General features: G+C 47.9%; 5 protein-coding genes across 5 annotated transcripts; 3 read left to right on the forward strand and 2 right to left on the reverse strand.

Moving 5' to 3' along the window:
- The first annotated feature begins 2,290 nt into the window (after positions 1-2,290).
- On the forward strand, positions 2,291-2,957 carry LOC143955314 (histone H4). Its single transcript, XM_077465387.1, has one exon. The coding sequence runs from the start codon at positions 2,332-2,334 to the stop codon at positions 2,641-2,643; it is 312 nt and encodes a 103-aa protein (XP_077321513.1). The 5' UTR covers positions 2,291-2,331; the 3' UTR covers positions 2,644-2,957.
- A 1,068-nt stretch (positions 2,958-4,025) lies between these two features.
- On the reverse strand, positions 4,026-5,424 carry LOC143955315 (histone H2A.J). Its single transcript, XM_077465388.1, has one exon. The coding sequence runs from the start codon at positions 5,408-5,410 to the stop codon at positions 5,015-5,017; it is 396 nt and encodes a 131-aa protein (XP_077321514.1). The 5' UTR covers positions 5,411-5,424; the 3' UTR covers positions 4,026-5,014.
- Positions 5,425-5,702: 278 nt separating this feature from the next.
- On the forward strand, positions 5,703-6,325 carry LOC143955317 (histone H2B 1.1). Its single transcript, XM_077465390.1, has one exon. It carries the CDS (start codon positions 5,732-5,734, stop codon positions 6,110-6,112), a length of 381 nt encoding a protein of 126 aa, XP_077321516.1. The 5' UTR covers positions 5,703-5,731; the 3' UTR covers positions 6,113-6,325.
- A 1,794-nt stretch (positions 6,326-8,119) lies between these two features.
- On the forward strand, positions 8,120-8,862 carry LOC143955316 (histone H3). The gene has a single exon (XM_077465389.1). It carries the CDS (start codon positions 8,170-8,172, stop codon positions 8,578-8,580), a length of 411 nt encoding a protein of 136 aa, XP_077321515.1. The 5' UTR covers positions 8,120-8,169; the 3' UTR covers positions 8,581-8,862.
- Positions 8,863-9,683: 821 nt separating this feature from the next.
- Positions 9,684-10,431, reverse strand: LOC143955318 (uncharacterized). The gene has a single exon (XM_077465391.1). The coding sequence runs from the start codon at positions 10,391-10,393 to the stop codon at positions 9,734-9,736; it is 660 nt and encodes a 219-aa protein (XP_077321517.1). The 5' UTR covers positions 10,394-10,431; the 3' UTR covers positions 9,684-9,733.
- Between the last annotated feature and the right edge of the window lie 61,658 nt (positions 10,432-72,089).

Here is a 72,089-nt window from a genome sequence, read left to right on the forward strand (position 1 = left end):
TAAGTTCATTATGGTGATAAACATTTCCATGTTAGAAAACATTTTCTCACTTCTATAAAGGACTGTGTGCTTCCCGAGGTGATATTGTGATCAGATTTGTATGTAGATGATACTTTGTATATATTTATGATGTTTATTATTATTGCTAATTAGAACTATAAGTACACAGAATGAGGTCAACCCCCACCCTGTGTGTACATTGATCTGCTGTTGATTGAAATAGATTCAAATAGACAAAGATGTGTCTGGGCTGATTGAGTAGATACAATGTTTCGTTTTTCTTGCTTCTTTCCTCCATTGTGTTGTGGTTTAAGAACGCCGCGATCTTCTCTTCTTGTGATTTCAGATAAAGTAACAATGTAAGGCGGGAGATTGTGGAGGATCTTTTATTGTAACAATGTTTGAGTGCGGCATAAGTGTTTATTCAGCTCTGCCACCTTGTGGTCATTCCTGGTAGAACACTGGTGTGTGTGTGTGCAATACAAGGAGGTGAATAGGGAATGTATACAGCTAGAAAGTGGAGATGATCTCCGCAATAAATCTAGAATTAGGATGGGAATAGAAGGGAGGTTTATTCACCCCCTCCCACTCTGACCGATCAGTATTATTATTATTTCAGCATTGCCTCACAAACATGCTCTACATAGCGCCGGACATTCCTGGTTTCTATTCCTATTCTCCAATTCAGTTCTATATTATTAATACTGTCAGGTAAAGTTCCCTGTAAAGACAAAGCCTTTGTCTTCTTATCACACTCAGACTTGTAATAGAGGTGAGGAGTAATGACAGGAAATGTGATCACAGTACATCATTCTCTCATCTCTTTTCATTCCAATCTTTCTATGCTGATCGTCTACTCACCGCTAAACCCTCCAACCAAAACCATCCACCCCTCCATACCCGTCCGTCCTGACAGCAATTCAGAGCTTCTATGATTTGTATCATTTATTAGAACGTATTTCATGTGAAGGAACGATGTGATCTCCTTACAGGGACTGCTTTTTATTGTCCTCCATCCTTTAATTCTGCTGAATAAACCTCCCCCAGCTGAAAGGAACACAGATCTCAGATCCTCCTTCACACTCCTTGGAAGGAAAATACGTTTTATTATCTGAAGAAATCGCCCAGATCTGTGATTGGTGCAAATATGAAATTCATTCATACAAATTTCCCGCCGGAATTCTATGGAACGTTCCAATGATCTCAGATAGAGACATCCGACACTAAAATCTGATATCTCTTCCTCCGGGAACATCGATCAACGCTCCTCTGAATTGTCGGGCAGTTTATCCAACCAAGAATAATACATCCGTTAGAAATATGAATGTCACATTTCTTCTCGTCTTTTCATTTTCTCCACCATACAGAACCCGCCCTGCTAGAGAATGTTTTCTATAGAGATCAATGAAAAGTCTACAGAACAAATATATTCTGGACTGAAACGGAGAAAGATCTCAGAATATATTTCTTTTAAAATTATGAAAAGAAAGACATTACTGGCTGATGAAGGAAACACCCACAGCTCTGATTGGCTCCAATTTCAAATTGCTACTTTCATATTTGCCCGCCTGAATAGCGAAGCACGTTACAGAGAAATAATCAGCCCAATTATACCGCCAAATCCGACACTGAGATCATCAGATGAGACATTTATCCGAGAGATATCATCAATGCTTTATTTCCATCGATTAATCCGGAATAAATAGAAATGGATTCTGAAGATTACTGAATAAAAAAAATGTAAAACATTTCCATATGTTCTCTTTTATTCCAAATCGGAATGTAGCATCCCCCCTACAACATGATAGTGAGATGCGCTTCACATCCGTTTCCATTCAGCAAAATATCTAAAAGCTTCTAAATGAATGAAATTCTCTGCAGTGTAATAAAAGACCCCGCCCCTTATCGGCATGTTTCCCATCAGGTCCGCTCTGCCTTACACCCAGGAAGGTGAGATGTCATAAAACAAGGTGTTTCTTTGTTTCCTTTTCAATATAATGTTTTATAAATATGAAATTACTATGAATAATTGAAACTGCTGTTTGTTTTTCTGTTATGAAGTATTAAAGATTCATATTCTCCGTGTAATCTCCAGGTATAAATAGAAAATAAATAATTGAGAAGAAGGAATAAATGAATCTTCTGGACATGTAATTGCTGTTGCATTAATGTATCTGACTACAGGAATTACATTCTCTATTATTTTGTAATGGATGGGTGTGACTCCGCCTCTTTCCCCGGAAGGTTTCAATCAGGTCCGCCCAGGCTGTATATAAGGAGGGCAGGCAGACAGCGGAGCTCAGTTTCTGTTTGAGCAGAAAATCCTTCGTCATGTCTGGTCGCGGTAAAGGAGGGAAGGGTCTGGGGAAAGGAGGCGCCAAGCGGCACAGGAAGGTGCTCCGGGACAACATCCAGGGCATCACCAAACCCGCCATCCGACGTTTGGCCCGCAGAGGGGGTGTCAAGCGCATCTCCGGACTCATCTATGAGGAGACCCGCGGAGTGCTGAAGGTTTTCCTGGAGAATGTCATCCGCGATGCCGTCACCTACACTGAGCACGCCAAGAGGAAGACCGTCACCGCCATGGATGTCGTCTATGCTCTCAAACGCCAGGGGCGCACTCTCTACGGATTCGGAGGCTAAACCCTCATAGACACCTACCTACTTCATCTACACAAAGGTCCTTCTCAGGGCCACCCACCTTCTCATACAAAGAACTACATACCGCTATTTGTTATCAGTAGAAGTAAACGTGGAAAATGAATGACGCGTTGTACACATTTCTGTAGCGGGGGGTTTGTTCTCGGGATTGGACACGTGACATTCACCCTATGTAGGCGATCTAAGTGTGATCACACTGTATGAGGGGCGATTGATTCTAATCTTTAATGGGCCAATTAAAAACAGTAGTTTGGGTTTGTCAGGAAACGTCCAGAACTGGGATCGGATCAGCTTTATTTGAACATTTCTCTACTAGGTCTAAAGCCCCATATAACCCACTTTTCGATTTTCTGCAGATTTTTCAAAAACCATGTAGTGTAAGGGTCTGCCTGATTGTATACACTGAAACTCTTAAGGTCTGACCTCCTATTATACGGCTTTGGTAACAAAATCGAATCACGTGTATGGGATCTTATGAACATTCCATCCAGAGAAGCAGATCTAGTGTATCGCCAAATCTCAGCAGGGAATGGATGGAGGATTTCCGTACAATTATCGGATTCCTTCATTTGTTACTGGTGAAAGAAGTAAAGTTTTTATATTTCATCCTCCTGAGTGCAGATTGTAAAATTTTATAGATCAACTCTCTACCCAATTAGATACAACATTGGAGAAATCATTTTGTTGTGTTCTTAAGTCGCTTTAGTAAAGCAGATCGAACAGTGTATGGTCAGTTAGATATCGCACGTGTACCTGGAGATTACACAAAGAACACACATCTTTAACACTTCATAACACAAACATCAGTTTCAATTTTTCATATTTATAAAGATTATTTTGAAAAGGAAACAAAGAAATGCATTTTTTTCCTACATCTCACCTTCCTGTGTAAAGATGAGCGGACCTGATGAGAAGGGGCGGGGTCTATTCATGTATTACACTGCAGAAAATGTCATTTATTTAGAAACGTTTAAATATTTTGCTGAATGGAAACGGATGTAATTCGTCAGAATCGCAATATTTTCTTTATTGATTCATAGTACATATTTGTATCTTTTTTTTTTTCAGTTAGTTACATAATTCTAGGCAGATCTGATTATGTGTTTTATTGTACACACCGTTATGTATCTGGCAGTGTCATGATTTCTACCAGTCCATTCACGTATTTATTTATTAATATTCTAGTTGTAATATGGAGGAAATCCGTAACTGATAGAGGCCAGTCCCAGGATCCTATACAGATCTGATGACAAACCTCTTCTTCCAGTTCTTTTTCGGAGATTACACAAATCACCAGTTACTATTGTTAATAACAATTCCATATTTATAAAAGATTACTAAAGAAGGGGAGAAAAAAAATCGCATTTGTTTCTAAGATAAAACCATTTAATACTCCTTTCACTTTTTATACATCTAATAACAGAGAACATATTTCACATTATTCAACAATCTTTTGAATCGATTTCTATTCCGGATGAATCCGTTTCAAAATAAATCGCTGATATCTCTCGGATAAATGTCTCAGTGTCGGATTTGGCGGTATAATAGGGCTGATAATTTCTCTGTAACGTTCTAAAGAATTCTGGCGGGCAAATTCGAAAGTAGCAATTTGAAATATGAGCCAATTAGACCTGTGGGCGTTCCCTTCATGAGCCAATAATGTTTTTGATGAGGAATCCAAAGAAATGTCTTCTGAGATCTTATTCCGTTTTCAGCCCAGTAAATACTCGTTCTGTAGACTTTCCATTGATCTCTATAGAAAACATTCTCTATGATTCTGTATACAAACCCCTTGATATAATATTTTAGCGCGTTTATAAAGTGCCTGGAACGTTCCCCGGAAGAACTGAAACTTTGTATCATTACATTTCTGTCAGATTAGCCGATCTGAGGTGATTGGGAAGGTTCCATGATAAATGAAGCCAATCCGTTCCATACCCCGCCCGCCATAATAGGGACATTCTGAGATCTGTGCTGCTGATCAGTCGGGGGTGATTGTTTTATTATATAATGAATGATTTCTGATCTGTAATAAATTCAGCAGAACTAAAGTCTGAAGGACAATGACGATCAGTCCCTGTAAAATGACCGGATCCCCCAATAATGATTTCCAGGCTCTTTATATGTAGTCATTGTCCTCCCTGTACAGATCTCCTGTACTAGAAGTGTGAATAAATAAGAATGTATTTCCCGTGTAAAGCTATGCAGACAATTGAGGGCTGATTGCATGCGATGTGGTAGACACAATGAGGGGTGTGTGGGGGGCTCTTTGTAGAGAGATGTGGGTGGCTCTGAGAAGAGCCTTTGTGTTGTAGAAATGAAAGGATTTGGGAGTAGAAAGGAGTTGTCGGGATTACTTGGATTTGGCGGCGGCCTTGTGGCTCTCGGTCTTCTTGGGCAGCAGCACGGCCTGGATGTTGGGCAGGACTCCTCCCTGGGCGATGGTGACGCCGCCCAGCAGCTTGTTGAGCTCCTCGTCGTTGCGGACGGCCAGCTGGAGGTGTCGGGGGATGATGCGGGTCTTCTTGTTGTCGCGGGCGGCGTTGCCGGCCAGCTCGAGGATCTCAGCCGTGAGATACTCGAGGACGGCGGCCAGATAGACGGGAGCTCCGGCCCCGACCCGCTCCGCATAGTTGCCCTTCCTGAGCAGACGGTGAACACGGCCGACTGGGAACTGCAGACCAGCCCGGGATGATCGGGTCTTGGCCTTAGCCCGAACCTTGCCTCCTTGCTTTCCACGGCCAGACATTTTGAGATTCCTGTGTCGCTACACTGACAAAGATAACCACCTTCTAGGGTCTCCTTATATTTATACAGTCAATGCTGTGACATCAAACACTTTGATTGGCTACTTTTCAAGCTAGCCAATAGTGTTCTGAATTGTTTCTACACCAATCAGTAAACGAAGAAGGAAAGCAAAACACTCCTCCCCATCACATGACTGAATCCTCCAATAGAAGAGTGAGGAGGGGAGGAGACTCATTTGCATAGGACGCCTATAAAAGCAGCACATGAGGGCGGCTCCAGCACACATTTGCTTCAAATAGCAGAGATCACATTAACCCTTATCATGCCTGAACCAGCCAAGTCCGCCCCGGCGCCCAAGAAGGGCTCCAAGAAAGCCGTGACCAAGAGCCAGAAGAAGGACGGCAAGAAGCGGAGGAAGAGCAGGAAGGAGAGTTATGCCATCTACGTGTACAAGGTGCTCAAGCAGGTCCACCCCGACACCGGCATCTCGTCCAAGGCCATGGGCATCATGAACTCCTTCGTCAATGACATCTTCGAGCGCATCGCCGGCGAAGCTTCCCGCCTGGCTCATTACAACAAGCGCCGCACCATCACCTCCCGGGAGATCCAGACCGCCGTCCGCCTCCTCCTGCCCGGAGAGCTGGCCAAGCACGCCGTCTCCGAGGGCACCAAGGCCGTCACCAAGTACACCAGCGCCAAGTAATCCCCCCATCCCCCCATCATCATCCCAACACAAGACACAAAGGCTCTTCTAAGAGCCACCCACCATTTCCATCAATGAGCTCTCATCACATTTTGTCGCAATTAGAGATTCTAAATACATTCAATGAAGAATTAACCGATTATAACAATTGTACAATCTGATGAAGTTGGACATGTGAAGCTGTATTATAGTAAGAAATCCCTCCCAATACAAGCTGGTGTTGCAGATTCCCTTTATTTCGAATTTCCTGACATTTTATTTCCATCCAATCACATTGTATATCTTTCCAAATCTCCGTATAGAAGACCTGGATTTCATAACCACTAGGTGTCAGTGTTGCTCCACCTTACAGAACACATGGGACCTTATTTTCCCGTAAATTGAAAGCGGATATTTATGTATATAAGGATAACCCTTCTATAATATAGTATATATCGTTTTCACCTACACGTTTACTTTCTGCTTTATGGCTTATGTAAGACTAATGTCTGCAGAGACACATATACAAGGGGATTCTTAATTTTACTAAATCGTTTAGGGATCATCTGCTTAGAAATATTACTTACACATCACATTGTGTTTGATTCAAATGTGTCATATAGCATCTATTTTCTTCATGGGAATCCAACTATTATACATAATCATCTACTCACCTTAGATGGGGGATTTAGATCATCAGCTGGGCACACGTTGGCTTTCCTGGTCTGTATCCCTCTATATATAAGTGTGTGTGTCTTTTCTCTAATTAAAAACAAAACAATATATATATATTTGGTAAATATCAGATGCCTCCGATTGCAATACATAGATTGGAAAGTGGGGGTTACAGGGAACATTTAACCCTCTGCCATCTAATTTGCTGAGATATGGGAAACATAATCCAATCTCAATGTTTCTAATTCTTACACTGAGAAGGAGGATTTCTAATCCTTCATTATAAAAACATTTCTTTGCATTGTAAACTCCATTAGCAGGGTCCTCATATTGCTTGTGTATTGAAATATATTGTGATTGTACTGTCGCCATTTTTATTGTAAAGAGTTGTGTAAACGGCACAATATATATATATTCTGTATTTTATTAATGTTATAATAATTAGTATCAAAGTCGAACACGCCAGCGCCAAGTAAATCCCCGACACCCCCCATCATCCCAGCAGGACACAAAGGCTCTTGTAGAAGCCACTCACATACACCATATCAGAGCTGCGATTTCATTGTAAAGTAAACATGATGAAGATATCGTGAGAAATATGGTTCAAATAATGTTTTTAGTGAATTTTCTGACAAAACCTTAATGCAAATTCATCAGATTAATTATGCAATCTAGAAGTCGCCCTGTGTTCATTCCCAAAGATTACGTTGTAATCACCTATTTATCTTAGAAATTAGATTCGGAAAGAAAACAATGAAATCTGATTGTAGCACGTCCTAGATCCCCGCACAGAAGTAATTTCTCTTGTCACCAGCAGGTGTCAGTGTTGCTCCTCCATAGAGGATACATTGTAGCAGTTTAGTTGAATTGTATCCACATGGATCTGATAGAAACCAATGAGAACACCGACCGATCCCAGATGTGGCCGGAGCAGGGAGGACAATGCTGGCTGGCTGGGACACGATTCATTGTCTGCTCAGCGATCTGTCCCTCCATGTTAGTACAGAATTGTGCTGGATGGAACAAGCTGTACAAGTCACCTTTCTACTTGTTATTCACTAAGAACGGAATAATCCGATCAGTGAGATCGGAGGAGGATTTTCTGTCATCTCATTTATTATGGAGACAAGCAGTCCAATGTGAGAGCTCCTAATCCTTACACATTGTGTGATGTGGAAGCACTCCCCTCCCCCACCCCACAAAGAAGAGAACTCTACTAACACAGAGAACGGGCAGATCTTGGCGGGCATTTTAAAAATGCCGCTTTTTTTAAGCAAACCAATCATGAAAAGGGGTGTGTTTTAGCTGTCCAATCAGAAGGCAGTGATGTGTATAAATAGACGCCGCACAGCCCGAGTTCTCACACTTGTATTCCTTGTGGAGATTGGAAGCATTGATCAGCCATGGCAAGAACCAAGCAGACCGCTCGTAAGTCCACCGGAGGGAAAGCTCCCCGCAAGCAGCTGGCCACCAAAGCCGCCCGCAAGAGCGCCCCGGCCACCGGCGGAGTGAAGAAGCCTCACCGCTACAGGCCCGGCACCGTGGCTCTCCGAGAGATCCGCCGCTACCAGAAATCCACCGAGCTGCTCATCCGCAAGCTGCCCTTCCAGCGCCTCGTCCGAGAGATCGCCCAGGACTTCAAGACCGACCTGCGCTTCCAGAGCTCCGCCGTCATGGCTCTGCAGGAAGCCTCCGAGGCTTATCTCGTAGGACTCTTCGAGGACACCAACCTCTGCGCCATCCATGCCAAGAGGGTCACCATCATGCCCAAAGACATCCAGCTGGCACGCCGCATCCGCGGAGAGAGGGCCTAATAAACCCCCCACCGACCTCCTCATCGCCACCCCCCACAACAACAAAGGCTCTTCTCAGAGCCACCACATCCTCCTCAGAGAGCTCCATACTATCTCATCTCCACTACATCATACAAATCCTTCCCACCACATCTCTTCTTTCTTCTCATCCTTCTCTGCACTCGGAAGCTCCGTCTGTAAGCAAATCTGATCTGTAACATCATTTCCAATACAATCCCAGAGTAACAACACCTGCTCTATGTACCCAACACAATACAATGGGACGTTATAGAGTAAAATGAACATTCCTCTCAACAGATTTTACAATCTTTGTCTATTTGGACTCTTCACATTCTCTCACACAAGACACATCATTGCATTTTCTAGAAACCCGACAATTTCTTATTCCAGGCAACAAGAGTATTTTTGTCAAGTCATTAGAGATCTGAAGATAAATCCGATTAGAACATATAATGGGAGGGGGTAAACCTTACACAGCCCACGTGGAGATGTCGCTATGGGGGGGTCAGGGGTGTCCTCTACTACCTCATCCCATACTACAACCCTCATCATCGGAGATCAAACATCTCTGCTGGGGCGGCACACATTACAGGGAGGAATACATCCGCAATGGAGATCAGAAAAACAAAACAAATCTGGAAATTCATTATTCATTCATTATCGCCCACCTGGGGATTTACTGTTGCTGCAAATATGTTATGTTGGCGGCCAATTTATAAATCCAAATGAGCCGCTTTATCGAAGAGCCTTTAGAGGATCACACTATTAGTTACTGAGCCGTTAACACAGGTTTATTTTTATACACATATGATGAATGTAACTTATGTTTAGAAAACACTCCATTCTCCTAACACAGGAGTCTTGTTGCCGATCATTCTAACATGAGCGGAGGATGATGTGTCTCCCGATCATTAGAATGATTCTCCGCATAAATGTCATTATAGAATGAAATATTAATCAGCCGTTCTGCAGCCAATCAGCGCTCATATGTGATTTGTGTCTCCTCTATTGGAGATGACATGCGGAGCACTGTGTGTGCTATTAGCGATGTGGGTGTAGGTAGGTATGTGTAGGTAGATAGGTGTAGCTCTGATAGGAGGAGGTGGGTGGCTCTGAGAAGAGCCTTTGGGGGGTGGAGATGAGGGAGGTATTCTTATTTCTTCTTCGGAGCGGCCTTCTTGGGCTTGGCTGCTGTCTTGGCTTTAGCCGCCTTCTTAGCCGGACTCTTGGCGGCTTTTTTCGGCTTGGCTGCAGCTTTGGGCTTCTTGGGGCTCTTTGTCGCCTTCTTGGCGGGAGCAGCTGCAGCCTTTGCCGGTTTCTTGGCGGCCTTCTTGGGGCTCTTGGCTGCTTTGCTGGGGGCTTTCTTCTTGGGGGACTTGGCTGGCTTCTTGGCGGCCGCAGGTTTCTTGGGCTTGGCCGCAGCCGATGGCTTCTTCTTGATGGTGACTTTCTTGGCCTTGTCGCCCTCTTGCTGCTTCTTGTTGATCTTGAAGGATCCGGAGGCTCCATGTCCTTTGACCTGGACGAGGCTCCCCTTAGTCACCAGCGCCCTGATGGCGATCTTCAGGCGGCTGTTGTTCTTGTCCACATCGTATCCTCCGGCGGCCAGGAGCTTCTTGAGGGCGGCCAGGGAGACCCCGCTGCGCTCCTTGGAAGCGGCCACGGCTGTGACGATGAGGTCGGACACGCTGGGACCGGACGGCTTCTTGCTGCCTTTCTTGGCTCCTCCGGCTGCCGCCTTCTTAGTCGCCTTCTTCTTGGCGGCGGGCTCCGCTGGAGGAGCGGCGGCTGGGGCGCTCTCAGTTTCAGTCATGATTCTCAACGAGGTTTGGAAAATAGATCAATATTGTGTATGTGTGGTGCTCTGCCTTATATAGAGACGTTCTGCACTTCTATTGGTTGATATAGAACTTGCTTTCTGCACTGCTATTGGTTACACGCTAGACACGCCCACTCACTGTCACTCCAGTGTTGGGGAATCTTCTCTCTCTTGTTGTGTTTCCCTGGCAGAGAGAAAAACGATTATAATAAGAAATAGAAGGATGTGCAATCTTTATCGGGCACCCGATCTGCTCACTGGACTGTCACTTACCGATCTGTCACTTACCGCTCTCATGATCTGCTCAGGAGGCTGAACACAGAGGCTGCAAACACATCCATCCTCCTGAGCGTGTGTCCCATTCTTCCTTCTACCTGCTTTTCTACACACATTCTCATCAGAAAACAATCTTCTCACATCTCCCACTACAATCATCTTCACATTAGATGAGTGAAGAGTGAAGATCAGGAAACATGCCTCTCTAATACAGAACTCTGCTCATCTATAGCTGAGTAGAAGGAACCGGGAACAAAAACATCAGCCGGTGCCATGAGATCCTTGTGTGATGTGATGGGGGAGATTGTGAAGCCTCATATAACACTCTATCAGATTTTCTGCTGATTTTTTGTCTTCAGCTTTACAAAAACAATGTAGTACAAGGGCCTGCCTGATTGTATACTAATTGAAACCCCTAAGGTTTGGCCTCCTATTATATGGTTTTGGTAAATCTCAAGGAAAAAAATCAGTAGAAAATCTGATAGTGTGTATGGGGTTTTAGAGATACAAAGGTGTCAGCTGATGAGAACATGTCATATTTCATGTACTATGTATCATTCTTTGCTCATTATGACAACTGTAAGATTGTAGCCACTGCACACAGCAGACTAGTAAGTAGTTTATTCTGGTGGTAATGTATCATTATTTGCTAATCAATCATCATGATAAATATATTGTCATTCAAATATGCCAAGTAAGTTTATTGCCTTATTTTACTACACAGCTATATAGCCTACTTAGAAAATATACTGTATAAAGAAGAGAGAGAATAAATAAATAAATAAATAAATAAATAAATAAATAAATAAATTATTAATATAAATAAGGTACTAATGCGCACAACCCCAACTAATCAAACCTAAACTAAACTAAACTAATAAAAGTATATATATATATATATATATATATATATATATATATATATAAAATATATATATATATTATTAAGGGAAGCTGCTAACATAAATAATGCTCTCCACGCTATCTAATAAGATGTAAAAAAAAAAAGGTATGTACCACTGGCTTTTAAAATAGACCACCTATTAAGTGACACAAATCAATAACTCTACATATATATGTACATAAATGTGCAAATATAAAAACACTCAAACCCCCCTTTTTTTTTCTTCTCCCCCCTCCTCTTTCCCCTTTTCTCTCTCACTCCCCATCCCCTCGCCCCCCCCCCTCTCCCTTCTAATCATTCCCCATCCTGACCCCATCCCCCACTCTGTAGACTCACTCTATGCAATTAAATATCAGCAGTACAGAACCCCGGAAACACAATCCACTGATGTGGTCCACCGACTTTCAACATGGGCCCCCCAAAACAAAAACGGCCTGGTAGGCACGATCTCATGAACAAGCCTACAGAGGCTGCAGGCGCTCACCCAGGCTCAAATAGCCTTATCCTCAAATGAACCCCGCACATCTTCACCCCCAGACCGAATTGGCTTTAAGTTTGAGGACAGAGATCTTTTACAACCCCACAACATACCAATTTGTTTTGATCTTCTTTTTCTTTCTTTTCTGTTTTCGGCTCCCTCGCCTTCTACATTGTGAGAGCTACTCCGAAATCACTTATCTCTGATAAGTTGTGACCCAAGGTAGTCAAGCTACCCTACGACAGTTTGTATGTTCAAATGCTCAGTGCTTGATTTTGTTTCTGCCAAGAACTCTGATTGTGTTTAGGTAATGTTTTTTTTCCAGCATGGTGTAATTTTCTGTACATCTATGCATTTTCCTCAATAAAAACTATCTTAAAAAAAAAAAAAAAAAAAAAAAAGTGCAAATATCGCAGAAATTATGTGGCTACATCACAATGCAAAAATAGCTAAAAAAAAAAAAAAAAAAAAAAAAGGTCCATGTGCAATACAAGTGTTCAAAAAAGTTCCAGTGCTATTCAGTAGCTCAATATCCAAAAGTGACAGTTTGTCTAATGGTCATGCAGTGTTGTCACATATGCAGACATGCTTCACAAAAAGATAGACGCTCCACCTTCAGTGCTCCACCAGTGCACCCCCTGTTTCCCCCAGCCTCTCACCTCAATACGAGACCCCTCAGGGTCAAACACACTTGTGGGGGAAATTGCTGGCTTAGCTTCTTATAGATGATTCGTTCAGCCTCACATTCAAATCACAATACCACCGATCATGGGGGAAAGAAAGGGGACTCTCATGTGTAGAATTGTAAATAGTGATGGACGAACTTCCGACGTGACATTTCGCAAACGCGAAACGCGAACGCGGCCGATAGTTTGCGGACCATAACGTTCACGGCGGGCCCCATTGACATCAATGGGAGGTGAACTTTCCAAACCTACAGGTCATATTTGCAGCCACAAAATAATTACTAGCTAGTAGCTGTGCACACATAGTCCCACCACATGGCCAATGACATAGCACATGTATGAATGAATCTGGGATCGACAACTACAAGCTTTCTTTTTTTATATGTGAAATTCTGACAATTCAGGACTCATGAGACAATGGAGGAAAGGAAAGGTCAGGGTAGACAAAGACGAGGGTGCAGGAGATGACCCCCAGCACCATGATATAGAGCACTGACACCTGCACCGTGATAGAGAGCACTGACATCAGCAGCGTGACATAAAGCACTGACATCAGCACCATGATATACAGCACTGACACCAGCACCGTGATATACAGCACTGACACCTGCACCGTAAGCAGCCCCAGGAGGAAGTCAGCACAGCACAGGGATGGTGGGAGCCCCTCATAATATGCACAGCAGAGGTAAAGCCCCAGGAGGAAGTCAGCACAGCACAGGGATGGTGGGAGCCCCTCATAATAAGCAGCCCCAGGAGGAAGTCAGCATAGCACAGGAATGGTGGGAGCCCCTCATAATAAGCAGCCCCAGGAGGAAGTCAGCACAGCACAGGGATGGTGGGAGCCCCTCATAATAAGCAGCCCCAGGAGGAAGTCAGCACAGCACAGGGATGGCAAACTTTACAAACCTACAGGTCATATTTGCAGCCACAAAATAATTACTAGCTGTGCACACATAGTCCCACCACATGGCCAATGACATAACACATGTATGAGGTGAATCTGGGATCGACAACTACAAGCATTCTTTTTTATATGTGAGAAAATTGAGTACTGTCCGTGATACTTTTTTTATTTGCACTAACATACAATTTTTCAGGACAAGCTTTCGGGTATGTCCCCTTCTTCAAGGTCCAAGCAGTACTCCTTGGACCTTGAAGAAGGGGACATACCCGAAAGCTTGTCCTGAAAAATTGTATGTTAGTGCAAATAAAAAAAGTATCACGGACAGTACTCAATTTTCTCTGTCACAATTGCACTAATACGGCTACAATCACATTAAGTATTTTTTTTATATGTGAAATTCTGAAAATTCAGGACTCATGAGGCAATGGAGGCGAGGGAAGGTCAGGGTAGGCAAAGAAAAGGGTGCAGGAGATGATCACCAGCACCGTGATATAGAACACTGACACCTGCACCGTGATAGAGTGATCTGACACCAGCACCGTGATAGAGAGCACTGACATCAGCAGCGTGACATAAAGCACTGACACCAGCACTGTGATATACAGCACTGACACCTGCACCGTAAGCAGCCCCAGGAGGAAGTCAGCACAGCACAGGGATGGTGGGAGCCCCTCATAATGAGCATAGCACAGGGATGGTGGGAGCCCCTCATTATAAGCAGCCCCAGGAGGATGTCAGCATAGCACAGGGATGGTGGGAGCCCCTCATCATAAGCAGCCCCAGGAGGAAGTCAGCACAGCACAGGAATGGCAAACTTTACAAACCTACAGGTCATATTTGCAGCCACAAAATAATTACTAGCTGTGCACACATAGTCCCACCACATGGCCAATGACATAACACATGTATGAGGTGAATCTGGGATCGACAACTACAAGCATTCTTTTTTATATGTGAAATTCTGAAAATTCAGGACTCATGAGGCAATGGAGGCGAGGGAAGGTCAGGGTAGGCAAAGAAAAGGGTGCAGGAGATGATCACCAGCACCGTGATATAGAACACTGACACCTGCACCGTGATAGAGTGATCTGACACCAGCACCGTGATAGAGAGCACTGACATCAGCAGCGTGACATAAAGCACTGACACCAGCACTGTGATATACAGCACTGACACCAGCACCGTAAGCAGCCCCAGGAGGAAGTCAGCACAGCACAGGGATGGTGGGAGCCCCTCATAATGAGCATAGCACAGGGATGGTGGGAGCCCCTCATAATAAGCAGCCCCAGGAGGATGTCAGCATAGCACAGGGATGGTGGGAGCCCCTCATCATAAGCAGCCCCAGGAGGAAGTCAGCACAGCACAGGGATGGCAAACTTTACAAACCTACAGGTCATATTTGCAGCCACAAAATAATTACTAGCTGTGCACACATAGTCCCACCACATGGCCAATGACATAACACATGTATGAGGTGAATCTGGGATCGACAACTACAAGCATTCTTTTTTATATGTGAAATTCTGACAATTCAGGACTCATGAGGCAATGGAGGCGAGGGAAGGTCAGGGTAGGCAAAGAAAAGGGTGCAGGAGATGATCACCAGCACCATGATATAGAACACTGACACCTGCACCGTGATAGAGTGATCTGACACCAGCACCGTGATAGAGAGCACTGACATCAGCAGCGTGACATAAAGCACTGACACCAGCACTGTGATATACAGCACTGACACCTGCACCGTAAGCAGCCCCAGGAGGAAGTCAGCACAGCACAGGGATGGTGGGAGCCCCTCATAATGAGCATAGCACAGGGATGGTGGGAGCCCCTCATAATAAGCAGCCCCAGGAGGATGTCAGCATAGCACAGGGATGGTGGGAGCCCCTCATCATAAGCAGCCCCAGGAGGAAGTCAGCACAGCACAGGGATGGCAAACTTTACAAACCTACAGGTCATATTTGCAGCCACAAAATAATTACTAGCTGTGCACACATAGTCCCACCACATGGCCAATGACATAACACATGTATGAGGTGAATCTGGGATCGACAACTACAAGCATTCTTTTTTATATGTGAAATTCTGACAATTCAGGACTCATGAGGCAATGGAGGCGAGGGAAGGTCAGGGTAGGCAAAGAAAAGGGTGCAGGAGATGATCACCAGCACCGTGATATAGAACACTGACACCTGCACCGTGATAGAGTGATCTGACACCAGCACCGTGATAGAGAGCACTGACATCAGCAGCGTGACATAAAGCACTGACACCAGCACTGTGATATACAGCACTGACACCTGCACCGTAAGCAGCCCCAGGAGGAAGTCAGCACAGCGCAGGGATGGTGGGAGCCCCTCATAATGAGCATAGCACAGGGATGGTGGGAGCCCCTCATAATAAGCAGCCCCAGGAGGATGTCAGCATAGCACAGGGATGGTGGGAGCCCCTCATCATAAGCAGCCCCAGGAGGAAGTCAGCACAGCACAGGGATGGCAAACTTTACAAACCTACAGGTCATATTTGCAGCCACAAAATAATTACTAGCTGTGAACACATCGTCCCACCACATGGCCAATGACATAACACATGTATGAGGTGAATCTGGGATCGACAACTACAAGAATTCTTTTTTATATGTGAAATTCTGACAATTCAGGACTCATGAGGCAATGGAGGCGAGGGAAGGTCAGGGTAGGCAAAGAAAAGGGTGCAGGAGATCATCACCAGCACTGTGATATAGAACACTGACACCTGCACCGTGATAGAGTGATCTGACACCAGCACCGTGATAGAGAGCACTGACATCAGCAGCGTGACATAAAGCACTGACACCAGCACTGTGATATACAGCACTGACACCTGCACCGTAAGCAGCCCCAGGAGGAAGTCAGCACAGCGCAGGGATGGTGGGAGCCCCTCATAATGAGCATAGCACAGGGATGGTGGGAGCCCCTCATAATAAGCAGCCCCAGGAGGATGTCAGCATAGCACAGGGATGGTGGGAGCCCCTCATAATAAGCAGCCCCAGGAGGATGTCAGCATAGCACAGGGATGGTGGGAGCCCCTCATCATAAGCAGCCCCAGGAGGAAGTCAGGTCAGCACAGGGATGGCAAACTTTACAAACCTACAGGTCATATTTGCAGCCACAAAATAATTACTAGCTGTGCACACATAGTCCCACCACATGGCCAATGACATAACACATGTATGAGGTGAATCTGGGATCGACAACTACAAGCATTCTTTTTTATATGTGAAATTCTGACAATTCAGGACTCATGAGGCAATGGAGGCGAGGGAAGGTCAGGGTAGGCAAAGAAAAGGGTGCAGGAGATGATCACCAGCACCGTGATATAGAACACTGACACCTGCACCGTGATAGAGTGATCTGACACCAGCACCATGATAGAGAGCACTGACATCAGCAGCGTGACATAAAGCACTGACACCAGCAGCGTGACATAAAGCACTGACACCAGCACCGTGATATACAGCACTGACACCTGCACCGTAAGCAGCCCCAGGAGGAAGTCAGCACAGCACAGGGATGGTGGGAGCCCCTCATAATAAGCAGCCCCAGGAGGAAGTCAGCACAGCACAGGGATGGTGGGAGGCCCTCATAATATGCAGCCCCAGGAGGAAGTCAGCACAGCACAGGGATGTTGGGAGCCCCTCATAATAAGCAGCCCCAGGAGGAAGTCAGGACAGCACAAGGATGGTGGGAGCCCCTCATAATGAGCATAGCACAGGGATGGTGGGAGCCCCTCATACTATGCACAGCAGAGGTACAGCCCCAGGAGAATCTGAGGTGAATCTGAGATCGACAACTACAAGTAGGGATGAGCCGAACACCCCCCGGTTCGGTTCGCACCAGAACTTTCGAACGGACCCCAAATTCATACAAACTTTAGAACCCCATTGAAGTCTATGGGACTCGAACGTTCGAAATTAAAAGTGCTAATTTTAACGGCTAATATGCAAGATACTGTCCTAAAAAGGGTTTGGGGACCTGGCTCCTGCCCCAGGGGACATGGGTCAATGCCTAAAATGTTTTTAAAAATGTCCGTTTTGGCGGGAGCACTGATTTTAATGACGATTAAAGTGAAAAAAAAGTGAAATATTCCTTTAAATATGGTGCCTGGGGGGTGTCTGTAGTATGCCTGTGAAGTGCCACGTGTTTCCCGTGTTTAGAACAGTCCCTGCACAAAATGACATTAAACGGAAATAACATCATTGAAAACTGCTTGCGGTTTTAATGTTATATCTGGTTCCTGCAATATGGTTGAAAATTATTGAGAAAAATGGCATGGGTATCCCTCCCTGCCCATTACCAGCCCCTTTGGGTCTTGTACGCATATTAAGGGGAACCCCGTACCCATATTAAAAAAAGGAAATGCGTGTGGCCCCCAGGCCCTATATACTCAGAACAGCAGTATATAGGCGGTGAAAACAAGACAGGGACTGTGTAGGTTTGTTGTGTTAAGTTGAATCTGTTTGTAATTTTCAACTGGTACATTTCTAAAGTGTAGCTCCAGTCAAAAAAACTATTTTTAAGCTTTTTGGAAAACATAGGGAAGGGTTATCACCCCTGTATAATTTGTTTTGTCGTCCATCTTTTTTCATCTCACTTGCTGTTGTCTCCTTCCGTTTGCAAGTAGGAGATGTTTGTAAGTTGGATGTTTGAAAGTAGGGGCCTGCCCTATATGCTCTGCAGAAATGGCGGAACAAGGTGTTGGTTTTGCCACAACATTGTAAGCCCTCAAAGTGACTCTTGGTGGGCACTGGAGCGCCCTGCTGTGGACAGTTATATCAAGAATTGTAATTACATGCCATTGTTGAACAGTGGTAGAAAAATTGACCTTTGGTGGTTGTGGTGCTGGTGCCACAACACTATAAGTCCTCACAGTTACTCTGGGTGGGCACAGGAACGGGCCCTCCTGTGAAATGTTATATCAAGAATTGTAATTACATGTCCCTGTTAAACAGGGGCAGAAAAATTGGGCCTTAGGCACTGGTGCTGGTGCCACCACACTGCAACCTCTCCCATATACTCTAGTTTCATTGCAGGAATTCGCCCTGCTGCAAAGCATTGCATCAAAAATTGTAATTAAACGCCCCTGTTAAACAGGGGCAGGCAAATTGGGCTTTAGGCACTGGTGCTGGTGCCACCACACTGCAACCTCTCCCATATACTCTAGTTTTATTGCAGGAATTAGCCCTGCTGCAAAGCATTGCATCAAAAATTGTACTTAAACGCCCCTGTTAAACAGGGGCAGAAAAATTGGGCCTTAGGCACTGGTGCTGGTGCCACAACACTGCAACCTCTCCCATATACTCTATTTTTATTGCAGGAATTAGCCCTGCTGCAAAGCATTGCATCAAAAATTGTAATTAAACGCCCCTGTTAAACAGGGGCAGAAAAATTGGGCTGATGGCATCACCCAGAACCAGAAATGTTCTTCCAACATATCAGCGGAGGAGGAAGAGGATAGACAATCAACATAACAGGACAGTCACTCAGCATCGGCATAGGCAGTCTTGAAGGGATGTGATATTTCAAAAAAAAATATTCGGTTAAATCAGCTTCAGGTGCTTGGTAGCTGTGGGTGATCCAAGACTGATTCATCTTGATGAAGGTCAGTCGATCAACTGATTTGGTGGACAGGCGCACCCTGTGATCGGTAACAAAGCCACCAGCAGCACTGAAGGTGCGTTCCGAAAGAACGCTGGATGCAAGACAGGCCAGTAGCTCAATTGCATACTGTGCAAGCTCTGGCCAGTGATCCATCCTCAAGACCCAGTAAGCCAGAGGATTGTCGGTGGGAAAGGTGTCCAAGTCTGACCTTGCCCCTAGGTATTCCTGCACCCTGTAAATCAGACGCTGGCGATGGTTGCTGGAACCGATCATACCTAGGGGCTGCGGACTAAAAAATTGTCTGAAAGCATCAGTCAGACGGCCACCTTCTCCACCGCTCCTTCTGATCGATGCCTCAGCAACACGTTGTCCAGGACCAGGAGTTTGTAACCTCCCAGTCTCTGGGAACGCGTTGCACAGACCTTTCTGCAAGGCCTACCGGAGATGTCTCATCCTCTGCTCCCTCTGCGATGGCAAGATAAGGTCTGCAACCTTACCCTTGTACCGTGGATCAAGGAGAGTGGCCAGACAGTAATGGTCCCTCTCCTTGATCCGAAGAATACAAGGATCCTTCCGCAGGCTTTGCAGGATCAGGGAGGCCATGCAGCGTAGGTTAGCTGAGGCATTCAGTCCGGAGTCCTCTGGGTCACTAAGGGCAACATGATCCGCAGCTACCTCCTCCCAGCCAAGTACAAGTCCACGTGTTTCTTGGGACTGTAAATCATCCCTACAAGACTGCTGCTGCTGATGCTGAGTGCCAGCCTCCACCTGCATGCTGACACAATCATCCTCCTCCTCCCCTTCCTCCTCCTCATCCTCTTCCTGTGTGATGGGTGGCACAGCAGGAACACTGTCTGGATAAAGGGGGCCTTGAGAGGCAAGGAAGTCCTCCTCTTCCTGCCTCTGTTCTGCCTCAAGTGCCCTGTCCATTATTCCACGCAGCGTATGCTCCAAGAGGTGGACAAGAGGTACAGTGTCACTGATGCATGCACTGTCACTGCTCACCATCCTTGTGGCCTCCTCAAACGGTGACAGGACAGTGCATGCATCCCTGATCATGCCCCACTGGCGTGGTGAGAAAAAAACCGAGCTCCCCTGACCCTGTCCTGGTGCCGTAGTCGCACAGGTACTCATTGATGGCCTTCTGCTGCGTGTGCAGCCGCTGCAGCATGGCCAACGTTGAGTTCCACCTGGTGGGCATGTCACATATAAGGCCGTTCTTGGGCAGGTTCAACTCCTTTTGGAGCTCAGCCAGCCGATCACAGGCATTAAATGATCAGTGGAAATGCACACAGACTTTCCTGGCCTGCTTCAGGACATCCTGTAAGCTGGGGTACCTGCCCAAGAACCACTGCACCACCAGGTTAAGGATGTGAGCTACACAGGGCACATGGGTCAGTTGTCCCTGTCGGAGGGCGGAGAGGAGGTTGGTGCCATTGTCACAAACCACCATGACTGGCTTAAGCTGGCGTGGCATCAACCACCTGTCGGCCTGCCCCTGCAGAGCTGACAAAACATCCGCCCCAGTGTGGCTTCTGTCCCCCAAACAAACCAGTGCAAGCACGACATGGCATCGTTTTGCCTGCGTACTTGCGTAGCCCCTGGAACGCCTACGGAGCACCGCTGGTTCTGAGGACAGAGCACTGGAAGAGGCCATGGAGGAAGAAGAAGAGGAGGGGGTGGAGGAGAGAGGTGTGTCACAACCAATAGTAGCATTTTGGAGGTGTGGTGGCGGAACAACCTCCAACACTACTACACCTTGTCCTGCATCCTTCCCAGCTGCCAGAAGAGTGACCCAATGGGCCGTGAAAGACAGGTAACGTCCCTGTCCATGCCTGCTGGACCATGAGTCAGCGGTAATATGCACCTTACCGCTGACCGCCCTGTCCAGCGAGGCAAGGACATTGCCTTCCACATGCCGGTAGAGAGCCGGAATCACCTTCCGTGAGAAAAAGTGGCGTTTGGGGACCTGCCACTGAGGAACCACACATTGTACAAACTCACGGAAGGGGGCCGAGTATACCAACTGAAAAGGCAGCAGTTGAAGTGCTAGCAATTTAGCCAAGCTAGCATTCAACCGCTGGGCATGTGGATGGCTGGGAGTAAACTTCTTTCGCCGGTCCAGCAGCTGGGGCAGGGACATTTGCCTGCTATAATCGGACGTAAGTGTACTGCTAGCAGAGTGCCCGGAAGCACTTGGCTGTGACACACCTAATTCTACACCTTCATTCCTCTCAGAGCAGGTTTCAGAGAGGACTGAAGGTCTAGTGGGGTTGGAGATGCCAGCTGATGAGGAGCAAGGAGAGGTCCGCTTTGTTCTTTGGTGTGGGTCTTTGAGGTATGCTTGCCAACAAGCTGCATGGCAGGTCAACATATGTCTGGTCAAGCATGTGGTGCCCAAGCGGCTGATGTTTTGGCCACACGAGATACGCTTGAGACATATGTTGCAAATAGTAGTGGTGCGATCTGATGCACTCGTCTCAAAAAAGGCCCACACCAAAGAACTTTTAGAATAACGCGCAGAGACAGCGCCCTGCACAGGCGGAGCTCTGCGGTGTGATTCAGTCGGTGTGCTGCCCCTAAGCTGGCCCCCGGAGGGCATCCTGCCTCGTTAGACATGTGCCTCCTCCTCCTCCTCCTTCTCCTCCTCCTCCTCTCTCCTACCAGGCACCCACGTGGAGTCAGTGCCCTCATCATCCCCTCCCTCTTCAGCGCTGTAGCAAACCTGGCAGTATGCTGCAGCTTGTGGAACATGACTGCCAGATTGCTGTCCTTCTTGAGCATCCCCTCTCTCTGCGCTCACGCTACTGCCTTCCTCTAGCTGAGTGTCATCGTCAGAGCCTACAAAACACTGGGCATCCTCCTGGAGCATGTACCCAACACTGTGCTCAAAGAGTTCAGGAGGACGTGGTGGGTCTAGGGAAGGAGTCACTGATGATGACATTGAGAGGAGGGAAGAAGATGTGTTGGCAGCTGCTTTGCTACTACCCTGAGACTGGGTGAGAGAGGATGAGGAGGATGAAGAGGGCTTGGTCATCCACTCTACCAAGTCGTTGGCATGTTGCGGTTCAACATGTCCAGCTGCCGAAAAGAAGGACAAGCGTGTCCCATGGCCACGTGCTGATGACAATGCACCGCGTCCACGACCAGCACTGTTGTCTCTAGACACAGAGCCTGCTTGCCCTCTTTCATCGGCTCGCGCCTGTCTGCCTCTCCTTGCTGGCCTTCCAGACATGGTAATGGCCTGAAGGGAGTTGGGTAAAACAGCAGTTGGGTAGTGTATATTGTGCTGGAGGCACACAACACCCACTAACTCCTGCAGATGCCTTTATTATAGAACACCAGAGATAAAGGGGTATACTGTAATGGAGTCACAAAACACCCACTAAGCCCTGCAGATGGCTCTATTAGAGAACAGCAATAAACGGTAGATACAGGTGTATATTGTGCTGGAGGCACACAACACCCACTAACTCCTGCAGATGCCTTTAATATAGAACACCAGAGATAAAGGGGTATACTGTAATGGAGTCATACAACACCCACTAAGCCCTGCAGATGGCTCTATTAGAGAACAGCAATAGAGGGTAGATACAGGTGTATATTGTGCTGGAGGCACAAAAAACCCACTAACTCCTGCAGATGCCTTTTTTATAGAACACCAGAGATAAAGGGTTATATACAGATGTATACTGTGCTGTGCTGGAGGCACACACAACTTCCAATAACTCCTGCAGATGGCAAGTGGGCTCAAATAGAGAAGAGCTATGTAGGTGGATATAGTGGTGTGTACTGGGTACAGAGCACACAGACAGCACGCACAAGCTCCTAACACTACTGACTGCAAGCTCTATATTGGCCGCCGCGGCCCAGCAACACGCCTTGGGGAGAGAGACTCACCCAGAGCTACGGCAGATAATCCCTCCAGCCTCTCTCACCTATACCCCACCTCATCAAAGTGGATGTGTACAACACCACACTCCATCTCCAGCCTCCACTGAATCTCTGCTCGGCAGAAACTTTAGTGATCCTCTATACTCCCCAGCAGGTCCAAACCTTAACCCATCACCAGGGGGATCCTCTCCATCTTTCTCCCTCTCTGAATCTGGCACCCATACAGATGACCTCTTGAAGATGTCAGCTCTCTTGGAAAGGGGCTTAGCATCTACTGCAGCTAAAATAACAGGGGACATAAAAACAGATTTCCAAAACCTGGATGCCAGGATGGAAGCTATAGAACACAAACTCGACATGACAGTCTCCCTAACAATCAAAATTCAGAACACATCCAGACTTGGATACCGCCAAGTGGATACCGCCATACTCAGAATTGATGAACTTGAAAACAGATCCAGACGCTATAATTTCCGGATTAGAGGACTACCAGAATCTATTTCTGATGTGTCACAAGCTACCCAAGACATCAATAAATCCTTGATCCCAAACATACCACAATATCGCTTGGAACTAGATAGGGTCCACGGGGACCTAGGACCCCCTAGAAAAGACGGATCCCCCAGAGACATCATTGCCAAGCCACACTTTTACCTGGTCAAGGAGGAGATCATGAAACAGTCCAGAGTGACGAAACAACTCTCTTATCAAGGCCATCCTATCCAGGTCTTGGCTGACCTCTCTCCCTCCACGATTCAAAGAAGAAGAGCCCTAAAACCCCTTCTGCTGGTGCTCGCACAAAAAGAAATAAAATACTGGTGGACATTCCCTTTTGCCGTCAAATTCCAACATAAGGGCAAACTTTATTCCTTCTCCAGTTTCCAAGATGGAGAAAAGATCCTTCTATCCCTGAGGCTCATCACAACGGAAGCGGACATGGACACATCAAACCCGAATTACAACCCAGCTAAGCGTACACCCCCAACTAGCCCGCTTACACCCCTGTGGAACAAGCAACTGTCAAAGAGAACAAAGGACCACACCCAGACCTGAGGCTCAGTCCCTCCTACGTTTTCTTGCCACTCTAACCCAACTTCTACTCCAGGATGGAGTGTAACCGGGGAGCTCCCCCCCACCTGATGGGAGCTCTGGCTCCACTGACCTTCCTTGAAGGTTCTTTCCACGGACTGTGTGATCCATCTCTAGTCCCCGCTCTGGCTAACCTACTCACCCGATGGACATTTCATGCCTAAAGGCAGGGGGCACGGACTGGACTTCACCAAGTTCCTGATCTTCACAAGGTTTTTGTTTTCACCAGGCCGCACAGAACCTTTCCACAAGCCACATCTGTTCCACGATGGATTTTTTTTTCTATTACAGCTGCCTGATCTTCAGCCCCCCCCCCCCCCCCCCCCCCCACCAGATTGCTGTTCCTCCCTCCCCTCCCCCCACTTTTTTTTTTTTTTGGGAAGGAAACTCATCAAAGCCTTTCCTAAGCAGATCTGTAACAATCCATGATCTACCTAGAGGTCAGCAGTGGGGCACTGGTCTCTCTAAAGTTTTTTTGATTTTTTTTAAATGTTTTTCCACAGTCTTGTTCTTTTTTAATTTTTTGTTTATTCAGCTTAGAAGAGTGTTAGACTCTATAATTCGCTTCAACTATATCCTTAATGCGCTTGGTGCTTGTTATATAAATGTAATTTGTTTTACAGAAGTGCCGGAGCGCTGAATTCGGTACATGCGCCTCCACCTATCCCACGGACCTCCAATGTTCAGTGGGCTAGGATGTCTGCCCTTAGAGGAGCAGGCGTTTCAAGTAGGGGTAACTTCCGGGGGACGGTATGGTCTCCGGGAAATTGCCCCGAAACACCCGAGGATGTCTTCTAAGGCCTCCTCCACTTCTTCTGTCTCTTCTTTCTTCCTTTCCTCAACCTTTAATCTTTTCACTATCCCTCTTGCTCTAACTCAAAGGTTCTCAGTGGTCACTCTCTATTTTCTCTCCCCCCAGGTCCACAAAGTTGTTTCTTCTAGCACAATGTTTCCGCTTGACGGCTCCCATCACAGGATGACAGGCCCCTGGGACTCTCTAGAGGTATGTGAAGCGGGTCTGTTATTAGGGATGAGCCGAACACCCCCCGGTTCGGTACGCACCAGAACTTGCGAACGACCCCCGCGTTCGGTACGAACGTTAGAACCCCATTGAAGTCTATGTTCGAATTGGAAAGTGCTAATTTTAACGGCTAATATGCAAGATAGTGTCCTAAAAAGGGTTTGGGGACCTGCCTCCTGCCTCAGGGGACATGGGTCACTGCAAAAAAAAAGTTTTAAAAACGGCCGTTTTGGCGGGAGCACTGATTTTAATGACGATTAAAGTGAAAAAAAAAAAAGTGAAATATTCCTTTAAATATGGTGCCTGGGGGGTGTCTGTAGTATGCCTGTGAAGTGCCATGTGTTTCCCGTGTTTAGAACAGTCCCTGCACAAAATGACATTAAACGGAAATAACACCATTTAAAACTGCTTGCGGTTTTAATGTTATATCTGGTTCCTGCAATATGGTTGAAAATCATTGAGAAACATGGCATGGGTAGCCCTCCCTGCCCATTACCAGCCTATTTGGGTCTTGTACGCATATTAAGGGGAACCCCGTACCCATATTAAAAAAAGGAAATGCGTGTGGCCCCCAGGCCCTATATACTCAGAACAGCAGTATACAGGCGGTGCAAACAAGACAGGGACTGTGTAGGTTTGTTGTGTTAAGTTGAATCTGTTTGTCATTTTCAACCGGTACATTTTTAAAGTGTAGCTCCAGTCAAAAAAACTATCTTTAAGCTTTTTGGAAAACATAGGGAAGGGTTATCACCCCTGTATAATTTGTTTTGTTGTCCATCTTTTTTCATCTCACTTGCTGCTGTCTCCTTGCGTTTGCAAGTAGGAGATGTTTGTAAGTTGGATGTTTGAAAGTAGGGGCCTGCCCTATATTATAGCGGTATGTACTGGGTACAGAGCACGCAGACAGCACGCACTATCTCCTAACACTACTGACTGCAAGCTCTATTATTAACCACTTGTTAGCCCAATGTTTGCATAAAGTGAAAGATGAAGTTATGCTGAGTAAATAGATATCAAACATGTCACTCTTCAAAATTGCACATGCCCGTGGAATGGCGCCAAACGTCGCTACTTAAAAAATCCCCATAGGCGACACTTTAATTTTTTTTTTACTGGTTACATGTTTTGAGTTGCAGAGGAGGTCTAGGACTAGAATTATTGCTCTCGCTCTAACATTCTCGGCGATACCTCACATGTGTGGCACATGCGAGCACATGGGGACATGGGCGCTTTAATTTTTATTTTATTTTTTTATTGTTCATTTTACTTTATTTATTTTAGTTTGACATTTTTTCCCCCAAAAATATATATTTGATCACTTTTATTCCTATTACAAGAAATGTAAACATCCCTTGTAATAGGAATATGGGGTGACAGGTCCTCTTTACAGTGAAATCTGGGGGGTCAATATGACCCCACATCTCACCTCTAGGCTGGGAAGCCTGAACTAAAAAATAAAAAAAAGATTCTGGCTTTGATCGTACTGGCGAGTTGGTAGAAGCACCGGAGGGCGGTGAGGGGTGGAGGGCGTCTATGGCTGGGTATATCAGGGTATCACCGAGTATGGCTGGGTATCTCTGAGTATGGCTGGGTATGGCAATTTATGGCAGGGTATTACAGAGTATTGGCGGGGTATTGGCGGGGTACTACAGAGTAATAGCAGGGTACTGCAGAGTATTGGGGGGTACTACAGAGTAATGGCAGGGTACTGCAGAGTATTGGGGGTACTGCAGAGTAATGGGGGTTACTGCAGAGTAATAGGGGGTACTGCAGAGTAATGGTGGGTACTGCAGAGTATTGGTGGGTACTGCAGAGTAATGAGGGTTACTGCAGAGTAATGGGGGGTACTGCAGAGTAATGGCAGGGTACTGCAGAGTATGCACTGGTATTGCAGAGTATTGGCAGGGAATTGAGGGGTTAAATTCGGTGAGCAGCGATGTGGGCACTGCAGATGCAGCCCACATCGCTGCTGACACCGATCTCTTTCCCCTCCGCTGTACCGATCGGTACAGAGAGGGGAGGGAGGAACAGGCGTCATAACATGACGCCGGTTTGTTTCCAAGTGATCACTCCGTCATTTGACGGAGCAATCACGTGGTAAACGGCCGCTATGAGCGGCCGTTTACCGTGATCCGTGATGCGACCCGGCGGTCACGGATGCTCTCGAGTGCGCACACCTCGGGGCACGCGAGAGCAGAATTCTGGGAGGCCGTTAATTAACGGCCTCTCAGAGTTAAACAACCCCCCTGAAGCCGTTAATCGGCAATGGGCAGTTGTTAAGTGGTTAAAGCTAGATCACTAGCTATATAGGTGAGGTGAATATAGTGGTGTATACTGCAGTCAGGGCACAGACAACAACCACTACACAGCAGCAAGATAGGAAATCAGCCAAAAACGATTGGTGTGTACTGTGTTGAAGGTACACAGAACACCCACTGCTTCAGATGCTAAGTAACACACTACATGAGGCCGCCTCAAAGGTGGCCTTATATAGTGTGGGCGTGCACTACACAGCCTGAGCTATGATTGGCCACAGGCAGGATGCCTGTGGCCAATCATGGCTCTCCTAGCTGCCGGCGCTGCGATTGGCCAAGCATGCGGGGTCACAGTGCATGCTTGGCCAATCATCGGGCAGCAATGCACTGCGCCAACGCAGTGCATTATGGTCCGCGCGCGCGTCACTCGAATTTTGACGCGAACGGCCAAAACGTTCGGAATTCGCCGAACGCACGAACAGCCAATGTTCGAGTCGAACGTACGTTCGACTCGAACACGAAGCTCATCCCTATTTGTTATCATGGCTGACCACCCAGGCTCCACACTCAGAATAGCTTTGCATAACGCTCAAGGCCCAAACTCAACAAAAGGAGAAAGCTTTTTATGAGTTACAAATCCCTAAAATTGGACGTGGTCCTGATTCAAGAAACCCACTTTCCTAATCGGTACAGCCCTAATTTCTTGCATCACCACAAACCCAGACATTAAAGGGGTACTCTGTGGGCCTCAGGAACACAAATGTGGATTGTTCGCTGACGATTTGATACTCTTTATCACCTCCCCCCTTATTTCCCTACCAAATTTATGTAATACCCTGACCTCATTTGCAAAAGTTTCTGGCCTGGATGTCAATTTCTCCAAATCCCAAGCCCTCAACGTCTCCCTTCCACCAGCACTGGTGATAAGACCCTGTGATAAGATACATAGGCGCCCGGGCGGGAAGTATCAATATGGGTTCGCCTGAGTGGATCATGTGCCAGGGTATAGCTACAGTTGTACACAGTGAGTCTAGGGGGAGCAGAATAAAGTCAGATATGCAATATAATAACATAGGCAGATGTACAATGAAAACATTAAAAAAGAGACCCATTGAAGTAGAACATTTAACATAGCCGGAATACGACGAGTTGCTCCTAGCCGAGGCCAGGGGGCAGAGCAGGGGAATGGGAATAAACAAAAACAATAATGTGTCTGCCAGGGAGGAGCAGACTAGGAGTTCGACCGAGGCAAGGAATGCCTGGGTGATCAACAAATATAACCGAAAAGAATCAACATAGAGTAAAACTCACAGATCAGTGCCAGACTTGCAGCCCTGGTAGGAGAGGCGTGCGGTGGGCCCTTTCAACTGTGCAGGGACCTGGGAGGCCCAGAGCTTCTGGGATATGCACAGTACACAAGTCAGTCAACGCGGAGGTTTGTAGCGATTCGGGGATACCTACGAATCACAGGTTGCTCCGTCTTGCTCTATTTTCCAAATCGTCGAGTTTCTGTAAGATGTACTGATTTGTCCTATCTTGAGATTGCTCCGTGGCTCGAGCCTGATAGAGCTCTTCTTCCATATTTGATAAGCAGTGCTCCGAGTCATTCAGTCGGGTAGTATGTTCCCCTATTTGGGCCTTAAGTTGTTTCATGCCTGCATTCACAGCCTTTTCCACACATGCAGTTATCATAGGTGACAAGAGAGCAGCCACAGCCTGCGCTATACGTTCCGTAGTGTTGTCCCCAGCTGGCTGTGTGGAGGCAGTGATCTGTGTTGATGAGGCATGGTGTGAGGCTAAGGGTTGTGGAGGCAGAGGGGAGGCAGAGTCACTGCTTACCGCCATGGCCGCCGCATTCGGTTCTGAGAAGGGAGCCGAGTAGGCCGAAGCCGGGGCCTCAATTTGCGGCTGGGCCGCGGACGGAGCCGTGTGCGTACGAGGTACGGTTTTCTCCACAAACCGGTCCATGGCCAGGGCGGATGTCTCCCAGAGGAGTTTGTTCAGTGGCCCGGCCACTCAGCGGGATTTATAAGCCGATATGTGGTCGTGCTGCGGGAGCTGAAGTGCGGTGCAGTCACTCCATGCGGCGCCAGAACCGGAAGTGTAACATTGCATAAAAAAAATTGTAATTACATGCTCCTGTTAAACAGGGGCTGAAAAATTGGGCTGGTGGTGTCACCCAGAACCAAAAATGTTGTTCCAAGCTTTCAGCAGGATCATTGAGAAGGAAGAGGATAGTCAGTCAACATAACAGGACAGTCACTGGGCATAAACATTGCAGTCTTGAAGGGGTGTGACATTTTGACATAAAAAATTAAAAAAAAATAAAATAAAATCAGTTACATTAGCTTCAGGTGCTTGGTAGCTGGTGGTGATCCAAGAGTGATTCATCTTTATGAAGGTCAGTTGATCAACAGAGTCGTGGACAGGTGCACCCTGTGATCGGTTACAAATCCTCCAGCAGCACTGAAGGTGCGTTCCGAAAGAACGCTGGATGCAGGACAGGCCAGTAGATCAATTGCATACTGTGCAAGCTCTGGCCAGTGATCCATCCTCAAGACCCAGTAAGCCAGAGGATTTTCGGTAGGAAAGGTGTCCAAGTCTGACCTTGCCCCTAGGTATTCCTGCACCATTTAAATCAGACACTGGCGATGATTGCTGGAACCAATCATACCTTGGGGGTGCAAACAAAAAAATTGTCTGAACGCATCGGTCAGACGGCCACCTTCTCCACCGCTCCTTCTCTGACTGACCGAAGCCTCAGCAACATGTTGTCCAGGACCAGGAGTTTGTAACCTCCCAGTCTCTGGGAATGCATCGCACAGACCTTTCTGCAAGGCCTCATCCTCTGCTCCCTCTGCGATGGCAATATAAGGTCTGCAACCTTACCCTTGTACCCTGGATCAAAGAGAGTGGCCAGCCAGTAATGGTCCCTCTCCTTGATCCGAAGAATATGGGGATCCTTCCGCAGGCTTTGCAGGATCAGGGAGCCAATACAGCGTAGGTTAGCTGAGGCATTCGGTCCGGAGTCCTCTGGGTCACTAAGGACAACATGATCCACAGCCACCTCCTCACAGCCACGTACAAGTCCACAGGTTTCTTGGGACTGTAAATCATCCCTGAAAGACTGCTGCTGCTACTGATGCTGAGTGCCAGTCTCCACCTCCATGCTGACACAAGCCTCCTCCACCTCCTCCTCCTCGTCCTTTTCCTGTGTGATGGGTGGGACAGCAGGAACACTGTCTGGATAAAGGGGGCCTTGAGAGGCAAGGAAGTCCTCCTCTTCCTGCCTCTGTTCTGCCTCAAGTGCCCTGTCCATTATTCCATGCAGTGTGTGCTCCAACAGGTGGACAAGAGGTACAGTGTCACTGATGCATGCACTGTGACTGTGCACCATCCTCATGACCTCCTCAAATGGTGACAGGACAGTGCATGCATCCCTGAAAAAAAAAAAAAAATGAGCTTCCCTGACCCTTTCCTGGTGCCGTAGTCTCACAGGTACTCATTGATAGCCATTTTGCAGCGGCAGCACATGCAGCAGAGTGCTAACGTTGAGTTCCACCTGGTTAGCATGGCACATATAAGGAGGTTCTTGGGCAGGTTCAACTCCTTTTGGAGCTCAGCCAGCCGAGAACTGGCATTAAATGATCGGTGGAAGCGCACACAGACTTTCCTGGCCTTCCTCAGGACATCCTGTAAGCCCGGTTACCTGCCCAAGAACCGCTTCACCACCAGATTAAGGACGTGAGCCACATAGGGCATATGGGTCAGTTGTCCCTGTCGGAGGGTGGAGAGGAGGTTGGTGCAAACCACCATTCCTAGCTTAAGCTGGCGTAGGGTCAACCACCTCTCGGCCTGCCCCTGCAGAGCTGATAAAATACCTGCCCCAATGTGGCTCCTGTCCCCCAAACAAACCAGCGCAAGCACAGCATGGCATATTTTTGCCTGCATACTTGCGTAGCCCCTTGAACGCTTACGGAGCACCGCTGGTTCAGAAGACAAAGCACTGGAAGAGGCCATGGAGGAAGAAGAAGAGGAGGGGTGGAGGAGAGAGGTGTGTCACAACCAGTAGTAGCATTTTGGAGGCGTGGTGGCGGAACAACATCCAACACTACTGCACCTTGTCCTGCATCCTTCCCAGCTGCCAGAAGAGTGACCCAATGGGCCGTGACAGATAAGTAACGTCCCTGTCTATGCCTGCTGGACCATGTCCTGATCGGTGTTGGATGATAGGAAGGGTAGATATGCCCTGTGGGCGATTTTCAATTGCGTTTCTCTCCATACCTCGTTTGGGGTTAGGCGTTGCACCTTGTTGAGACCTTGCAGAATCTTGTCAACTATGTCCGCATCAGGAACGTTTTTACCCCAGTTAGCGACTAATGAGGATGTTAGTGGGGAGGAGGTTTTCTGGAGCAGAGGCTTGTAAATGTCCGAAATTTTGTATGAGTCATCCTTGAGTAGTTGATCTAGGAAGTTTGGAAGGAAGTGTTTACGTTCATCTCTACAGATGTCCCTTAAGTAGCTGATGCATTGTCTGTGATGGAAAGCGTGTGCTGGTGGAAGGGAGAACCTTTTTGCTATGATTGGGAAGGGCTGCGGGTGGCCTGATTCCAGATTGCAGATTGTGGCAAAACTTGTAATTCCTTTCCCTTTCCAGACAGAGCATGGCTTGTGGAGTAGGCCAGGAGGAAAGTTGGGGTTTCCTTGAATCGGGAGGTGTCTGGAGATGAAATGGGGGAAGCTTAAGGCATTTCCTAGTTCCCCTCCATGCGATGACAGTATTCCTCAGTAGGAGGTTGTGTTGGTACAGAGGCGGGGTCGATTTTCATCTACAGTGGAGGAGTGCTACCAGTGATAGCGGGGAAACCATGGCGGCTTCCATAGAGTAGTTTGAGTATGTTGAGGATTGGGAAATCCAGTCTAGGCTGGTTCTCAATAAACATGACAGGTTATAGATTCTAACATTAGGGAGACTGATACCCCCCTCGCGTCTGGGAAGATATCATTTCTTCAAGGCTATACGTGGGCGTTTGCCCTGCCATAGGAAGAATGAGTTGGCGGATTCCAGAATTTTAACATCCTTATGATGAAGGAGCAAGGGGATGGTTTGTAGGGGGTATAATAATCTGGCAAAAGCTAACCATTTTCACCAAGTGGCATCTTCCCAGGAGCGAGAGGGGCAGATCCATCCAGTTTACCTGGCCAATGTGGATGCCATGTAAAGGGGCTTTTTGGATTAGATATCTGGAAAGGGGTTCTAGGGCGATGTTGAAGAGAAGCGGGGAAAGTGGGCAGCCCTGGCGGGTACCTTTATGTAAGCGAAAGTCTTCTGAGAGAAGGCCTGCTGCTACTAATTTAGCTTCCGGGGACGTGTACATAGCGTTGATAAGATGACAGAAGTGCCCCGAGAAAACCCATTTTGGACATAGTCATGGAAAGCCACTCAAAGCTGACATTATCAAAGGCTTTCTCCGCGTCTAATGTTATGATGGCAAAATCACCCTCCGGGTTGTTTTTAGCATGTTCCAAAGCAAGCATGACCTTGCGGATATTCAGGGTGGCAGTTTTGCCTTTCACAAAGCCAGATTGGGCAGGGTGAATTAGGGAGGGGATAATAGCAGCTAGCCTTGTGGCAATGATTTTAGACAAAATGTTGACGTCCAGGTTGACCAGGGAAATGGGTCTATAGGAGCCTGGGTCAAGAGGGTCTTTCCCTTTCTTGGAAAGTAGCTTTATAATGGCCTGGTTGCCGGAAGGCAGATATGGGCCACCAGACCAGATGCCATTATATACCTTGTGGAGAGTGGGTTTTGTGATGGAAGAGAGGGTTTTGTAAAATTCGCTTGTGAAACCGTCTGGGCCTGGGGCTTTGGGCGGGGTTAATTTGCGTATGGTGGTGGAGACTTAAATAAGAGAAATGGGAGCATTGAGGGCTTCTAATTGTTCGGGGGTGACTCTAGGCCTGACCACGTCAGCTAGAAATGAATGGGCAGATGTGTTATCTATGTATGGGGTCCGGGGCATAAAGTGCTGTATAGTGTTTAAGCATAACCTTGTTAATCGCTTGCGGGGTGTTATGCATTTTACCTTCCGTGTTCCTGAGGGAAGGGACCTTTGCAGAGTCTTGCTAAAAGTTTGCCCGCCTTATTTCCAAACTTGTGAAGCGTTGCGTCGAAGTGGGATCTTTTAGTTAGTTCAAGTGTGTCCGCCCATGTGTCAAATGCTTTCATTATAAGAGAGGGATCTTTGGGCTAGATGTAGCCGCGCACTGGCCCGTTTATAATGTGACAAGGTGTTTCTTTTAAAAGAGGTGGCATAGGAGATGATTTGTCCTCTGTGGAACGCTTTTCCAGTATCCCAGAAGAGGTTTGGGGAATCAGAGTGGAGGGAATTTGCCTCAGAGTATTCTAGCCAGGATTCTCCCATAAAGTGTTGGAAGTCAGGGTTATTGTGGAGGTATGAAGGGAAGCACCACAGTTTAGGGTGGGTGGGGGGGGGGTGGGTTAGGTCAAGATTGTCAAGTCGTAATGATATCGGGACGTAGTCGGAAATGGCTATGTCTAGTATGTCTGCTTCAGACATCATGGGAATGAGGTTGTCAGAGCCAAAAAAGTTGTTGATTCTCAAAAACACATTGTGGGGATAAGAGTAAAAAGTGAATTCCCTGTCCGCAGGGAGTGTAAGGTGCCAGAGATCGTGGAGGTGGAGAGTATCCATGATGGAGGCAAAGTGGGTGGGAGCGAGGGGAACACATCCTGACCTGTTGCACCGTGTGGAAGATCTGTCGTCTGTGGGGTGTAGGATGTCATTGAAATCACCGCCAACTAAACCTGAAACAAGAACAGGAACATAAACAAACAGCGAACTTCACTTTTTTCCCCATGTAGTCACTGTGTAGGCCAGCCCCCAGTACACGACCCTGTGATAAGATACATAGGCGCCCGGGTGGGAAGTATCAATATGGGTTCGCCTGAGTGGATCATGTGCCAGGGTATAGCTACAGTTGTACACAGTGAGTCTAGGGGGAGCAGAATAAAGTCAGATATGCAATATAATAACACAGGCAGATGTACAATGAAAACATTAAAAAAGAGACCCATTGAAGTAGAACATTTAACATAGCCGGAATATGGTGAGTTGCTCCTAGCCGAGGCCAGGGGGCAGAGCAGGGGAATGGGAATAAACGAAAACAATAATGTGTCTGCCGGGAGGAGCAGACTAGGAGTTCGACCGAGGCAAGGAATGCCTGGGTGATCAACAAATATAACCGAAAAGAATCAACATAGAGTAAAACTCACAGATCAGTGCCAGACTTGCAGCCCTGGTAGGAGAGGAGTGCAGTGGGCCCTTTCAACTGTGCAGGGACCTGGGAGGCCCAGAGCTTCTGGGATACGCACAGCACACAAGTCAGTCAACGCGGAGGTTTGTAGCGATTCGGGGATACCTACGAATCGCAGGTTGCTCCGTCTGGCTCTATTTTCCAAATCGTTGAGTTTCTGTAAGATGTACTGATTTGTCCTATCTTGAGATTGCTCCGTGGCTCGAGCCTGATAGAGCTCTTCTTACATATTTGATAAGCGGTGCTCCGAGTCATTCAGTCGGGTAGTATGTTCCCCTATTTGGGCCTTAAGTTGTTTCATGCCTGCATTCACAGCCTTTTCCACAGATGCAGTTATCATGGGTGACAAGAGAGCAGCCACAGCCTGCGCTATACGTTCCGTAGTGTTGTCCCCAGCTGGCTGTGTGGAAGCAGTGATCTGTGTTGATGAGGCATTGTGTGAGGCTAAGGGTTGTGGAGGGAGAGGGGAGGCAGAGTCACTGCTTACCTCAATGGCCGCCGCATTCGGTTCTGAGAAGGGAGCCGAGTAGGCCGAAGCCGGGGCCTCAATTTGCGGCTGGGCCGCGGACGGAGCCGTGTGCGTACGAGGTACGGTTTTCTCCACAAACCGGTCCATGGCCAGGGCGGATGTCTCCCAGAGGAGTTTGTTCAGTGGCCCGGCCGCTCAGTGGGATTTATAAGCCGATATGTGGTTGTGCTGCTGGAGCTGAAGTGCGGAGCAGTCACTCCATGCGGCACCAGAACCGGAAGTGTAATTACAATTCTTCATATAATCGTTCACAGCAGGGCGCTCCAGCAAGAGTCACTTTCAGGGCTTACAGTGTTGTGGCAACATCAACACCTTAGGCCCCCATTTCTGCAGAGCATATAAGGCAGGCCCATACTTTCAAACTTCCAACTTGCAAATGTCTCCTACTTGCAAACGGAGAGAGACAACAGGAAGTGAGATGAAAAAAAGATGGACGGCAAATTTTTAAAAAAAGGAAAGCCGTGGGGCCCCCAGGCCCTACATACTCAGAACAGCAGTATACAGGCGGTGCAACAAGACGGGAACTGTGTAGGTTTGTTGTGTTAAATATAACCTGTTTGTAAGTTTGAACTGGTACATTTTTAAAGTGTAGCTCCAGTCAAAAAATCTATTCTTAAGCTTTTTGGAAAACATAGGGAAGGGTTATCACCCCTGTATCATTTTTTTGTCTGTCCATCTTTTTTCATCTCATTTCCTGTTGTCTCCTTCCGTTTGCAAGTAGGAGACATTTGTAAGTTGGATGTTTGAAAGTAGGGGCCTGCTCTATATGCTCTGCAGAAATGTGGGTCTAAGGTGTTGGTGTTGCCACAACACTGTAAGCCCTCAAAGTGACTTTTGGTGGGCGCTGGAGTGCCCTGCTGTGAACGATTATATCAAGAATTGTAATTACATGCCATTGTTGAACAGTGGTAGAAAAACTGGGCCGTTGGTGGTTGTGGTGGTGGTGCTGGTGCCACAACACTATAAATCCTCACAGTTACTCTCGGTGGGCACAGGAACAGGCCCTGCTGTGAAATATTATATCAAGAATTGTAATTACATGCCCCTGTTAAACAGGGGCTGAAAAATTGGGCCTTAGGCACTGCTTGCTGGTGCCACGACACTGCAACCTCTCCCAGATACTCTAGTTGGAGTGCAGGAATGAGCCCTGCTGCAAAGCATTGCATCGGAAATTGTATTACATGCCCCTGTTGAACAGGGGCTCAAAAATTGGGCCTTAGGCACTGGTGCTGGTGCCAGGACACTGCAACTTCTCTCAGATACTCTAGTTGGAGTGCAGGAATGAGTCCTGATGCAAATCATTGCAACAAAAATTATATTACTTGTGCCTGATAAACAGGGGCTGAAAAATTGGGCCTTAGGCACTGGTGCTGGTGCCAGGACACTGCAACCTCTCTCAGATACTCTAGTTGGAGTGCAGGAATGAGTCCTGCTGCAAAGCATTGCAACAAAAATTCTATTACTTGCGCCTGATAAACAGGGGCTGAAAAGTTGGGCCTTAGGCACTGGTGCTGGTGCCACGACACTGCAACCTCTCCCATATACTCTAGTTGGAGTGCAGGAATGAAACCTGCTGCAAAGCATTGCAACACAAATTGTATTACATGCCACTGTTAAACAGGGGCTGAAAAACTGGGCTTTAGGCACTGGTGCTGGTGCCACAACACTGCAACCTCTCCTATATACTCTAGTTGGAGTGCAGGAATGAGCCCTGCTGCAAAGCATTGCATCGGAAATTGTATTACATGCCCCTGTTAAACGGGGATGGAAAATTGGGCCTTAGGCACTGGTGCTAGGACACTGCAACCTCTCTCAGATACTCTAGTTGGAGTGCAGGAATGAGTCCTGCTGCAAAGCATTGCATCAAAAATTGTAATTGGGGGGACGTGACCGGAAGTTGAAGTGGACGGACGTGCCTGTGCTGAGCTCCGCCGAGGCCTCTCAGCATCTCCGTCCATCCTTGTCCACCGGGCGTTTTTTCGCCCCGCCGGATCCTCCATCCAGCCGGGGGAACATCTAAGCTCCGGATGGAGCCGTTATTTTCGGCCGTTCCCACGCCAAAATCGAACCCGGGGCCGCGGGCGGCGAGACAGGCCGGTCTCCGCCGCCATCTTGCGGCCTACTCCGCACCTCGGGACCTACGGACGGCGGCTTTCGGGACGCATCCCGAGCCGGATCCAAGGACGCCACTCGCCACTGGGCCCACAGGACTCCCCCGCCTGGGACAGGGGGCTGATTATCGCCCGTCGGAGGCCTGGAGAGGAACCAGCGCTACAGCCTGAGAGGTGAGACCCGGCGGCCATCTTGGTACACCTGAGGCCTACTGCAGTATACCTGCACGCTTCATCTGGCAGCTGACTCGCAAATTCCTTCAGCGAGGACATTGACCCCAGTCTCAGCACAGCCTGTCTACCCCTGGATAGTTGCCCGCCCGGACCAAACGCCTCTCTAAGTCCTGCACATGCTCTAGGCCCCACCAGCGGCCATCTTGGTGCACCAGGTTCCTCCTTCCACCCTCCTGAGGCCCACATCTGCCCAATCTACACCCTGATTTGTGCCTGGACTCTCCCTGTAACACAGTGGTGCAGTGTTTCTTGGACTCCCTCCCCCCCTTGCTCTCTAACCTGCAACATCCTATTTCGGGGTCACACCCCAGGTCCCCCTGCTTGACAGACATGTGATCACTCTTTACGAGTCCTAGCCGCCTTCCAATGCTCCCCTACCGCTTACAGTCGCTACTTCCACATAGGGAGCTCCACGTGTAACTGAATATATGCCTAGTCCCAACGCCTCATGGTGAAATACGGACCGAAACACCTCCCTCAGTCTCTGTCTCCTGATCTGCGGCCCTCACAGACTCTAGATCGCTTTCTAAGCAGACCGGCCTCCCCTGTTCCAACTCCAGGTTCTTCCACATATGCACAAGTGGCCTCCCAATTGTCCGTACAAGATAACCCAAGCCCTTTGTCAAGGGGCCACTTAGACAAAATGTCCGCCCCTGTTACAGTTGAAGTACTTGATGATAAACTACGAGTTCTCCTGCAAGACTTGACCAGCAATGTCTCTAAAGAAATGGGTAAACTCGCCCATGAATTGCGGGGGGAGCTTGCTCAGATTGGGGAACGGACTGACGTCCTGGAAACCAAATTTGACGATTTACTGCAATATGTACACGTCTTGGAAGAAGACAATGCCGGTCTGAAGCAATCCGTCTCGCAGCTCCAGTCCCAACAGGAGGACCTGGAGAACAGGGAACGCCGCCAAAACTTACGCATCAGAGGAGTCCCTGAGACCGTCAGTGAGGGGGAGATTAAACCATACCTACTCAGCTTCTTCAATGTTGTCACCCCTAAAGTCCCGGACATAGATTGGAGATTGGATAGGGCCCACAGATCTTTAGCCCCAAAGCCCCCGGCTGGGGCTAACCCTAGAGACATTAGTGTACGCTTCCACTACTACGACAGCAAAGAAGCTCTGACCATGGCCACCCGTAACAAGTCTCGTCTGGAATTTAAAGGGGCCAAGATACAAATTTTCAGTGACTTATCCCCCATTACCTTGGCTAAACGTCGCAGCTTTCGCCCTGTAACTACCCATCTGCAGAATCACCAGTTCCTGTATCGCTGGGGCTTCCCCTTTCGTCTCTCGGCTACTAAAGATGGGACTCAATACTCCATAAGGGACCTTCAGGAAAGTGAAGCTTTTATACGCAATTTGGGTTTACCACCGCTGCCAGATGAAGACCCCGTCCCGCTTCCAATGACGCCCAGACCCACGTCCATCCCAGCACGGATTTGGACTCCAGCCCGCCAGAAATCGCAGAAGTCCTTCTCTACTCCCCAGCGTAATTTGCATCCCAGGCTGCCTCCTTGAAGAGAACTCTTAATTGCTGTGTTTGGTTGGACTCGGCCTCGGCCCCTATTTCACCATGTTTTTCCCCCCTTGACAGGGGGTGTTCGCACCCTTAGTTATGGGTTGTGACTTTTCTTCTCTCCCCATTTTTGGTTGATTGGGACTATAGTATATTGTTCTTACTGCCTGTAGCTTTTGCTGGAAGGTGGCGGGGTCCCTCCAGATGAGCTGGAACCCCTAATGTGCCTCCTTTTGTTCCGCGGCTGCGGCTGCAGGCTCCTGGGTGGTCTTTACCCCCCAGGCCTTTTTTCTACTACTTATGGTTTATTTTTCTATTTTTTAGGCCTTTTTTTGGCCTTTTTATTCATTTTTTGCTCATTTTGGATGCTCTCTTTCTCACTCTTTAGATGCATTGTTGTTATTATATGTTTTCACCCGCTTTTCATTCCTAGGATACACCACGGTTCCCAGTATTTCCTTGGTTTGTACAGGTATATTTGTTTATTGTATGTTTATTATGGGTACTTTAAGCTCCAACTACTTGGTGCACAATGGCTTTGAGGGTACTTACTTACAATGTTAAGGGCCTGAACTCTATTCATAAGCGTTGGTTGGCTCTGAAGGAGTTCAAGTCCTCCAACGCAGACGTGGTCCTAGTCCAGGAGACTAATTTCCGCCCAGGGGGCTCTCTTAAATTTGCTGCCAAACATTTTCCGGTTTCTTTTATGGCCTCCGACCCCTCTGGTAAAGCCGGGGTCGCGATACTGATTAAAAAAACCTGTCCGTTACGGGTAAAGTCCTCATTCCTTGACCCGCAGGGTAGATATATTCTCCTGGACTGTGACTACTTATCCCGCTCTCTTACTATAATTAATATTTACGCCCCCGGGGGCGTGGCCAGCCGCGGAGCGAGATGGACGTGTAGTGTCTCAGCTCCGCTCCAGAGCAAGGGGAAACGAGCGACACAGAGGCTACAGACAGCTCTCCTCTCTTCGGAAAGAGAGTAGAGAGCGTCGGACACTCTCGGGCATGTCAGGCAGGCGGAACCCTCCAACACATCCGCGCCGCCTGACAGAATATTTCGGCCGCATGGAGCAGAGGAATATCCAAGATGGCGCCGGCCGCCCTCCGCCGGCGGGAATGCGCCACAGCGGGACACAACTTCACCTCCCGCAGCAGCACAACGATGAGGTGATTCGGGATAACATTGAACCTGAAGAGATGGACAATCTTCCACCCCCTGACAGGGAAACCACACCGGTGCATCAGGACAGAGGTAAGAGACTTGCCTCTTCTCCCTGCAATTATCCTACTAAAAATCACCAGGCCAAAAAACACCAAGGCTCTGCACCAGCTTTAACCTCTCACAACATGGCCCCTGTGTCCTCCCTAGCTACTATACCTACCACAGATAACCCTGTCTCTGAGAGCACACTAAAATCAATGCTGCTTACTTTACAAAAAGACCTGCACAGAGAACTGCAGATGTCTCTCTCACAAGTTCATGACAGACTTGACTGCTTAGAGGACAGAGTGGACATAACTGAGGAACACATGTCAGATGTGAGCAAAGCACATAATGAGATGTTGGATGCTCATGAACGTCATGCAGCTGAAATACATAAACTAAAACTCAAATTGGCCGACCTCGAAGACAGGGGCCGAAGGAATAACATAAAATTCAGGGGGATCCCTGAGGCGGTCCCACCCGCGGACCTCAAGCAATACATACAGCAACTCATGACGTCTTTGATCCCCAATCTGTCTGCTCACGACTTGATCATAGATCGTGCGCATAGAATCGCTAAACCTGACCACCTACCAGCAGATACACCCAGAGATGTCCTGGCCAGGATACATTTTTTTCACATAAAAGAACAGATCCTTTACTCGGCCAGAAACCTGAAACCCCTCCCCTCTCCTTACTCTAAAATCACCCTATATGCTGACCTTTCACCAGCTACTATGGAGATGCGCAGGGCGTTTGCACCGGTCACTTCGGTTCTTCTAGAGAACAAAATCACCTACCGTTGGGGTTATCCGACGAAGCTCCTGGTGACCTACCAGCAAAAAATTGTTCCGATACTATCTCCTAAAGATGGTTATAAGAAGCTGACGAATTGGGGCCTACTGCCTATCACCTCGACCCATCGCGGACATAATGGCCAGAATGCCTCCTCCACCTCTCACCCCCGCCACCGTAAGGACAAAACGGATAAAGCCTGATATTTGACTGTTGCGATTACCTACATGTCCCCAGCACAGAATTCCCCTGCTCGGGCATTATGTCAGTCTCTTACTCCCCAGGATTAAGGTGTGCCAAGCACATCTGATTTCAAGTTTTCTTACTCTATATTATTTGCTACTGTGTTCATTTTAGGAAATATATGCAGTTCTAGCATACGAGTTTACAGGTATCTGTTTGTTACCTCTACCTTTTTCTGTGTTATTTTTTTTCTTATAAGAGGGGTGTTTTTTTTTTTTTTTTTTTTTTTCCCCTCCCTGGCAATTGCTATCACTCTGACCGATTGCACACATTGTTCTTTAAGCTTCAGTCGCGTTCAACTTATATATCCACCTGTGAATAAGGTAAATCTTAGATTATTACTTGTAACCACTTATTATCCAAATGGCCATCACCATTCTATCACTTAATGCAAAGGGGCTCAATTCTCCTTTTAAAAGAAATCTCTTATGGAAGGAAGCACTTATGTCTAAAGCTGACATTTTATGCATCCAGGAAACACATTTTAACATTACCAACCCTCCAAATTGTAAGCATAAGAAATTCGCACACTATTTTTTCTCAAACCATGCTAAAAAAAAAATGTGGGGTCATGATAGCAGTAAATGCTACCATCCCCTTTACCCTTCATCGACTGGAAACAGATGATGAGGGGAGATTTATTATCCTATCCGCCACCGTTCATAACCACCCCATGACGCTTGTTAATGTATATGTACCCAATACCTCCCAAAAATCGTTTTACAAAAAAACTCAAATCCAAATTGGCTCCGTATATGGATACAGCCTTAATCATCTGTGGTGACTTTAATGACACCCCAGACCCCTACCTGGATTCTACTAATCCACGTAGGAGAACAGCTTCTGCACTCTCTGCCTTTATAGCCAACGAAGATCTCTATGACCCCTGGAGGTGTATGCATGACGTTGAACGCGACTATACCTTTTACTCGCATACCGGTGGCTCTTACTCTCGGATCGATCTTTTCCTCACCAACAAAAAATCTTTACTATCAATCTCAGAAACGCGAATTGGTCTTATCACCTGGTCTGACCATGCTCCAATTACCTTAAAAGTGTTCGGGGGGGCGTGGCCGGCCGGGACCGAGGACGGACGCTTTCTAGCAGAGCTCCGCCAGGCCTCTCACAATCTGGCACCATCCTCCGCTCCAGGACGCCCTAGGTGCACAATAAGCAATACATACAGCAACTCATGACGTCTTTGATCCCCAATCTGTCTGCTCACGACTTGATCATAGATCGTGCGCATAGAATCGCTAAACCTGACCACCTACCAGCAGATACACCCAGAGATGTCCTGGCCAGGATACATTTTTTTCACATAAAAGAACAGATCCTTTACTCGGCCAGAAACCTGAAACCCCTCCCCTCTCCTTACTCTAAAATCACCCTATATGCTGACCTTTCACCAGCTACTATGGAGATGCGCAGGGCGTTTGCACCGGTCACTTCGGTTCTTCTAGAGAACAAAATCACCTACCGTTGGGGTTATCCGACGAAGCTCCTGGTGACCTACCAGCAAAAAATTGTTCCGATACTATCTCCTAAAGATGGTTATAAGAAGCTGACGAATTGGGGCCTACTGCCTATCACCTCGACCCATCGCGGACATAATGGCCAGAATGCCTCCTCCACCTCTCACCCTCGCCACCGTAAGGACAAAACGGATAAAGCCTGATATTTGACTGTTGCGATTACCTACATGTCCCCAGCACAGAATTCCCCTGCTCGGGCATTATGTCAGTCTCTTACTCCCCAGGATTAAGGTGTGCCAAGCACATCTGATTTCAAGTTTTCTTACTCTATATTATTTGCTACTGTGTTCATTTTAGGAAATATATGCAGTTCTAGCATACGAGTTTACAGGTATCTGTTTGTTACCTCTACCTTTTTCTGTGTTATTTTTTTTCTTATAAGAGGGGTGTTTTTTTTTTTTTTTCCCCTCCCTGGCAATTGCTATCACTCTGACCGATTGCACACATTGTTCTTTAAGCTTCAGTCGCGTTCAACTTATATATCCACCTGTGAATAAGGTAAATCTTAGATTATTACTTGTAACCACTTATTATCCAAATGGCCATCACCATTCTATCACTTAATGCAAAGGGGCTCAATTCTCCTTTTAAAAGAAATCTCTTATGGAAGGAAGCACTTATGTCTAAAGCTGACATTTTATGCATCCAGGAAACACATTTTAACATTACCAACCCTCCAAATTGTAAGCATAAGAAATTCGCACACTATTTTTTCTCAAACCATGCTAAAAAAAAAATGTGGGGTCATGATAGCAGTAAATGCTACCATCCCCTTTACCCTTCATCGACTGGAAACAGATGATGAGGGGAGATTTATTATCCTATCCGCCACCGTTCATAACCACCCCATGACGCTTGTTAATGTATATGTACCCAATACCTCCCAAAAATCGTTTTACAAAAAACTCAAATCCAAATTGGCTCCGTATATGGATACAGCCTTAATCATCTGTGGTGACTTTAATGACACCCCAGACCCCTACCTGGATTCTACTAATCCACGTAGGAGAACAGCTTCTGCACTCTCTGCCTTTATAGCCAACGAAGATCTCTATGACCCCTGGAGGTGTATGCATGACGTTGAACGCGACTATACCTTTTACTCGCATACCGGTGGCTCTTACTCTCGGATCGATCTTTTCCTCACCAACAAAAAATCTTTACTATCAATCTCAGAAACGCGAATTGGTCTTATCACCTGGTCTGACCATGCTCCAATTACCTTAAAAGTGTTCGGGGGGGCGTGGCCGGCCGGGACCGAGGACGGACGCTTTCTAGCAGAGCTCCGCCAGGCCTCTCACAATCTGGCACCATCCTCCGCTCCAGGACGCCCTAGGTGCACAATAAGCACCTCATCTTGCTCCTCGGGAGCCTCTCCACAGGACAGGGTGCATTTGGTGGCTATATCTCGATCAGGGACCACGGGATTCGATCCGTTCTGGCCGCTGGGGGCCGCCGCGCCGGCCGCCATCTTGCGGCCTACTAGGCCTCCATAATCCCCGGACTTTCCTGCGGGGCTGCCCGGCGGCGGAACCAGGCATCCCGGGGGAGACGTACTCGGCCGCCGCATCGCTGCACAGCTACACCGCTGCACACAGGAGGCTCTTGGGATCGCCTGCCCTGCACCCCTCCGGCCTGGTGAGTCCCCTGTGGGGATATTTGGACTTCCATCTGCCTGCTCCCCTCAAATCCTCTCCTCCCCCCCTCCCCACACTGTCAGGAGGATCCCTTGCTAGGCCACCCCTGGGGGCTTATGAGGACTGGTTCACTGCTATCCTGTTACCGTTTCATCAGGCAACAATCATCCCTGGCAACACCCTTCAGGCAAGACCCTGGCTTCGGCCTATATTGGTTCCTGGTGGCCATCTTGCTACACCCTGCTACACCAAGATTTTCATAGCTCCCATTGCCATAGCTCCACAGGGTGAAGGAGTTAAAACAAAAATAAGCCTCCTGACACTGACTGTATCTGTCGCCAGCAATTATTATGACCACGATCAACTTTAACCTCCGTGGCTCCTAAATGAGTTAGGGGGCCCATCTACTCTCCACGACCCCCGCTAAACAACGCTAGCTACTAATAGATCCGGGGGTAAGCTTCTCTTATCTCTACAGTACCAAAGCACCCCATGGGAAAAATCGGTCAGCAGCAGGAACATTACAAGCATATCCCTGAACAACAACAGACAGGGCCTATCATGGATCGTTTTGTCACCAGATCTCAACTTGCGCCCTCTCATTCTCCGCCGGATCCCTTCGCCATTCTGGATCCAACTCTTGGGATTGAGGGCTCTGGCTCCTCCTTGGCTAATGCTCTCCAGACCCCTGAACCGGGTCCCCCCTCAGCGCAGGGGGTTCTTACCCCTGCTATCTTGGATGCCAAATTGGACGCCAAGCTGCACCTTTTACTTCAACAGATCACGACTAATGTCTCGGCCGAGGTAAATAAGCTTGCGGTGGAACTGAGAAAGGAGATCAACCAGCTGGGTGAGCGTACGGACACACTTGAAAATAAGTTTGACGAGATGGTTAGCTATGTCCAAGCCGTTGAAGAAGACAATCACAACCTCCGCCTCTCTGTCTCCCAACTACAGCTGCAACAGGAGGACCTGGAGAATAGAGAGAGACGCCAGAACTTACGCTTTAGGGGTATCCCGGAGACTGTGGGCGATTCTGATCTACGTTCTTACCTCCTGGGCCTTTTCAACACCCTGGCCCCTACGGTCGTGGACATAGACTGGCGCCTTGACAGAGCACATCGCTCCCTGGCCCCCAAGCCTCCAGCTGGAGCCAGACCCAGGGACGTTGTTGTCCGGTTTCACTTTTTTGAAAGCAAGGAGGCACTGATCCGCTCCACACGCAATAAACCTCAAATAACCTACCAAGGGGTGAAACTGCAAATCTTCAGTGATCTTTCTCCCATCACTCTGGCTAAACATAGGAACCTTCGGCCGATCACCTCCCATCTGCAACACCACAAGGTCCCATACTTCTGGGGGTTTCCCTTTCGCTTGATGGTGTCAAAAAATGGAACTCAGCACGTCTTACGGGACCTTCCGGAAGGCGAAACCTTCTTAAAGAACCTTGGTCTTCCTCCCCTCCCTGAGGAGGACATACACCCTGCTGAAGTCCAGATTCGCCCGTTACCCAACACTCCAAGCCGCATCTGGACGCCAGTGCGAAGCAAGACCAAGAGGCACCTCTCTACACCTCAGCGCCCACGGTTCTCCAAGCAACCTCCCTGAATCCTTTCGACACTTCTCTTGTGGTTCAGTTTATTTGCTACTTTGACCCTCTTATTTCTCCCTTCCTCCTCTGTACGGAAAGGGAGAAGTTCCTGTTGCTGTGGCATCAATCTGTTTGTCCTTTGCCTTGATCCGTCAAGATGGGACTTTTTTCCCCACCCCATGGGGCTCCGTTTGTTTGTTGTTTTTTCTACGTGAACTATAGGTTGTTAATGCTATTTGTTCATCTACGATTTCATACGGAGAGTTGATGGCCCTTCCATTTTTTCAGTCCGACCACCCCTGGTGCTCGCCCGGCCATGACCCTCTCGACCTGGGTTGACTTCCTAGGTCCCCTGAGGCGCATGACGCCCTCAGGCCATGCTGATGTTTTTTTCTTTTTTTCTGCTCTTTTTATTTTTATATTTGCTGCTTATTTTTTGTTGTTTCTGTTACTGTATTTTACTAATGTTTTATGTTCTACTGTGTCCACTTGTAGAGCTCAGTTTCATTATTATTCTCCTATGCACTACAAAGGTTGGTTAGGCCTCAGGCTATCCTGGCTCTGGGCGCTCCTATTTTTTTCTCTTTGCCGGGGTATATCTGACGCCGAAGTCGCATTTTCTTCAATGATGCTCCAGTATAATGTTGTTTACTATAATGTTGTTTACTATTGGCTGTGCCACTACTCTCAGGTACTTACCATTGCTTATCTTAATAACGCATCCTTATGGCTTTAAAAATTCTGTCCTATAATGTTAAAGGCCTAGGTTCCATACGTAAGCGCTGGTTGGCCCTGAAGGAATTCAGGTCTTCCGGTGCGGACGTGATTATGCTGCAAGAAACTCATTTTAAAGCGGATGGCTCCCTTAAATTTGCCTCCAAACATTTCCCTACCTCCTTCCTGGCCTCTGACCCCACAGGCAAGGCAGGGGTTGCAATTTTGATTAAGAAGTCGTGCTCTATTAAGGTTACAAAATCCCATGCAGATCCCCATGGCAGGTACCTAGTTTTAGAATGTCAGCACTTGAACACCTCCCTGACCCTTGTCAACCTGTATGCCCCTAATGTTGGGCAGCTTGACTTCCTTAGTACCTTGCTTGACTCCCCTCATTGCCCATCCCAGCCTTTCATGATAGTTGGGGGGGATTTTAACTTGGTCATGTCTCCCTCCAGGGATAGGAAAACTCTGTTCTCATCCACACCCTCCAGGAAGCTGACTTCCCAAGCCACCTCTTTCCGCCAGCTCATCAGGTCCCATCGGCTCTTCGACTCATGGAGGATCAAGCATCCCACAGCTCAGCAATTCACCTTTTATTCTCCAGCCCATAAAATGTACTCGCGGCTCGATCACTTTCTTATTTCCGCCCCTCTCATCCCACACGTGGTCGACTCTGAGGTGCTACCGATTACCTGGTCCGATCATGCCCCCATTACCCTAGACCTCTTGCTCACTCAGGCTCATCCTAGATCCTGTCACTGGAGGCTTAACAGCCACCTCCTACATTCTGAGAGCTCTCGCGCGGTCCTTGCGAAGAGTCTCACGGAATTTTTCCAATTGAACACTGGGTCGGTCCCGGATTTTTCCACCCTGTGGGAGGCCCATAAGGCCGTCTTCAGAGGCGCTTGTATTGCAGAAAGCTCTAGATTGAAGAGGGATAGGTCCGCACTTATCCGATCACTAACCTCTGCTCTTCTCACGGCTGAACGGAAGCTCCTGGCCGCCCCCATGGTGGAAAGACTCCGGAGGGTCACTCTCCTTAAGGAACAGATTAAAACAGCACAACTCAACCGGGCAGCCAAATCGCTGCTTTGGATGAGGCAGAAATTCTACGAATTTTCCAATAAACCTCATACAATGCTAGTCAACAAATTGCGCCCACGTGCATTCAATTCTTTCCCTGAGTTTCTTTCACGACCTGACGGATCTAGGACCTATTGCCCTCGTGAAATGTCAAACATTTTCGGAAAATTTTACCATAAACTCTACAACTGTCTTTCCCCGGAAAACCATTTCCACTTTACACAAGAGAAATTTAGAGCCTTCTTCTCCAATCTTAAACTCCCCAAACTCTCGTCGAGCGATCTGGAGACCCTTAATATGGCGGTATCGGCGGAGGAGCTTTCTGATGTAGTGCGGGATCTTCCATCGCATAAGTCACCTGGTCCTGATGGACTCCCCTATTTCTACTATAAAACCTATCTAGACATTTTGGGACCTCACATGCTCACTCTATTCGATACCTTACTACAGGGGACCCATCCCCATCCACATTTCTCACACTCCTTCATCTCAGTGATCCCCAAACCGGGTAAGGATCCCTCCATCCCAGATAATTATAGGCCCATAGCCCTTCTGAATTCTGACTACAAAATATTTACTAAAATTCTTGCCTCCCGGCTATCGGTTCTTGCCCCCAAACTTATCCACAGGGATCAGGTGGGGTTTGTGCCTGGCAGACATGCAGGTGACAACACCCGCCGCACGATCAACCTGGTCGATCTTTTGGATAGGACCAACACACCAGCACTCCTACTTAGCTTAGACGCCCAAAAGGCCTTTGATAGGCTCAGCTGGCCTTATATGTTCGCCGCGCTCAAGGTTTATGGGTTTCGGGGCCCTTTTTTGAGGGCATTGGAGGCTTTGTACTCAACGGTCACTGCTCAGGTTCAGATGTCATCCTTTCTGTCGCCTCGCTTCCCCCTGTTGAATGGTACTCGGCAGGGGTGTCCTCTATCTCCGCTAATATTTATTTTATGTCTGGAACCCCTGGCCGAGGCTGTACGCTCTCATCCAGATATTCGCGGGGTGGTGATGCGACAGGGAGAGTACAAATTATCACTTTTTGCTGACGACGTACTGCTAACGATTACCAACCCCCAGATATCCCTCCCCTCTTTGCACAAGATACTAACATCCTTTGGGGGTATTTCTGGGTACAAGGTTAACACCTCTAAGACTGAGGCCCTCCCGATACACATCCCTGCCACACAACTTTCTAGACTAAAAGAATCTTACCCCTACAGATGGTGCAGTGATTCACTCAAGTACCTGGGGGTTTTCCTGACCCCTTCTTATTCCCACCTGTTCCGTGCAAACTTTCCTGCCCTGTTTCAGGATATAAATAATTCACTACTGACCTGGTCTAAATACCCTCTATCCCTGCTAGGCAGGGTCAACGTCCTTAAAATGTCAGTCTTGCCCAGACTGCTCTATCACTTTGAGACACTGCCAGTTGCCGTTCCGTCCCCTCAGCTTAAACTTCTCAGACGACGTTTCCTTAAATTTATTTGGGCTGATAGGTCTCATCGCTTTGCCAGCTCTGTGGTGTTTGCGCCCGCGGGTCGGGGGGGGTTGGGTGCTCCGGATATTGTGAAATATTATCAAGCTACCCATTTACGAATTATTGCTACCTGGTCCTCTCTTAATGCCACGAGTCGGTGGGCTTCTATTGAAAAGGGGGTCCTGTATCCGGTTCACCCATGCTCCTTGATCTGGGGCGCACCATCCCCACTACCCTCCACCCTCAGACGTCAATGTACTGCCCCAATGTCATTTACCTTGGACTTGTGGCAAAAGTGTAACAAAAAGTACTCCCTCTCTTCGGCTTGCCCCCCCCTCACGAATGTCTTATTTAATCCTAATATCCCTGATGGATTGTCCATGGGTAGGATTTCCCCGTGGCTAGATCCCCCTCTTTTCCAACTTAGAAACCTGGTACACCCTGTATCCCGTAGACTTCACGCCTTTGAGACCTTGCGAGAAAAATATGACATTCCCAAACATTCGTTTTACTTCTACCTACAGGTGAGACACTTCTTTAACTCTAAATCCCCGACCTTAATCCTTGACACCCCCACAGCTTTTGAGCATCTCTGCGCTCAAGGTCCACATCAACTTAATTTAATTTCCTCTATTCACCGCATCCTCCATGAGTCGACCCCTCTAACTGAATTTACACATCTGTATATGAGTAGATGGTCTCAGCTGTTGGACAAGCCTATCTCCCTGCAGACGTGGGATAGGATTTGGTCCTCTACTTTCAAATCCTCTAGGTGTGTTACGCAAAGGGAAACAGCAATAAAAATCCTTATGTTTTGGTATAAGACCCCCGATGTCATCCACAAATACGATCTCTCAGTCTCGTCATCTTGTTGGCGATGTGGCCTTGACATTGGGTCATTGTTCCATATCTTCTGGACATGCCCTTTGATACGGCCTTTCTGGATAGCGGTGGGGTCTTTGGTGGTGGAGGTGACGGGTAGTGATGGCCGAACGGTTCGCCCGGCGGTCGTTTCGCGGCGAATTTCCGACTTTCGCCGTCCGCGGGTTCGAACGCCTTTTTCCGTCGTTCGCCCCGGCGGACTTACGTGTTTAATGTATACAAGAACTTTAACCTTTCGTGACACGTTTATCATGTGTTACAGGACAACCAATTGAGACATGACAGCTCATGGACACTTGGACATTCCCCCTAACCTATAAATACACCCGATCCGGTGGCCATTTTACATTCTTTCTTCTGTCACTGTAGGGAAAGGATCCTGTGTGGAGTAGGGACAGAGAAAACGCTAGCTATTTGGTACACAAAAGTTCTTTTCAGGACTGGTATAGGTGTTAGGTCAGCAGCCTGAGTTTCTTTTGTCAGTTTAGATAAAGGGACAGAGCGCTGTATGCTGCTATTTTAGGGACAGCTCAGCCAGATTAGTCTTTCTTCATCATCATCATCATCATCATCATTAGCTGTTACTATCAGGTCCACAAAAGAGCTGTTCCAGCTAATCGTTCCAGCCTACTCTTTTTTGCCAATTTGTATAGGGACAGGCAGGAAGCAGTGTGTCAGGCAGTGAGGATAATTTTAAAGACTTGCTGTTACTATTAGTTCCACAAAGGTTCTTTTCAGGACTGGTATCAGTGGTACGGTAATAGGCTTGTACACGTATAATATTCTTTCTTCCAAATATAGAAAGAATATTATACTTGACTGCTGCCCTTCTGCTGCAGTCTGCTAATCATTCACAACTCACTTGTTCCACAAAGCTCTTTATCAGGACTGGTAACTTGGTCTGTCTAGGGTGCTACGGTACATAGGCTTGGGTGCGGTACAGTCTGCTGTTCTGTAAGGACCGCTATCGGTCCACAATACATAGGGTTGCCGTGCACTACTGCTGACCGCTGCCCTATACTGCAGCAGTCCTTCATTGGTATAGGGACTGACGTACAGTCTGCTAATCACTAACACACAACCTGCTTGGTCCACAAAAGTTCTTATAAGGACTGGTAACTTGGTATAGGGTGCTACGGTACATAGGCCTGAGTGCGTTACAGTCTGCTGTTCTGTAAGGACCGCTATCGGTCCACAATACATAGGGTTGCCGTGCACTACTGCTGACCGCTGCCCTATACTGCAGCAGTCCTTCATTGGTATAGGGACTGACGTACAGTCTGCTAATCACTAACACACAACCTGCTTGGTCCACAAAAGTTCTTATAAGGACTGGTAACTTGGTATAGGGTGCTACGGTACATAGGCCTGAGTGCGTTACAGTCTGCTGTTCTGTAAGGACCGCTATCGGTCCACAATACATAGGGTTGCCGTGCACTACTGCTGACCGCTGCCCTATACTGCAGCAGTCCTTCATTGGTATAGGGACTGACGTACAGTCTGCTAATCACTAACACACAACCTGCTTGGTCCACAAAAGTTCTTATAAGGACTGGTAACTTGGTATAGGGTGCTACGGTACATAGGCCTGAGTGCGTTACAGTCTGCTGTTCTGTAAGGACCGCTATCGGTCCACAATACATAGGGTTGCCGTGCACTACTGCTGACCGCTGCCCTATACTGCAGCAGTCCTTCAGCGGTATAGGGACTGACGCACAGTCTGCTAAACACTAACACACAACCTGCTTGGTCCACAAAAGTTTTTATAAGGACTGGTAACTTGGTATAGGGTGCTACGGTACATAGGCCTGAGTGCAGTACAGTCTGCTGTTCTGTAAGGACCGCTATCGGTCCACAATACATAGGGTTGCCGTGCACTACTGCTGACCGCTGCCCTATACTGCAGCAGTCCTTCATTGGTATAGGGACTGACGTACAGTCTGCTAATCACTAACACACAACCTGCTTGGTCCACAAAAGTTCTTATAAGGACTGGTAACTTGGTATAGGGTGCTACGGTACATAGGCCTGAGTGCGTTACAGTCTGCTGTTCTGTAAGGACCGCTATCGGTCCACAATACATAGGGTTGCCGTGCACTACTGCTGACCGCTGCCCTATACTGCAGCAGTCCTTCATTGGTATAGGGACTGACGTACAGTCTGCTAATCACTAACACACAACCTGCTTGGTCCACAAAAGTTCTTATAAGGACTGGTAACTTGGTATAGGGTGCTACGGTACATAGGCCTGAGTGCGTTACAGTCTGCTGTTCTGTAAGGACCGCTATCGGTCCACAATACATAGGGTTGCCGTGCACTACTGCTGACCGCTGCCCTATACTGCAGCAGTCCTTCATTGGTATAGGGACTGACGTACAGTCTGCTAATCACTAACACACAACCTGCTTGGTCCACAAAAGTTCTTATAAGGACTGGTAACTTGGTATAGGGTGCTACGGTACATAGGCCTGAGTGCGTTACAGTCTGCTGTTCTGTAAGGACCGCTATCGGTCCACAATACATAGGGTTGCCGTGCACTACTGCTGACCGCTGCCCTATACTGCAGCAGTCCTTCAGCGGTATAGGGACTGACGCACAGTCTGCTAAACACTAACACACAACCTGCTTGGTCCACAAAAGTTTTTATAAGGACTGGTAACTTGGTATAGGGTGCTACGGTACATAGGCCTGAGTGCAGTACAGTCTGCTGTTCTGTAAGGACCGCTATCGGTCCACAATACATAGGGTTGCCGTGCACTACTGCTGACCGCTGCCCTATACTGCAGCAGTCCTTCATTGGTATAGGGACTGACGTACAGTCTGCTAATCACTAACACACAACCTGCTTGGTCCACAAAAGTTCTTATAAGGACTGGTAACTTGGTATAGGGTGCTACGGTACATAGGCCTGAGTGCGTTACAGTCTGCTGTTCTGTAAGGACCGCTATCGGTCCACAATACATAGGGTTGCCGTGCACTACTGCTGACCGCTGCCCTATACTGCAGCAGTCCTTCATTGGTATAGGGACTGACGTACAGTCTGCTAATCACTAACACACAACCTGCTTGGTCCACAAAAGTTCTTATAAGGACTGGTAACTTGGTATAGGGTGCTACGGTACATAGGCCTGAGTGCGTTACAGTCTGCTGTTCTGTAAGGACCGCTATCGGTCCACAATACATAGGGTTGCCGTGCACTACTGCTGACCGCTGCCCTATACTGCAGCAGTCCTTCATTGGTATAGGGACTGACGTACAGTCTGCTAATCACTAACACACAACCTGCTTGGTCCACAAAAGTTCTTATAAGGACTGGTAACTTGGTATAGGGTGCTACGGTACATAGGCCTGAGTGCGTTACAGTCTGCTGTTCTGTAAGGACCGCTATCGGTCCACAATACATAGGGTTGCCGTGCACTACTGCTGACCGCTGCCCTATACTGCAGCAGTCCTTCATTGGTATAGGGACTGACGTACAGTCTGCTAATCACTAACACACAACCTGCTTGGTCCACAAAAGTTCTTATAAGGACTGGTAACTTGGTATAGGGTGCTACGGTACATAGGCCTGAGTGCGTTACAGTCTGCTGTTCTGTAAGGACCGCTATCGGTCCACAATACATAGGGTTGCCGTGCACTACTGCTGACCGCTGCCCTATACTGCAGCAGTCCTTCATTGGTATAGGGACTGACGTACAGTCTGCTAATCACTAACACACAACCTGCTTGGTCCACAAAAGTTCTTATAAGGACTGGTAACTTGGTATAGGGTGCTACGGTACATAGGCCTGAGTGCGTTACAGTCTGCTGTTCTGTAAGGACCGCTATCGGTCCACAATACATAGGGTTGCCGTGCACTACTGCTGACCGCTGCCCTATACTGCAGCAGTCCTTCAGCGGTATAGGGACTGACGCACAGTCTGCTAAACACTAACACACAACCTGCTTGGTCCACAAAAGTTTTTATAAGGACTGGTAACTTGGTATAGGGTGCTACGGTACATAGGCCTGAGTGCAGTACAGTCTGCTGTTCTGTAAGGACCGCTATCGGTCCACAATACATAGGGTTGCCGTGCACTACTGCTGACCGCTGCCCTATACTGCAGCAGTCCTTCATTGGTATAGGGACTGACGTACAGTCTGCTAATCACTAACACACAACCTGCTTGGTCCACAAAAGTTCTTATAAGGACTGGTAACTTGGTATAGGGTGCTACGGTACATAGGCCTGAGTGCGTTACAGTCTGCTGTTCTGTAAGGACCGCTATCGGTCCACAATACATAGGGTTGCCGTGCACTACTGCTGACCGCTGCCCTATACTGCAGCAGTCCTTCATTGGTATAGGGACTGACGTACAGTCTGCTAATCACTAACACACAACCTGCTTGTTCCACAAAAGTTCTTATAAGGACTGGTAACTTGGTATAGGGTGCTACGGTACATAGGCTTGAGTGCGGTACAGTCTGCTGTTCTGTAAGGACCGCTATCGGTCCACAATAGATAGGGTTGACGTGCACCACTGCTGACCGCTGCCCTATACTGCAGCAGTCCTTCAGCGGTATAGGGACTGACGTACAGTCTGCTAAACACTAATACACAACCTGCTTGGTCCACAAAAGTTCTTATAAGGACTGGTAACTTGGTATAGGGTGCTACGGTACATAGGCTTGAGTGCGGTACAGTCTGCTGTTCTGTAAGGACCGCTATAGGTCCACAATAGATAGGGTTGACGTGCACCACTGCTGACCGCTGCCCTATACTGCAGCAGTCCTTCAGCGGTATAGGGACTGACGTACAGTCTGCTAAACACTAATACACAACCTGCTTGGTCCACAAAAGTTCTTATAAGGACTGGTAACTTGGTATAGGGTGCTACGGTACATAGGCTTGAGTGCGGTACAGTCTGCTGTTCTGTAAGGACCGCTATAGGTCCACAATAGATAGGGTTGACGTGCACCACTGCTGACCGCTCACCTATACTGCAGCAGTCCTTCAGCGGTATAGGGACTAAGAGTTTTGTCACAGGGTCATTTAAAAAATGACATGCAGAGGAAGAGGCAGGCCCTTCCGCAGGGGTGGTAGGGGTAGGGCAGGAGCAACAGGCTTGAGCCAAAGTGGGAAGTTGCAGAAGGTGCGTTCAATTACTTTAAAGGATGCACCAGACTTGGTTGAGTGGCTCGCTCAGCCTTACTCTTCTGCACCCTCCTCATCCTCTCGATCTGCACCCTCTTCTTCACTCTCTGCTATGTGCACCCCCAAAGACACTACCACCAACAACACGACCACCACCACCACCACCACATACCTTCCGCTTGAGTCACTGGAATTATTTTCCGATCCATATCAAGAGGACATTTCTGATGCGCAGCCACTCTTGGTATTGGATCAGGAAGAGGAGGTAGCAACAAGCGCTACTCAGCAGTCTGACGCCAGTACCCAGATCAGCCCAAGGAGGAGGTTGGTCCCCGGTGTTGCTGCCTACTCTACTTATAGCGGTGGGGAAGGTGACGTTGATGATGACGTGTCTAGTGATGTCACGTGGGTGCCCACAAGAGAGGAAGAGGAGGGGAGTTCAGAGGGAGATATGGACCAGCAGATAGGGAGGAGAAGCAGCAATGACTTACATTGCACAGCAGGGACAAAGCAGACTGCAAATGTATCAGGAGCGAGTCATCGACCATGTACGGTCACATCTGGCGCTCCCAGGACACCGGCACATGGCTCCGCAGTGTGGGCTTTTTTTAACGTGTCCGCTGCTGACAATAGCGTTGCCATCTGCAATCTTTGCAGTCAACGCGTTAGTCGCGGTAAGCCCAATACTCACCTAGGGACGACCGCCTTAAGAAGGCACATGAGCAGCCATCACCGAGCCCAGTGGGAGCAACGGAACACACAAAGCCACACTGCAGGCTCTCACCGTCCAGCCTCGTCTTCTACTTCTCCTTCTCCTCTCTCCTCACAATTGTCCTCCACTCCACCTTCCATCACGCCAAGCTCACATTTTTCTGCAAAAAGGCAGGCTTCCGTGGGCCTAATGTTTGAGCGTAAAAAAATGATGACGCCGGATAACCCTCTTGCCCAACGGTTGGCGGCTGGCTTGTCAGAACTCATAGCCCGCCAACTACTGCCATATAAACTGGTGGACTCGGAGGCCTTTCGCAAATTTGTGGCCATTGGAACACCACAATGGAAGGTCCCAGGAAGGAAGTATTTCTCAGAGAAGGGCATCCCAGAGCTATATGGCCATGTTCAGCGGCAAGTGAATGTATCTCTGGCACACAGTGTCGGTGCCAAGATACATCTGACCACAGACACGTGGTCTAGCAAACACGGGCAGGGAAGGTATATCAGTTTTACTGCCCACTGGGTGAACCTTCTGACGGCCGTCAAGCATGTAACCCGTGGCACCCGTGTAGATTTGGTTTTACCGCCACGGATTGCATGCAGGCCTGACTCTTCTTCTCCTCCTCCTACTCCATCCTCCTCCCTCTCCTCCTCAGCTGCCTCCTCCTTTTCCGCTGCTAGCGTCTCTTCCACTGCACCGCCCAAGCTCCCCAGAACCTATTCCACATGCCAGGTGAGACGTTGCCATGCCGTGCTGCGTCTGTTGTGCCTGGAAGCAAAGAGCCACACTGGCCCGGCACTCCTTTCAGCTTTGCGTTCACAGGCAGATGAGTGGCTAACACCGCTCAATTTGACAGTTGGTAAAGTGGTGTGTGACAACGGTGCCAATCTGCTTAGCGCATTGAAACAGGGCAAAATCACGCACGTGCCGTGCATGGCACACGTCTTAAACTTGGTCGTGCAGCGATTCCTTGTCAAATACCCTGGGGTCCAGGACATCTTGCGGCAGGCAAGGAAAATCTCGGCCCATTTCAGAAGATCTTACACGGCCATGGCTCGCCTTGCTGACATTCAGCGGCGACACCATCTGCCGGTCAGACGTCTTATTTGCGATTGCCCGACGCGATGGAACTCAACCTTCTATATGCTTGATAGGCTGCTCCAGCAGAAACGTGCAGTTAACGTCTACCTGTATGAACTCTGCGAAAGAAACGGTTCTGGGGAGCTGGGTTTTTTTTCACCGCGCCAGTGGCTGCTCATGCGCGACACATGCAGACTTCTGCGGCCATTTGAGGAGATCACCAAACTGGTCAGTCGCAGCCATGGCGCCATCAGTGACATGGTACCTTATGCCTTCTTTCTGGAGCGTGCATTGCGTCGTGTCATTGATCAGGCTGTGGAGGAGCAGGAGCGGGAAGATGAGGAAGTCGCAATGCTGGATGAATTCCCAGGGGGGGCTACTCTATCTGAGACAAGTCAACAACAGGAGTCTGATGAGGAGTCAGAGGAGGATGGTGCCGGGGCGGATGAGCAGGAGCAAGAAGAGCATGCTTTAAACCTTTCTGGGATCCCTGTTGTGCGAGGATGGGGAGAGGAGAATGAAGAGGACGACATTATCCTGGATGATGAGCAGGAGCCAGGCCACCACACCGCTTCCACTTTAGTGCAAATGGGGGCCTTCATGCTCCAGTGTTTTAATAGGGACCCCCGTATAAAAAGCATGAGGGTCAAGGACCAGTACTGGGTGGCAACGTACTTAGACCCCCGGTACAAACACAAAATGGCGGAAATGTTACCGCCGTCGCAGAGGGCTGTCAGAATGCAGCACTTCCAGGCCTTGCTTCGAGAAATGCTGCATTCTGCTTTTGCGTGCGCTGGCAGAGGAGCAATTCCCACTCCCAGAGAAGGATTTGCGGGTACCAATCCAACAGCGCCTGCAAGAAGAGGCCGGTTTGAAGATGTGTTGGTGACTTCGGATATGAGGTCATTCTTTCAGCCGACCCATCGACAGGTGTCATCCGGATCCAGCATCAGGGAACGCCTAGACCGTCAGGTGTCCGACTACATTGGGTTAACGGCCGATGTGGACGCTCTGAGGAGTGATGAACCCCTAGACTACTGGGTGGGCAGGCTTGACCTCTGGCCAGAGCTTGCCCAATTTGCAATCGAACTGTTGGCTTGCCCCTCATCCAGTGTCCTGTCCGAAAGGACGTTCAGCGCAGCAGGGGGGATTGTGACCGATAAGCGTACTCGCCTAGCTCACCACAGTGTTAACTACCTCACATTTCTAAAAATGAATGAGGCATGGATCTCGGAGGAATTCAACACATGTGATCAGTAGACCATGTATATGTCTATAAACAATTTTTGGAATCAAGCACACAGACCTTCTTAATTCATTTGGCTCACTTCCCTGACCCAAAAAAGCACACCGTACTATATGCCCCTACCCTCCTCTTTGAAGAGGTTGAGCGGTGTCATATTTCTACTGGGGCTGCTTATTATGAGGGGTTCCCACCATCCCTGTGCTGTGCTGACTTCCTCCTGGGTGTTCTTATTATGAGGGGCTCCCACCATCCCTGTGCTGTGCTGACTTCCTCCTGGGGGTTCTTATTATGAGGGGATCACACCATCCCTGTGCTGTGCTGACTTCCTCCTGGGGCTGCTTACGGTGCTGCTGTCAGCGCTGTATGTCACGGAGCTGCTGTCAGCGCTGTATGTCACGGAGCTGCTGTCAGCGCTGTATGTCACGGAGCTGCTGTCAGCGCTGTATGTCACGGAGCTGCTGTCAGCGCTGTATGTCGCGGAGCTGCTGTCAGCGCTGTATGTCACGGAGCTGCTGTCAGCGCTGTATGTCACGGAGCTGCTGTCAGCGCTGTATGTCACGGAGCTGCTGTCAGCGCTGTATGTCACGGAGCTGCTGTCAGCGCTGTATGTCACGGAGCTGCTGTCAGCGCTGTATGTCACGGAGCTGCTGTCAGCGCTGTATGTCACGGAGCTGCTGTCAGCGCTGTATGTCACGGTGCTGCTGTCAGCGCTGTATGTCACGGAGCTGCTGTCAGCGCTGTATGTCACGGAGCTGCTGTCAGCGCTGTATGTCACGGAGCTGCTGTCAGCGCTGTATGTCACGGAGCTGCTGTCAGCGCTGTATGTCACGGAGCTGCTGTCAGCGCTGTATGTCACGGTGCTGCTGTCAGCGCTGTATGTCACGGAGCTGCTGTCAGCGCTGTATGTCACGGAGCTGCTGTCAGCGCTGTATGTCACGGAGCTGCTGTCAGCGCTGTATGTCACGGTGCTGCTGTCAGCGCTGTATGTCACGGAGCTGCTGTCAGCGCTGTATGTCACGGAGCTGCTGTCAGCGCTGTATGTCACGGAGCTGCTGTCAGCGCTGTATGTCACGGAGCTGCTGTCAGCGCTGTATGTCACGGAGCTGCTGTCAGCGCTGTATGTCACGGTGCTGCTGTCAGCGCTGTATGTCACGGAGCTGCTGTCAGCGCTGTATGTCACGGAGCTGCTGTCAGCGCTGTATGTCACGGAGCTGCTGTCAGCGCTGTATGTCACGGAGCTGCTGTCAGCGCTGTATGTCACGGAGCTGCTGTCAGCGCTGTATGTCACGGTGCTGATGTCAGTGCTCTGTATTACGGTGCTGCTGTCAGTGCTCTGTATCTCCTGCACCCTCTTGTTTGCCTACCCTGGTCCCTGACCTTCCCTCTCCTCCATTGCCTTCATTAGCTCCATAGTCCTGAATTGTCAGAACAATTTCCCAAATAAAAAAAAAATGCTTGTAGTTATCGATCCCAAATTCACCTCATACATGTATTATGCTATTGTCCAGGTGGTGGGACTACGTGCTACCCCCTAATAATTACCCCGTGGCCGCAAATTCGACCTAAAGGTTTGCGAAATTCGCCTCCCATTGAAGTCAATGGAGCCCGCGGCGAACGGTCGTTTTCGCGAACGTTTGTGCCCGTTCGCGTTTCGCGTTCGCGAAACGTCCCGTCGGAAGTTCGTCCATCACTAGTGACGGGGGTATCCCTCCCGATTGATCCCCTATATTGCTTGCTGGGTCTCCCTATACCAGGTATACCTAAAAACACCAATCGACTGGTTTCCTACATTTTGCTTGCTGCTAAGAGGCTTGTCCCATTGTGTTGGTTGTCCAATGCAACTCCCCCCTGGCCTAGGTTACTCCAACTGGTGTCTGAAATTCGGAGAATGGAGTATTTGACAGTCTCGGTGCACGATTTGGTACCCCAGTTCGAAAAAGTGTGGGAACCCTGGGATCGATCAGCATATGGGGCCCCCCCTGCCGGTACGTCCATCTGACTGCAGCTACCGATCGGGGCCCTTTGTTGATGGCTTCCGTCCCCCCCCCCCCTTCCCTACCCTGTCTTGGCCCCCTCCCCTCCCGGGGACATACTATGTTGACCATGTGAATATCCGTTTTTTACCTCTTTTTGGCCTCCGGCCTTTTGATGCTCAGAATAGTTTGTTCGCTTTTCATCGACTGTTTGTTATTTATGGTACGAGATATGGATACGCAGTTCACCCTTGTGCCTGCGTTTGTGGACATTTTTCTCTGTTTGTTGTAACGTATGCCTTACATCTTGATCTATATCTTTCTATATTTTCTGATTTTTCTAATGCTTTAGTGTATTGTTTTTGTTTTTGCTTTAAAAATTAATAAAAATTACAATTATAAAAAAAAAAAGTGTTCCCACAACAAAACTCACACATGCGTCCTCCCTGGAGAATGAACACTTCTCTTTTAACCAATCCAAACTATGAGGAGAAGATCAGGTCCGAGATTGAGGGCTTCTTTGAAATTAATTGTGGTTCTACTGCTGATCATTCCATGGTATGGTTAGCCCACAAAGCCTTTCTACGGGGTCTCCTTATTAAGATTGGTGCGCAGGAGAAAAAAAAAAAGTTGGAAGAGACAAACTCCCTACTTAACCAACTTAAACAATTAGAAATCATCAACAAAACCTCACCTTCTCAGGCAACACTAACAGCACTATCGGAACTCAGGCGTAAACTGAGCGAACAACTACATAAAAACTTTGAATTTTATATTCAAAGATTGAAACTACGTTCTTACGCCTTTAACAACAAATCTAGTGCATTTCTTGCTGGACAAGTTAAAAGACAGCAAATCAAAGCCAAGGTCCCTTTCTTGTTTAATACAAAAGGAGCTAAGATGACCAATCCTTTAGACATCGCCAACACCTTCGCAAACTTTTATGACAGGTTATACAATCTACATGCTTCAGAGGGTGCCACCCCACCACGCATCAGTGACATCAATGCCTTTCTAGATTCCATCCAACTCCCTAACCTAACGCAGGAACAACTAACAACCCTTTCTACCCCATTTACTACAGAAGAAATTAATAGAGCCATCCAGTCCCTCCCCTTACATAAAGCTCCAGGCCCGGACGGCTTTGCTAATGAATATTTTAAACACTTCCACCACACGCTTACCCCTCATCTATGTAAGACGCTTAACCAATTTGCCTCCACTGGTGTAATACCTCAAGAATGTTTGGAAGCCCTTATAGTTACCTTCCCCAAACCCGGCAAACCCCATGACATTCCGGAAAATTACAGGCCCATATCCCTTCTGAACACGGACATCAAATTATATGCCAAACTATTAGCCCTTCGACTTTCCTCAGTCCTACACCACCTAATACATCCCGACCAAGTGGGTTTCATACCCCGAAGGCAAACATCCGACGGAACTCGTCGATTCATAGACCTCATTCAATGGGCAGAAAACCGTCGAGTGCCTTCTCTGCTCCTATCCCTGGATGCGGAGAAGGCATTCGATCGGGTGCAATGGACATACCTAGAAGCAGTATTGCGCAAATTTGGCATATCAGGCACTCTATTAACTGCCATACTTGGCTTATACACGAATCCCAGTGCGAGAGTGTGGACTTCGGGAGTAACATCTGATCCATTTACTATCTCGAATGGTACCCGACAAGGGTGCCCGCTTTCACCCCTTATATTTGCCATGGTCATGGAACCTCTAGCTCAGAAAATTCGAACAGAAAAGCAAATTAAAGGAATAACAATAGGGCAGACGGAACATAAAATTGGACTATATGCGGATGACGTGATCATCTCCATTACTGACCCAACTAATTCTTTATTGACGCTACAATCGATTCTCGACCATTTTAGTACAATTTCCTTATATAAAGTGAATCATAGTAAATCAGTCATGTTAGCAATTGGTTTAGACCGAGACACCAAACAACAGATTTCTACACAATCCCCGTTCACATGGTCAAAAGACTCATCCATTACATATTTAGGGACTCGCTTGCTCTCTCCCAGTAAAAATATCCTGCGCATCAACCTGGCAGGCCTCATGGAAAGGCTCAAAAAATTGTCTGATGATTTAAATCTTCCTTTCGTATCATGGGCTGGACGAATAGCACTTACAAAAATGTATCTTCTCCCACATGTCTTGTATTTATTCCGTACGATGCCACTGCCATTTCTCTCCTCGCAACTGAGATCCATTCAAGCTATCATCAACTCCTTCATATGGCAACACAAAAGATCCAGACTACACAAGGACAACCTAATGGCGCCCAAAAAAATGGGTGGTATGGGGTCCCCCAACATTGGTCTATATTATAAAGCTGTCATTCTAGACCAACTCAATCAATGGTGGAACACTGACACAATCTATAACTGGTCACAGATAGAATCATCTGTTTTAGCCAAGGACCTCCAGCTATACCTCTGTGCAGCTCTCCTAGCTCCTGTACCCACGCACTCCCAATTGGACTCAATAACGGCATCTCTCAGGGTGTGGACATCTCTCCCTCAACTTTCAAAAGGAATACCACAGTCCATACTGCAATACTTACCACTCTCAGCTGTCTCATTGCTACTACCGGATCTTCCTCTGACACCCTGGCTTGAGGCAGGCGTCCACACTGTCGGACATCTCTTCAATTCCAACGCCTTGATGCCCTTTGCTCAACTAAGCTCCAGGTTCGGGCTATCTTCAAAAACTTTTTACATATACCTCAGGATCAGATCACTGCTTGCTAAGATTAAATGGTCCACTCGAGATACTATTCTGTTACCGATCATACAATATTTCCGGTTAAGGAAACCCTCTTCCAAAGGCATTTCATACTTGTATGGTCTACTATCCCAGGATGCAGAAAAGCACATACGTACTCAGTCAGAAAAATGGAACCTATACGTCCCACATGCCCTGCCACTATCGCAATGGCAGGCAGCACTATCGCTACCATCCAAATTTTCCCATTGCACCGCGCACTGGGAATCCGGACAAAAACTTTTTCACCGATGGTACTATACCCCTAGTAGACTTGCCAAAATTTACCCTACCTCGTCTAATCTCTGCTGGAGAAATTGTGGCCTTCCAGGATCCTTCATGCATATCTGGTGGGAATGCCCCATGCTTAAAGTCTTTTGGAATCAAATATCCGACCTGCTCAAAGTAAGCTTCCCCTCACATACCAATCTATCTGCGGTGGATCTCCTCATGGGCCTGATGATTCCTACGTGGCCCAAAAAATCCCAAACCGTCGCCACCCACATTCTCATCGCGGCAAGACTAGCATTAGCTAGAAACTGGAAAAAGACTCACCCCCCTTCTGTCCAAGACGTCATTACCATACTCAACGATAACTTCAAGATGGAATATAGCTTTGCCAAAGCTCATCTCCAAACAGGCAAATTCTTTCGGAATTGGAACCCGTGGATTAAGGACTCCAGATGTGTGCGGTCAATCAGTTCCCCCAATCCAACGACATCCACATCCTCCTGTGTCACACCGTGACTTTTCACGTCCTCTCCCCTCCAATTGATACTTATCTTTCTCACACCGAAGAACCGGAGTATAGATGCAAAACAGCGACAGCGTAAAATGACTATGATATTAGATGTTAAAGAATATTGGTTTTACTGCGGTGACTGCTAACTTTACCCCTCCCTCCTTTTTCCCCTTTTTTTTTTTTTTGTTTTTGTGTGCTCACCCCTACTTTTGCAATTTGTTATACTTACTATAGCTCAGGATTGGGCAGCGCTGTCACTCTCCCCAGGACACAGTTAGTTCCCAGAAGGGGTGTTCAGGGGTGACTGATGGTGCTCTCATCCTCTCAGGATTTGTTCTTAACCACTAACATGTACATCTATGTTTTCAATGTACTTGCTTTTATTAGACTAAGCTTCCCAAATGGAAGCAACGACTACATCTACACGAAAATGTAAGTCCTATATTGCTGTTATTTTTTTTATGCAAAATTTAATAAAAAATAAGATATAAGAAAAAAAAAAATATATATATTTACGCCCCCAATTCGGGTCAGGTTCAATTCCTCACTGAGGTCTTGGATACACTGGGCACATATGCCCAGCCGTTCATGATCATCGGCGGGGACTTTAACATGACTATGTCCGCTAGGAGAGACAGACAAACCCTATTCTCAGGTAACCCCTCCTCTAAAACTGAACGTCAATCCACTGCGTTTCGCAAATTAGGTCCCATAACCTTCTAGACATTTGGAGGATTAAACACCCTACGCACCGGCAATTTTCTTTCTATTCCCCCCCCCCCCCCCATAAGATGTACTCTAGATTGGATTATATCTTTGTAACGGCGCCTCTACTGACGTCGGCAGTAGCCTCGGAGTTGAACCCCATGACATGGTCGGATCATGCCTCGGTCCAGCTCGACCTCACCCTCTCTTCCTCTACACCCAGGACCTGCCACTGGAGACTTAATGATTTCCTTCTCCGTGATCCGGTCACTGAGGCTCATTTATCCCAAAGTTTAACTGACTTTTTTCAACTTAACGTAGGATCTGTGCGGGACGTGTCCACCCTTTGGGAGGCTCACAAGGCCTTCTTCAGAGGAATATGTATTTCAGCCAGCTCCCGCCTTAAGCGGGACTCGGCTACGCAGAGGCTAGACATTCTTTCACAATTGCAAAAAGCTGAGGCTCTGCTCTTGTCCTCCCCTTCGGTGTCCCGTCTTCGCACAGTGACCTCCTTACGCCAAAGGTTAAAATCTTTAGATATGCATAAATGCTCTAAAGCCCTACTCTGGGCAAAACAGAAATTTTATGAGTTCGCCAACAAGCCTCATAGGATGTTGGTGAATAAGCTCAAACCCCGCCCATTTCACTCCTATCCTGATCTTCTTATTCAGTCAGATGGCACTCCGACTTACTGCCCCTTAACAATGACTAAAGTTTTTGGTGCTCTTTACAAAAAATTATATAACTGCCTAACTTCCGATCCCAATCACGTTTTCTCTCAAGATAGCTTTAATGACTTCTGTACCTCTTTGAAATTGCCAGTGTTGTCTTCTTCTCAGGTGGATACCCTGAACGCTGCCGTCACGCCAGAGGAATTGGCAGCGGTAGTAAAAGCACTCCCGTCCCATAAATCAATCCCCAGGCCCAGACGGACTTCCTTATATTTATTATAAATCTTTCCTCCCGACTCTGAGCCCCCATTTGCTAAATCTTTTTTCCTCTTTACAGAAAGGTACAGTGCCTCATTCCCAGTTCCTACATGCGCACATAACAGTTATCCCAAAGCCGGGTAAATCCCCTACCCTACCGGACAATTACAGACCCATAGCTTTACTTAACTCCGATTATAAGATCTTCACCAAAATTTTAGCTAATAGACTTTCCTTGATGATTCCCGCCCTGGTCCATAGTGATCAGGTGGGATTTGTCCTGGGTAGATGAGCCAGTGACAACACTAGACGTACCATCGACCTCATAGACCTGCTCGACAAGACATCCCGCCCTGCCATTATTTTAAGTTTAGACGCACAAAAAGCTTTCGACAGGCTGGGATGGCCGTACATGTTTGCCACGCTCCAGCGTTTTGGTTTTTCTGGTTCTTTCCTGTCAGCCCTGCAGGCCTTGGACTCGCTTCCCACGTCCCAGGTCCAATTGGCATCTTATAGATCCCCACTCTTTACGCATAGTAATGGTACTAGACAGGGATGTCCCCTCTCCCCCCTGCTGTTTATATTATGCCTTGAGCCCTTGGCCGCAGCTATAAGGGAAGACCCGGATATAAGCGGAATCTCCCTCAGACTGAAGGAATACAAGTTGTCTCTGTTTGCCGATGACATCCTCCTCACCTTGACGAAACCTCATGTCTCCCTTCCCAAACTTCATACACTCCTGGATACATTCAGTAGACTCTCGGGATATAGGGTTAACACGACTAAAACTGAAGCGCTCCCCATTCACATTCCTCCCCCACTTCTAGCTTCTTTAAAAAATGAATTCCCTTACCATTGGTGTCCTGTCTCCCTCAAGTACCTTGGCATTAATTTAACCTCTACATATAATTCCTTATACGAAGCTAACTTTGTTTCTCTGATTGCGGAAACGCATAGCCTGCTCCGAGGCTGGTCAACATGTCCTTTATCCCTCATGGGTAGGATTAATGTATTAAAAATGGCCATACTCCCTAAGTTTTTGTATCTCTTTGAAACGTTACCAATTGCTATTTCCATGCCTCAGCTTTGGAATATTCAACGGGCCTTCACTAAATTTATATGGGGAAATAAAATGCACAGAATCGCCCAGACTGTGGTCTTTGCTCCACGGTCCCATGGGGGGCTGGGAGCTCCTGATATAGTGAAGTATTTTTATGCGACTCACCTTCTGCCGGCTATCTCCTGGTCGTCGTATTTCGCTACCAGTAGATGGTCGGAACTAGAGATGAGTGTTGTCAGTCCTGTTCACCCTTGCTCTATGCTGTGGTCAGATCTGCCCTCCTCTATGGCTCAGCTTCGGCACATACTCCTTGGGCCGATGCTATTTACTCTATCCATATGGAAAAAATGTCATAGGAAGTTCTCTCTCTCTCTTCTCCATGCTCACCCCTGTTGAATGTCATTTTCAACCCAGACTTACCAGATAGCCTCTCCCTGAAGAATATGCTCCCTTGGTTCAGTTCGGGTATCTTCCAACTTCGCCACCTGGTGCACCCGATATCTCGTAAATTCCTATCCTTTCTAGAGCTTCAGAATAAATATGATATCCCGAACCAACTCCTTTTTTCATACCTCCAATTTAAACACTATTTTCATTCCAGATCCCCTGACCTGGCTTTGGTCAACCCTAGTGCTTTGAAACCTTATGCTCCCAGGGTCCTTGCCAGAAGGGCCTAATATCCTCTATATACAGCATACTTCATAATTCAACCGTCCCTACCGCGGAAGCTCACCTCTATATGAGGAGATGGGCCACTATTTTACAGACTCCCTTAACTCTCTCTCAATGGCAGGACGTCTGGATGTCTACCTCCAAAGTCTCTAGGTGTGTGGAGCAGAGAGAGACAGCTTATAAGATACTGATGTTTTGGTACAAAACTCCTGAAATGTTACACAAATATGACCCCTCTATATCTAAGCTGTGTTGGAGGTGCCTACGACATGAGGGCACTCATTTTCATATTTTTTGGAGTTGCCCTTTGCTTGTACCTTTTTGGTCTATGGTCCAATCCCTACTCCACACTGTGTTGGGGATTGATATCCCTTTGGACCCTAGGCATTATTTACTGGGCCTGCCTGTTGCGACGCTATCTAAATGCGCTAAGAAGCTAACAGCATATATCCTCCTAGCTGCCAAGAGAGTGATCCCTGTTCTTTGGCTGTCCTCCTCCCCCCCCCCCCCCCCCACTCACTCACAGTTAATTTCCGCTATTGCAAACATACGCAGGATGGAACATATGACTGCTTTGGTACAGGACTCCCTACCTAAATTCTCTAAAATATGGGACAGATGGGACAACTCCATATTTAACCCTGAGGCAACACTCTGATGTGTAGATATGAGCTCTCAGGAAAGTCTCCCCACGGCTTATTCCCGGGATCCTATCCCTACGTCCCCTATATAAATTACGGCATTTGGTTTAACTATGCATCTTTGTTTGTGAATCTGTGGTGTATGCTTTTCCTTTCCCCCCAATGTGATATATCAAGATACCAACATTTAATATCCCGCCTGCGGCGGTTTTTGCTGTTACATTTGCAATGTTAATTTTGATTGTATGTATCGGAAGCATAAATACTTTGTTCTGCAAAAGAAAACTTTTTCTCAATAAATATACATTTAAAAAAAAAAAAAAAAAATTGTAATTGCATGCCCCTGTTAAACAGGGGCTGAAAAATTGGGCCTTAGGCGCTGGTTCTGGTACCACGACACTGCAACCTCTCCCATATACTCTAGTTGGAGTGCAGGAATGAGCCCTGCTGCAAAGCATTGCACTCTAATTACACACCCCTGTTAAACAGGGGCTGACATATTGGGCTGGTGGCATCGCCCAGAATCCAAAAATGTTCTTCCAAGATAACATTGCATAAAAAAAAAAATGTAATTACACGCTCCTGTTAAACAGGGGCTGAAAAATTGGGCTGGTGGTGTCACCCAGAACCAAAAATGTTGTTCCAAGCTTTCAGCAGGATCATTGAGAAGGAAGAGGAGAGTCAGTCAACATAACAGGACAGTCACTGAGCATCAACATTGCAGTCTTGAAGGGGTGTGACATTTTGACATAAAAAAATTAAAAATAAAAAAATCAGTTACATCAGCTTCAGGTGCTTGGTAGCTGGTGGTGATCCAAGAGTGATTCATCTTTATGAAGGTCAGCTGATCAACTGAGTCGTGGACAGGGGCACCCTGTGATCGGTTACAAATCCTCCAGCAGCACTGAAGGTGCGTTCCGAAAGAACGCTGGATGCAGGACAGGCCAGTAGATCAATTGCATACTGTGCAAGCTCTGGCCAGTGATCCATCCTCAAGACCCAGTAAGCCAGAGGATTTTCGGTAGGAAAGGTGTCCAAGTCTGACCTTGCTCCTAGGTATTCCTGCACCATGTAAATCAGACACTGGCGATGGTTGCTGGAACCAATGATACCTTCGGGGTGCAAACTAAAAAATTGTCTGAACGCATCAGTCAGACGGCCACCTTCTCCACCGCTCCTTCTCTGACTGACCGAAGCCTCAGCAACACGTTGTCCAGGACCAGGAGTTTGTAACCTCCCAGTCTCTGGGAATGCATCGCACAGACCTTTCTGCAAGGCCTCATCTTCTACTCCCTCTGCGATGGCAATATAAGGTCTGCAACCTTACCCTTGTACCGTGGATCAAAGAGAGTGGCCAGCCAGTAATGGTCCCTCTCCTTGATCCGAAGAATATGGGGATCCTTCCGCAGGCTTTGCAGGATCAGGGAGCCAATACAGCATAGGTTAGCTGAGGCATTAGGTCCGGAGTCCTCTGGGTCACTAAGGACAACATGATCCGCAGCCACCTCCTCCCAGCCACGTACAAGTCCACAGGTTTCTTGGGACTGTAAATCATCCCTGAAAGACTGCTGCTGCTACTGATGCTGAGTGCCAGTCTCCACCTCCATGCTGACACAAGCCTTCTCCACCTCCTCCTCCTCGTCCTTTTCCTGTGTGATGGGTGGGACAGCAGGAACACTGTCTGGATAAAGGGGGCCTTGAGAGGCAAGGAAGTCCTCCTCTTCCTGCCTCTGTTCTGCCTCAAGTGCCCTGTCCATTATTCCATGCAGTGTGTGCTCCAACAGGTGGACAAGAGGTACAGTGTCACTGATGCATGCACTGTGACTGCGCACCATCCTCATGACCTCCTCAAATGGTGACAGGACAGTGCATGCATCCCTGAAAAAAAAACAAATGAGCTTCCCTGACCCTTTCCTGGTGCCGTAGTCTCACAGGTACTCATTGATAGCCATTTTGCAGCGGCAGCACATGCAGCAGAGTGCTAACGTTGAGTTCCACCTGGTTAGCATGGCACATATAAGGAGGTTCTTGGGCAGGTTCAACTCCTTTTGGAGCTCAGCCAGCCGAGAACTGGCATTAAATGATCGGTGGAAACGCACACAGACTTTCCTGGCCTTCCTCAGGACATCCTGTAAGCCCGGTTACCTGCCCAAGAACTGCTGCACCACCAGATTAAGGATGTGAGCCACATAGGGCACATGGGTCAGTTGTCCCTGTCGGAGGGCGGAGAGGAGGTTGGTGCCATTGTCACAAACTACCATTCCTAGCTTAAGCTGGTGTGGGGTCAACCACCTCTCGGCCTGCCCCTGCAGAGCTGACAAAATACCTGCCCCAATGTGGCTCCTGTCCCCCAAACAAACCAGCGCAAGCACAGCATGGCATATTTTTGCCTGCATACTTGCGTAGCCCCTTGAACGCTTACGGAGCACCGCTGGTTCAGAAGACAAAGCACTGGAAGAGGCCATGGAGGAAGAAGAAGAGGAGGGGGTGGAGGAGAGAGGTGTGTCACAACCAGTAGTAGCATTTTGGAGGCGTGGTGGCGGAACAACCTCCAACACTACTGCACCTTGTCCTGCATCCTTCCCAGCTGCCAGAAGAGTGACCCAATGGGCTGTGACAGATAAGTAACGTCCCTGTCTATGCCTGCTGGACCATGAGTCAGCGGTAATACGCACCTTACCACTGACTGCCCTGTCCAGCAAGGCATGGACATTGCCTTCTACATGCCGGTAGAGAGCCGGAATCACCACCTGTGAGAAAAAGTGGCGTTTGGGGACCTGCCACTGAGGAACCGCACATTGCACAAACTCACGGAAGGGGGCCGAGTCTACCAACTGAAAAGGCAGTAGTTGAAGTGCTAGCAATTTAGCCAAGCTAGCATTCAACCGCTGGGCATGGAGATGGCTGGGAGTGAACTTCTTTCTACGGTCCAGTATCTGGGGCAGGGCAATTTGCCTGCTACAATTGGACGTGGGTGTACTGCTAGCAGAGTGCCCGCAAGTACTTGGCTGTGACACACCTAATTCTACACCTTCATTCCTCTCAGTGCAGGTTTCAAAGAGGACGGAAGGTCTAGTGGGGTTGGAGATCCCATCTGATGAAGAACTAGGAGAGGTCCACTTTGTTCTTTGGTGTGGGTCTGTAAGGTATGCTTGCCAACGAGCTGCATGGCAGGTCAATATATGTCTGGTCAAGCATGTGGTGCCCAAGCAGCTGATGTTTTGGCCAACGCGAGATACGTTTGAGACATATGTTGCAAATAGCAGCTCTGCGATTTGATGCACTGGTCTCAAAAAAGGCCCACACCAAAGAACTTTTGGAATAACGCACAGAGGCTGCTCCCTGCACAGGCTGAGCTCTGCAGTGTTATTCAGTCGGTGTGCTGCCCCTAAGCTGGCCCCCAGAGGTGCCTCATTGGAGATGTGCCTCCTCCTCCTTCTCCTCCTCCTCCTCTCTCCTATCAGGCACCCACATGGAATAAAAAATAAAAAATAAGGACAAGCATGTCCCATGGCCACGTGCTGATGACGATGCACCGCATCCACGCCCAGCACTGTTGTCTCTAGACACAGAGCCTGCTTGCCCTCTTTTATTGGCTCGTGTCTGTTTGCTTCTCTTTGTTGGCCTTCCAGACATAGTAATGGCCTGCAGGGAGATGGGAAAACCAGCAACTGGGTAGCTTTAGGTGCACACTGAGCAGATGACACAGTGCACCGACTGTAATTACTGATGCTGCCTGTCTGTGTTAGAGAAACAGAACAACACCAGCATTAAGGGGTAACTTCAGGTGTATACTGTGCTGGAGGCACACAACACCCACTTTAAAGAGGAAGTAAACCCTGCTGGGTTTACTTCCTCTTTCATTCCCTGCAAAGGTAAAGCATAATGGACTACTATGCATCGCATAATAGTCCATTAGGTGTCACTTACCTGACATAGGAGCCAGCGA

This window comes from Lithobates pipiens, unplaced genomic scaffold (assembly GCF_037356315.1).
Source record: "Lithobates pipiens isolate NorthernLeopardFrog02 unplaced genomic scaffold, aLitPip1_a1.2 Scaffold_35, whole genome shotgun sequence".
In the NCBI taxonomy this organism is placed as follows: domain Eukaryota; kingdom Metazoa; phylum Chordata; class Amphibia; order Anura; family Ranidae; genus Lithobates; species Lithobates pipiens.

Bases quoted from the DNA above. Each gene is read 5' to 3' on its own strand.
- LOC143955317 (XM_077465390.1), top strand. From the start codon at position 5,732: ATGCCTGAACCAGCCAAGTCCGCCCCGGCGCCCAAGAAGGGCTCCAAG.
- LOC143955318 (XM_077465391.1), bottom strand. From the start codon at position 10,393: ATGACTGAAACTGAGAGCGCCCCAGCCGCCGCTCCTCCAGCGGAGCCC.
- LOC143955315 (XM_077465388.1), bottom strand. From the start codon at position 5,410: ATGTCTGGCCGTGGAAAGCAAGGAGGCAAGGTTCGGGCTAAGGCCAAG.
- LOC143955314 (XM_077465387.1), top strand. From the start codon at position 2,332: ATGTCTGGTCGCGGTAAAGGAGGGAAGGGTCTGGGGAAAGGAGGCGCC.
- LOC143955316 (XM_077465389.1), top strand. From the start codon at position 8,170: ATGGCAAGAACCAAGCAGACCGCTCGTAAGTCCACCGGAGGGAAAGCT.